General features: G+C 35.1%; 4 protein-coding genes, 1 non-coding gene and 1 pseudogene across 5 annotated transcripts; 4 read left to right on the top strand and 2 right to left on the bottom strand.

Annotated features, from left to right (window-relative positions):
- Positions 1-25,353: 25,353 nt before the first annotated feature.
- On the bottom strand, positions 25,354-29,099 carry LOC120177213 (annotated as a pseudogene).
- Positions 29,100-29,865: 766 nt separating this feature from the next.
- Positions 29,866-41,279, top strand: LOC120177138 (autophagy-related protein 9). Its single transcript, XM_039183367.1, is given in 11 exon segments — positions 29,866-30,038; positions 30,416-30,477; positions 30,766-31,412; positions 31,533-31,588; positions 31,591-31,852; positions 32,556-32,778; positions 33,093-33,272; positions 33,364-33,570; positions 40,789-40,866; positions 40,958-41,028; positions 41,125-41,279. Coding segments are annotated over 9 exon segments (1,779 nt in total). The 5' UTR covers positions 29,866-30,038; positions 30,416-30,477; positions 30,766-30,831; the 3' UTR covers positions 41,246-41,279.
- A 128-nt stretch (positions 41,280-41,407) lies between these two features.
- TRNAK-CUU lies at positions 41,408-41,480 on the top strand. Its single transcript has one exon. It is a non-coding gene; the product is annotated as a tRNA-Lys (tRNA).
- Positions 41,481-42,021: 541 nt separating this feature from the next.
- LOC120177221 (RING-H2 finger protein ATL1-like) lies at positions 42,022-43,231 on the top strand. The gene has a single exon (XM_039183444.1). It carries the CDS (start codon positions 42,259-42,261, stop codon positions 42,952-42,954), a length of 696 nt encoding a protein of 231 aa, XP_039039375.1. The 5' UTR covers positions 42,022-42,258; the 3' UTR covers positions 42,955-43,231.
- Positions 43,232-47,077: 3,846 nt separating this feature from the next.
- Positions 47,078-49,075, top strand: LOC120177255 (hyoscyamine 6-dioxygenase-like). Its single transcript, XM_039183474.1, has 4 exons — positions 47,078-47,310; positions 47,385-47,635; positions 48,412-48,733; positions 48,812-49,075. The coding sequence occupies exons 1-4, from the start codon at positions 47,119-47,121 to the stop codon at positions 49,058-49,060; spliced, it is 1,014 nt and encodes a 337-aa protein (XP_039039405.1). The 5' UTR covers positions 47,078-47,118; the 3' UTR covers positions 49,061-49,075.
- Positions 49,076-71,586: 22,511 nt separating this feature from the next.
- Positions 71,587-71,967, bottom strand: LOC120177215 (ethylene-responsive transcription factor ERF098-like). The gene has a single exon (XM_039183435.1). It carries the CDS (start codon positions 71,965-71,967, stop codon positions 71,587-71,589), a length of 381 nt encoding a protein of 126 aa, XP_039039366.1.
- Positions 71,968-72,089: the final 122 nt, after the last annotated feature.

Raw genomic sequence — 72,089 nt, 5'->3', positions numbered from 1 at the left:
ATTAAAATTCATATATTTAATTTATAATTCTTTCATTCAAATTTTTATACATATACTTATATTTTTGTAATATTTATATTCTTCTTTATGATTGTTTTTTTTTAAAGGTGTTAAATTTCATTTTATTTAATTGTTTGTAGAAGTCTGAATATTTCTCCTCACACACAACACTTGCATTGCATAAACATAATCTCTATAACTGAGATTTGTCCCTTTTAAGTGGTAGTGAAAGCGACGTCTTTGAAAATTTATTCTCTGTGTCAGACCTAGCAAGTAGCTTTCGGGGTTCATATGCTCTATGTCTTTGTGAGAATTTATTCTCCGTATCAGGCATAAAGAAATGTGTCCCCGAATTGAACTCAGTCTGCTTACGTCTGTGATGGACTAGGATTGAGGGTTGGCAGCCCAAGGGGCATCAACAAGGACAGTTCGAGTACCTTTTTCTTAGAACCAAAAACCCGCATATAATGAACCCTAGAAATTCTCCTGATCTAAGACAGTACTGAAACTCTGTCCATAAGTGTACACAAAAGAGAAATAAGCTTTAGCTTTTAATTTTTATTTTTATCTCTGAATAAATGCATGCGAACTAGTAATCATGCAGTTAGGTTAATTTTCCAAACAAAGCATGAAACTAGAAAGCAGAGGTTAGGATACATTTATACCTGATAGATAGAATCTTTCTTGGTACTAACCAATTATTTTTTTTCCTTCTCATTTTTATTTTTCATGCATGTTATTTTGCTCTAACTTGTTCATATTAATTTATTTGTTGCATGAACATGACATAACCAAAAGGTTGACTTGAAAGATATTCATCAAATTGGAAAAAAATCATAATGGACAAAAAGTTATATGATCGAACAAAATATGACGCGGCCAAGGAAATCTTGAGGGAACTCCGAGGATATAGGAGAGCTGTGCACCCAAAGATCGAATGCCCATTGAAAAGCAAAAGGAGATACGACAAATAAGAGAGCATATGTCCAAGATGATGGGTAGAATATGTTTTGGCCAAAGGAAAAGAGATTCCTGCACAAAAAAGAGAGAGGTCAATGAATATAATTCTGCAATCTCAGACATCAAAGGGACTTTTGATCCTAACCAATTTGAGAAATTACAGACATCATCATTCGTATTCCAAACTGTCTGAAGATATCCAAGAAATGGTGACAACTGTAAAAGTTCCCAAAGATGAGAAGAAATCATGTAATATGAAATCGTCGAAGTTTAGCTTGATCCCGACGTCTAAACTCAGTTCAATCCAAGACAAAAGGTGGTTCTTGTTTTGATGCTATCCCTATATCATATAAAGAGTTATATGATAAGCTACTTGAAGACAAGAAGTGGCCCCATACTACATAAAACCGTTTCAACCTCCGTATACGAATTAGTATGACATCAACGTTTATTGTGAATATCATGCTGGAGCTCAAGGACATACCATTGAGAATTGTCTTGCCTTCAAAAGTCGAGTCCAAAGTCTTTTGGATAATGGAACCTTACAATTTATGACAATGATCAACCTAGTTTGGTAACTGAAGTCCTGCTAGATTATACCAAAAGTGGACAAAGGTAAATTATCAGTAGAGACACCAACAAGAAGAAAATTTGCTGAGGTTCGAGGCTCAAATACGTCATTTAAAGACCGAAAACAACAAATTGAGCCCAAAATGGAAACTATGCAAGAAGATTTCCAGAAGATCAGTCAAGCCTCTCAAAGTTGGCATAGGAAATACCCCAGAAGAGGATACAGGGGTCACCAAATGAAAAAGAATTGCACATAAATGACGAGCCAAGAAGTTTTCTCATGATTTACGAGTTGTAGAAGAAAGACTTAATAAACTGTCATGAATCGAGAAATATCAAGTCAACAATAAAAGGTTGAATAGTGCTATGACCAATATGGAAACATCATATCAGATCCATCAGGATGAGATTGAGACTGAATTAAAAGCCAATATCAACAAGAATAGACATTAAAGAAATGTTTAGATGATTATGGAGATCTTGTACGAGAACTTCTTGAGCACAAATATTCTCTCACATGAAAAAAATGAACAATATTGTCTACGACTTCGAGAGTTAACACAAAAGATAAAGGAAAAGACAATATCATGAAGGAAGTCGCTGCTCAAGCAAACAATGTGGCTCATAAGCTGGTGGACTTAGCTGGCTTCACGAGAGAGTTAAGGCAGATTGATAACTCCACAACTGAGCATGAGTGGAAGTTAATCTGTCTTTAAGGGAAATAGAGAAGTTACGAGTAAAAGCTACGCCCTATATGTAAAAGTTTTGTTTGATGCACGGAACTTTTGTGTTCAATGAAATCTGTTCTAAGATGATCATTCTTGAGTAACACCTTTTCATACATGCATTTGCATTTCACATCTTTGCATTTTTGTTTTGTATTTATATTTTTATGTTGCTTTTATTGCACAATTGCATTCTTATTGTTACATTCACATATTCACATTTGCATCCTTGCATTTTTACTTTGTATTTACATTTTCATTTTTAGATTGCATCTTGGCATAATTACATTTTGTTTCAAATTATTTTACAATATGGAATAATTCGTGGAGGATTACATGACAAAATTTTTTGAAATCAAAGTGGAGCTAACTTGGTCTTCCTAAAGAAAATAAGAGCCATGAATGAGATCTTAGTAAGGGTTGGTAGAATCGAGAAACTGCAAGAGCAGCTTATCAAGACTCAACAAGAAATGATGATCATGCAATGAAGTTCCAGGCTCATTCAGCAGAACAAATGACTACGTAATGAGATGATGAATTATATCTATGGAGGGAAGCCCTTAGAGGATCCCGCTGTGAAGGCTATGAATGAGGTTCTGAATGATAATGAGTTTGACGTGATAGTGTCTGATGATCAAGAACCTATTAAAGAGCATGGTAATTTAGGACAACTTCAAGATTTGATCCCTAGGGGCATGGATGAATTAATGGTGAATGGAAAAAGTTTCGTTGTAGGAAATAAGCTTTACCCAAAGAAAGGGGCATAGAAAAGGGTCAAAGGTTGATCAAGAAGAAAAAGAATGTGCAGAGTTTTCAATTTCCTCATTTCCATTCAGGTGAAAAATTGCATTAAAAAATGCTCAGCAGATTAACTACTCCACGACTTGTTCAGTCACAGTGGCCTCCAAATGAGAATTGGACCTATAAGGATGTTCTTGGATAAATCAGACTGGAATTCCAAGTTGTTCATCTAAGGTTCCTGATAACTTGAGGGAAATTTCCAAGATCCTTTAGAGAAAGCAATTCAAAAATACAAGGTAAAGAAGGGGTTAAAGTTAAACACTCAAATTATTGCCTCGACTGAGACTAAAGTGATCGAATCATGTGAAGAATATCAGACACAAGAAAATGGAAAGGAAATCAAAACAAAAAGGTTCCCATGGATGTAGTCAGAGATTAACCCGTAGGTCTAAAAATAAATGGGAAGATGCAACCATGAAAACATCTCAAACACCCATATCAGACTTCCTGAGGACAGGTGGGGCTTTGGGCAGTTTAGAGAACATAACGAATACTACACCAATCACAGCTACAATATGTGTTCAGAACCTGGACAAATCTATTGTCACCAATAAGAATTGTTTGAGCCCAATTTCCAACTAATAAACGAAGAGATGAAATCTGACCACAAAACTGCTAAGAAAGAAGTAGAGGTTAGTAAGTCTGAGGAATCATCCAAACGAGCCCAGATAAGAGAAATGATCAAGAAATGGGGAGCAAATGAGGACAATGACCCTGATCCAATACACACGCAACAATATAAGAGTAATGATGCATAAACAAGTGGAAGTGTTATCTACCACTATAGTACCTTTCTATTTTCAGCATCTTGTTTGAACTTGTTTTTTGTTCCTTTCTTTGCCTTTTATACAATAAATAAACTTGTGTTGCTCCTATGGTTATGAGCAAGGAATTAAATTTTAATCTTGAAATTTTTTAGTATCAAGTAAATTAAATATATTTTTCAAGAATTATAGATCTTTGGCAAGTGGTAAAATTATATTTTCCATATCCCATCCAATGCCAATTACTTGATCCTGAAACCCCCCCCCCCAAATCTGAGACTCTGAAGTCATGTCTCTACCTTTTTTGAAACACCAAATCCAGATGTTTACCTTCTTAGGTAGAGTTGATTGGCTTATAACATTACACCATATACACGACTTCAAAAGTCGCACATTTGTACTTCCAAATACAAAACCATCATAAACCAAAAGACCTCAAAAGAACCAAACTTTCAAATTATCCGTAAATCTTCCTGCAAGAAGAGACGAGATGAGGCATCATGGATCAACTTATCGAAGATAATTTCAAGTGATTGTGGCATACTCAAAGAAGAAAGAAGAAAGATTGATTTAGATAAATATATCATGCATTAATTACATTGTGTTCATATAAATAAAGATTAATCTTGAATATTCATCCTCTTGGGGATACATCTTTTTACAAAGGCTTCTGTGTATGAGATGACGAACGACATTTTTCATTTATCCTTTCAAATATATGTATATATATATCCCTTGTTGTCCCCTTTTGAGCCTATAATATTTTTTCTGATTCAACCTTATCCAAGGATCACCCTCCACCTTGGAAGGCAAGAAGAATGATATTTTCTCACAGGAATAAAGATTGTCAATTACAAAGGCAAATCTTCATGAAATAAAAATAGTTTTGAACTACAAAGTAGGTCAAATACAAAGTGCTTGAAGATCAATCCAGTCAAGAATAACGAAAGAATTTTTGAAATGCAAGAGGAAAAGGAGATGCTCAAAGCAATTTAAGTTCTATACTCATAAAAAAGAAAAAAAAGGAAAAACGAAAAAGGAAAAAAGAAAAAAAAAAGAAAAAAAGGAAAAAAGAAAAAAGAAAAATTGAATCAAGATGGGTTACTCATTGAGCCTCAAGATACAAGGTTGATCAAGTGCAATAAGTTCAAAAATTTATATTCAACAAGAAGCACAAGAAATACTGGAGATGAAGGAATCTTAAGGAAAAATTCCCAACAAAGCAGATCCAAGTCAAGCAAGGCAAGATGGAAGGCATCAGAATGAATTGATCATTGGTTTAATTACCCTTAAACACTTGTTTGGGCCTTTTTATCCCTTTCTTTCGTAACCATAAGCCATGGCCTACGTTACGTACCTGAAAAGTCCATTCTAATCATATATGGATTTCTACGTGAAAGGGACTATCTTCAGATTTCATTTCGTTTCTCAGGATTGATTTTTATTTACAAAATTATTTTTTAAAATCTTTAATACATAATATGAAAAATGATAAAAGGGGGGTACAAGATGTAAATTTTAAATAACATATTGGAACCAAAGGAGGATTCGAGTTGAAAACCTGAAAAGGCGGCTTGAATATTGAATGGTGCAACAACAACATAAGAGACGATCTTAAGCTCTTGATAAAGCACCACACATCCCAAAGACGTTCCTGAGATTCAGGAACCAAGAAGTATCTCCATCAGATGAGCATAACCCTTCCTTCAAGATAGTGGAATCTCAAAGAAGACATATATGCTTGACCAACCTGAGAGACCTTACTTTACCAGAATCAACCTACACCTTAAATCAGCCAATAATTTTGACACTTGCCATAGGACTATATTTTTGATAGTTGATTTATTTGATATTTATTAAACTCATGTTTTATGATTTGATCCATTTGTGAACCTATAAGGAGAAATACTTTACAAAATTCTTTCATTCTTCTATAAAGAAAGGAGAAAAATCATTTTCAAACAGGATAGTCTCAAATAAGGAGGGTCCTTGAAGCAAGTTATTGCCTATTCTACCTCTATTGAAGAGAAAGAATAAGTCAGGCCAAAATGATGAAACACTCTTGAAATCAAGTGTTCTGAGAAGCCAGAAAGTTTGGAGAGTTGAACTTATGATGCTCTCCTGTGACATTATCAGCAACTTATCAAGAATGATTACCTTGTTCTAAAGGGACATACTGAAAGCCCATTTCAACTAAACCTTTCCATGGTTCGGGAAGAGTGGGATATGACAGTATGTATCTTGAAGCAGCAGAAGTCAGTCACTGTAGCAGTCATTGCAAGAGAAATGCACCAACAAAAATCTTCTAGTTCATCCTGATGATGTTTATTTCTTCCGATAAGATTATTAAATTGGATGCCACAAATAACAAGGTCGAGTCCGTCAAATCTACTCATCAATTGCCCCAACCAATCACCATTCAGTTCTTGCACATTTCGAGGATTTGCCAAGACAGTAAAAGGCAACCTCTGCATCACTAATTCCAGAGAAAAGAGACAGAACATTGGTACCACCGAGGAACATGTCTCTAGCAGTTCCTCATGTATGGTTTTTAGGGAAATCGAGAAGTATTTTCACCTCATCAGGTTCAAGTGGAACAACTTTATTCCTTCCAACCCATACCAGATTCCATTTTCGGTAATCATCAAGAACATACTTCTGGACACTCGAAGGTGGCTCATCGTCATAAGCTTCAAGAGCCTTACGGATCCTTTCTGTCAATTTGGTATTTCCTTTACATGTTTGTAAACAGTTCAACTTTGTAATTGCGACCTCAGGAAGGTCACCATTTTCTTTGTTAATGGAAAAGCATCATGTATGGTGCGTGGAGGAAACAAAATAAGAGGAAATATGTTCTCAATTGGCAGATTATAGATATAGCATTTTTACCGTGTAGCAGCACAAAAATACTTCGAATCCACAAATTTTGGCTCTACATCGTATAAGTACTGTGACATTTCGGTCCAAACACCAACTGGAGCAAGTGCCACATTCTCGTAGTAGAAATAAGGATGCTCAATAGCATCTTCTGAAAGTGTTCTTTAAGTTATCTGATCTGGTCATTGGATGTAGAAGATGAACTGCATGATCGTCTTCATTAAGAAACTTCTTTTCAAGCTTCCTCTGCTTATTCCTTCTCCAAAAATCATAGCCCGAGTTTCGCCTTTTCTTGTAATTGGAGTCATTGTATAATGGTTTCCTATCTTCTACCGGAAGAAGTGCATCAGTAGCCTTAGCCATTTTAGCAGCATATATAAAATCTGTCAATTCTGCAATTGATGAATCTGGACCACATCTCTCCATGGCTATTGAAGCCTCAGCCTCTGAGTACCCCATTTTCGTCAAGTATAACAGTTTATTCTCTTCATCAGAATCAGAATTCAAGATTTCCTCGATATCAGAAGAACTATCAATATCTGTGAAATCATCCTGAAAGGCCGCTTCATAATCAGATGAGTAGTTATCAAAATCAACATGTTGCATGGGTCCAGACTTTTCAAGAGCCTTCACTGAAAACAAGGTTCATTGTGTCAGCCTGAAATGAATTACCAAGCGATTTACACCATTATGTCAATTAGATCCCTTCAGATCCAAAGAATTGCACCTCATTCAGAAGAGGCACATATCTCAGACATTTCTGTCAGAATGATTGATTACTTCTTAAGTTTGTGACAACATGAAGAGAATTCCTCAAATTACTTGATAACAATGTTGTTTTGTAATACCAGAATGAGAGCATTCAAGATTAACAGATTTCGGGCACAGATAGAGCCACGAGTACCCACAACAGTACATTGTCAAAACTGGACCTCATGGGAATCATGATATTGAAATCAAACAAACATTGAAAGTAAGCCTTACAGTTTAGAATATTGGGGGGAATTTTGAAGGCCCAATTCAGACAGATCTATGCGAAACATCTCGAAAGCCAATTTCAACCAGAAATAGAATGGTGTAGCATTTTGAAGGCTCATAGTAATATGAATATTTAGGCATTCTTGGAGGCTCATCTAAGCAAGAAGTAAGGTTGAGCTCACTTTTAACATCTGTATCAGCAAATGTTGGGGGTACTTTAAAGGTTACTTCAGACAGATACATGTGGGACATTTTGAAAGCTCACGTCAAAAATAAGCAAATATGCGGAACATCTCGAATGCTCATTTCAATCAGAATCAAGAATGTTGGCACATTTTGAATGTTTGTATTAGCTAATGATGGGGCATGCTGAGACCCCATATCATCTTACAGAAAGATCATTGATTTGGGAAAATATTTCCATTGAGGCAAAAGGTATGAAGAATGAAAATGGTAAAGCAGTGACAGTCCAGCTGATTATACATGATTGCTTTGTTCATCAGGAAGTTGTATTAGGGTCCTGTTGTTGAACAAATATCTACTCAGTAAATATGGTTTCAAATACCCAATCTTCATAACTATGTGTCACATGATAGCGTTCTTTGTTAAACTACATCACGGTTGCATGGATAAAGATGGTCCCCAGGTAGACTACTCGATCCCGAGAACAGTTCCTCAAGATATCGCCTTTGAATTTGGTCTTTTGTGTGTTAGTGATGATTGGAAATATTTATTTGAGATTTCTGGCAATTAATTTCAACCATACTATTGAGGTTACGAAGTTGTTTTACACATCTCTTGTTTGAATTTTATCCTTATTCTCGTTGTTAATGGGGTTATCATTGCCGGCTAGGCTGAACTGAGTTTTCATCCATTTGGTTTTATCATGTGTGTTTCATCCCCAGCGGCAAGAATTCCATGGATATCGTTCTGTACATGACTCCTATAGCTAACGTGTTTCTACTTCCTACAATACTCACTATGGAAGAAAAAGTAACCAGTATCACACTAGTACTTACCTGAGACGATATCAATATCAATTAGTGTCTCTTATTCAATTCAACACTAACATATCTTGTGAATTTGACCAACTTTTTGGTCATGAAACACGCCAGCATCTCATTTGTATTCCCACTGAATTTTGTTCTCAAGTGGTCTGGTGACATCATACAAAAGCTTTGAACACCGTGCAAAGAGTTCCCCTGAACATCAATCCGAGCAGAAACCACATGAGATGATGAATGTGTTGGCAAATATTTTACAAACCAGTAATTATGGTGTTGAATCAATGTTGTGATCATATGGTTTCCATTTATTGATCCAAGATGAAGTTTGTCTTTTTCAACCCCAAGGTCAGAAGTGAGATATGATGAAGATTTCTTTACACAGAAAGGAAGCAGAAATTTGAACAACAAGAAATTAGTTGAGCCAACTAATGTCGAACGACAGGTTGTTGTTAAGCATCTCGACATGATATGGTCCAAGTTGCCTTGGTCGAGATCTGATTAGATGTGAAGACATGAAAAGAATTAGGATAAATCCTCATTGTGATGTGTTTCATGAGTCAAATCAGAACATACGCCGATCTCCTAATTAATCTCCGCTGAGTCAGACATATCTACATCTATACTCTTCAAAGATGATAGATTCTCTCTTTAAAGATGATAGATTCTTTTTTCAAAGATGAAAGCTTTATTGGATTTTTAAACAGGTCCAAGTAAAGGAAGTCGGTTTTATCCAGACAAAATGGGGCAACAAGATCATAGCTCTGATGTAACATCCTCAATACCGGGTTAGTGACCAAATTGTAAAGTTTTAGAAATTGGTGATTAAAGTAGGATAATTGAATAGTTCAATGATTTATTGGAAATATGATGAAGGTTATTTAGTAATTATTGAATGAATTAAAGGGTAAAATGGTCAATTGAAAAGTGAGATTTTTATATTCCTTTTATAAGATAAAGAACCACGTGGGAAAAGAGAGAATTATCCAGAGTTTTCTTCCTTCTTCTTCCTCCTCCCGTATCTCCAAGCTCAAAGGTGAGTTTCTTTTTTTATGAATTAATTGTTGATTTTAAGGTTGGGTTTTGATTATTAGATGATAACTAAGCTTAAGTTATCTTAAAATCAAGTATGATGGAGTTAGGAGGGATTAAAGATTTAAGGTTCTTGGGTGAAATCTTGAAATAGAGTTCATAACTAGAGTTGGAAGTTAAATTTGACTTGTTAAGGGTCTAATTAAGAAGTTAGAAGCCATAGAATTGGAATTAAAACATATTGCAAAGTTGGTTTAATTCTTGAGTTACATATGAGGAAAAGAATTTTGAAGCTAAAGATGGTTTATATGGATATAAATTGGTTTAAGCATGTGTATATGAGTTGAGAACATGAAAGGGGTTGAAAGATGAAGTATTTGAGTTGATTTGAGTAGGTTTCGGGTTTAAAAATGAATTCTGGGATATGTGCATCGATGCATATTCAATGTGCACCGATGCATCAAGGGTAAATTTCCAGAAATTGTTCAGTGTGTATCGATGCACAGGAAGTGCATCGATGCACCCTTAAAAAATGGAAACATCGAATGCAATTAATGCATCGATGCATAAGGAGTGCATCGATGCACATGTTAAGGGATGCATCAATACACTGTAGAATGCATCGATGCACTTCAAGGGAAATAGAATTATACCTTTCTTTTGGTCTAAGAAATGATATATTAGTGTATATCAATTGGATACTAATATGTATCAATGTATGATATAGATATCGAGCACGAACAAGTCCCGAAGTGATTATCAAGTTATGATTCGATCGCAAGAGAGGAAATTATAAAAATGGATTGAAACTTAGTGAGACCAAGGTGAGTGCGTATTATTTTATATATGATGTTTAATGGGAAATAAGACTTGTGACAAGTCTAATTTCTATAGTATTGTGCATGAAGCATGAACATGAACATGTGGTTGTTATGAGTGTCTGAGTTATATGTTATGGTATGTGTTGACATGCTATTGTATATGTATTTCATGGTTGATGTGAATATATGCTATGTTATGATGATATGATAAGAAATTATATGAATATAAAAGAGAAGTTATGTGATAAGATTTTTGAGATATATATAAATAGAATATAAGATTACGCGAATACATGATATGGGATAAATTAGGTAATAATATGGGAATATGGTAAAAAGCGAGTTTAGAAGAAATGATGGGAATGAAGTACTCAAGTGTAAAGGTTATATAAACAATAAGAATGTGAGTTGGGTAAGTGAATAGTGGTATGAACATTTATGTGAAATAGTAAAATATAATTATATCATTGAATGAGAATTGAAACAAGATAGATAATATTGACCTATATGATGATATGAGACTTGAACATAAGTGATAATAGGAACATATAAGATGAGTTAGATGGGAAAGATACACATGCTTAAATAAAATTATGATATATGGGTTGTATGATGGAAATCTACGTAGTCATATTAGAAAGTTATAGGTACTATATGAATTGAATTAGGTAAATAGATTAGATTAGTATATAAATGAAATAATAGAAGTGACATATGTTTATGAGTGAGACAGATGTGATATGATCTAGGTGAATATCATAGAATGAGGTATAAGCTATATGATATGAGATAAGTTATTTTATACATATATGATATAAGCTATTAATCAGGACATATGAGATTATGAGAAGGGGAATATAAATGATGTGAATACAAGTATAGGAAAAATGATATATATATATATAGGAAGATGAATTATATGAATACATGTTTAGATGATGAAATGATGGATTATATGAACATGTGAATATCTATATATATAGGATAAGACATAAAAGTAAGATATAAGCAATGTGACAAGAAATGTTAAATAGTATAAAAAGTGAATATGAGCTACGTGATATGTGAAAGTGACTTACGTATTTATACGTATATGTGATTCAACTTATGTGACATAATCTACGTGCTATGTGAAAGTGAACTACGTGTTTATGTGAAAATGTGAAATGACATAAATGATGATGCCCATGTTATGTGTCATGAGAGCTAGGGTATAGTTGGCATGCCAAGAGTCGAGGGTTTACGCAGTCCTTCGGGACATATATGTATTCTTTGGAACATGTGTGAGGTCTTTTGAGACACATACTTGATCCTTTGCATATGTATGATTCTTAAGGAATGATATGTGGTCTTTAGGGACAATCTTATATGGCACTTCGGTGCATTTCTACGCGGCACTACGGTGCAATTCTACGTGGCACTTCGGTGCATTTATACGAGTTGTGGTGACAACATTAGTGCACAACCTCTATAGGCTCATATATCTACAGTTCTCACATGTGTACATGGACTAATAAGAAAACAACAAATATATTACATGTGATTTGTATGCTTTTGTGATATGAATGGTATTAGATGACTTATATGATGATATGTGGATTGTATGATTAAATGAGGCAAATGTTGGTTAAAATGCTAGGTATAAGAGGATATGTATTAAGTGATATAAACGATAATAATATTGATAATGAAATAAGGCTAATGATGGAAATGATGAGTGATGAATATATGTGTGTATATGTTTTTATATGTGTAATGATATATATTGCATATGTGTTATAGGGATTTGTTACATAAATAAGGGTATGAGTGATAGTAGTAATTGTTCATGCATGATTACAAGCTATAGTTATATTTTATGTTTATTGCCTCACTAAGTCATTGACTTAGCGTGTGATTATTTCACACGTAGGTTACCGAAGTGAGAAGAGTAAAGAGCAATGTGGAGCAAGACAGGTCAGTTCTCCTTACCAAAGGTCAGATCAAAAGAAAGGTGAATAATATGTATTTTAATACATAAAGTTCTAGTTGGCATGTATTCAAAATAATATATTGTATAAGCTCTGAATAGTTTGATAAAGGTTTTGAATAAGTTATATGTAATAATAAATTTTAATTACTCATTATTTTATACAAGTAAAGGTTTTTGAAAAGTCAGTGTGACACTTCGGACTCGGATCCGGGTCGGATACGGGTTGGGGGGTTACATCTGACTACTGCAAGAGCTCCATAAATGAAACATTTCTTCTGAGACTTTCATGAAGCCAAGAAACACAAAGATACAAGATTAATCAGATGGTTCTGCAGCTTTATGGCATAGGTTGCTACACTGATATCCAAAGGTAACCCTGGCAATAAATGATGAAGTGAAGGAAGTACAAGTTCACCACTTTAAAGTCAAATGAAGATTGCATCAACATTCATGCATTCATAAGAACACCATTTACACAATAAACAATGCATTACATTGATACATCTGAGTGCATTCAAACATAAAACTTTACAGATCTTCGTATGAACAAGAAGATTCATGATAGAAAATACCTTACAAGAAGAAGGTATTCAAAACCGAAAATGCAGGAATCACGCAAACATCTGAAGAATAGATGGACACAATCCACAAATGAAGCATTATCTTAAATTGGGGCATATTACCCAATCAACAAGTTATTTCAATGAGAAAACGATTTCCAAAATTTCTTATTTAATCTTTTCTAAAAATGAAATTGTTGAAAAGTAAGAAAACGATTTTCATAGTTTCTTACTTAGTAAATTGTTTCCCACATCTGTAAGACCTTCAGTGCATGACGTTTTCAAAAACCTTCGGGTCATCTGTAAGCCCTTCAGTGCAAGATGTTTTCAAAAAACCCTTCGGGTCATCTGTAAGCCCTTCAGTGCTTGATGTTTTCAAAACCTTCGGGTCATCTGTAAGCCCTTCAGTGCTTGATGTTTTCAAAAACCTTCGGGTCATCTGTAAGCCCTTCAGTGCTTGATGTTTTCAAAACCTTCGGGTCATCTGTAAGCCCTTCAGTGCTTGATGTTTTCAAAACCTTCGGGTCATCTGTAAGCCCTTCAGTGCTTGATGTTTTCAAAAACCTTCGGGTCATCTGTAATCCCTTCAGTGCATGTGTTTTCAAAACATTCGGGTCATCTGTAAGCCCTTCAGTGCATGTAGTTTTCAAAAAGTCATCGGGAGATTTTTGATTTTAAAGCATCAGGGTCATCTGTAAGACCTACAGTGCATGATGTTTTCAAAAAGCCTTAGGGAGCTTTTTGATTTTAAAGCCTCAGGGTCATCTGTAAGACCTACAGTGCATGATTTTCAAAAAGCCTTCGGGAGCTTTTGATTTTAAAGCCTCAGGGTCATTGTAAGACCTACAGTGCAAGATGATAAGACATTTGAAAGAATGTTTTCAACTTTTCCATCATACTCAAAAGAAGCCAAATGAAAAAATTATTGTCTTTTTCGTTACTCTATTCTTGTAAAGAGGGGCAGCTGTAGTCATTAATTTTTCACCATATTATTATTATTATTATAAATATTATTAATATTATTAAATTAAATATTAAAACCCTAAACCTATTTACGAGGCCCATTTACTACTGGCCCAGACTAGAGAGAAATCTTAAATATTTGGGGTTTCAGCTTGGGTTTCTAAACCCTAGAACTTCAGCCGCCGCTGCTTCTAGAAGCTTCTGCCAGGTGCCTCCTCCAGCTGATGCTGACGCCTCCTAAGCCAGATGGTCCAACCAGCCGATGCCGACGCTACAGTGCCACGCCACGTACCGTAGAAGCCTCCAGAAGAGCCCGTCATCGCCCCGTGTCAAAGACCTATGGTGAGTCACCACCATAGTCCGGTGACTCACCTGGGTCGCCCTTTTCGACCGGTCCGAGACAAGAATCGTGGTGGCCTATAAAGCCACCACCTCACCTACAAAAGGAAAAGAGAAGAGAGGACAACAAAACGGGGCAAGACGGAGAGAACAACAACCAATAGCAAAAATACGGAGCAAAAACTACACCAACGATCCCAAAAAAAACCAAACCAAAAGAAAAGAAAAAAAGCTGGGAGACTTACCCTCATCGGAGCCTCTAAACCACCATGGAAAAAAAACTGAAGGTAAAATATTTAGATCTAACGGTTTCGGTGAGTTTATAGGAGAAAACAAGTTAAGATTTGTGTTTGGGGTAATCGGGGCTTCAATTTGGGGGTAGGTTTGTGAATTCTGGCCACCATCGACGGTGGCCGACAGTGGTGGTCGGAGCCCGACAGCGGTGGATGGCCGGGACTAGTTTCTCTCCGGCGGGAAAAATGTAGAGAGAAGCAAGAGAAAACTCTGGTTCTCTCATTTTAGAGAGAGAGGAAGGAAAGGAAAATGGGAAGAATGGCCCGAAGGGCCGGTCCTTTGGGGTATTTAAACCCCTCCCTAAACGACATCGTTTCGGGGAGGGTATATGTATAATTTTCCACGTAGGTAAACTATGCCCGCAATCCCCATAGATTTGTAATATTTCAATTTCGTCACTCGAATTATTTTCTGATCCTTTTAATTTGGTCTCGTAATTTTATTTTATTTTATTTTAGTCCTTTTCAGTATATATATATCTTTAGGGTAAATAACATATTTAGTCCCTTAGATTTTAATAATTTATATTTTAATCACTAGTTAATTAATTAGGGTTAATTACACATTAGTAATTATTTTTATGATACTTCGAATAAGGGCCACTAATTTTTATATTTTATATTTTAATCCCTAATAGTTGGATATTTTTCATTTAATATATTTTTCATTTTAAAATTATTGCTTTTAATTTCTTTCATTTTGATTATTATTATTTTATTTTGTTATTATTTTTTATATATGTTTAAATTATTATTTTCATTATCATTATTATTATCTTAAGTCATATAAATATGTATATAATATTTTTTATTCTATTTGTTTGTTTTCTATTAAAATCCTATTTATAAATTTAATTTTATAAATTACTTTTATCATATTTTAATATATTTATTTTTCAATATTAAGAAATGGCAGTCTTAAAGCAACTAGATGTCCATTTTTTGATATTTTAAATAAATATTTTATTTTTATAAATTATATATTAATCTATTTTTAGATAAATGTTTTATCAATATATATTTATTTTTTCAATATTAGGAAAGGGCAGTCTTAAAGCAACTGGATGTCCATTTTCTGATTTTTTTAATAAATATTTACTTTTATAAATTATAATATTAATCAAATTTTTTATTAGATAAATGTGTTATTAATATTTATTTTTTAATATTAAGAAATGAACTGTCTTAAAGCACCTAGAAGCCATTTTCTGATATTTCTAAATAAATAAATATCTTATTTAAAAATATAATATATTTTCTTAAAATTATAAATTTGAAATAACATGATTATGAATTAAATATATTTTTAAATTTTTAAATTTCTAATAATAGAGACAATTTATAATTAATAAGTACCAATTTTGGGCGTTGTGGGGTGTTAATCCTTCCCCAAATGTAATCGACCACAAATCCTTTTTATTATTAAAAAGAACAAATTTTTTGTTAAAATGCAGACCAATTTATCTTTTAACTGATGTTTTCTTAAAAACTCTTTTAAAAGATAATTTTTAGGTATTCGACCTACCTGACCCGAAAGGTCGATGGCGACTCCCAAAATATTTTAAAACCATTTATTCACATCATTTTCCCGCCAAGTAAATAATTTCGTGCCCGGGCAAAAACCAGTTACGACACACTGCACCAGACAACAATAATTGATTACTCCAATAATTTTGAATACTATAAACCACTGACCGAACTAAGTGATGTCAACTAACATATGAAAGCATCCTAGGCTGCCAACCCTGCAATATGAAAGCAATTTTTTCAATAAGTGAAGCATAGTCCTTTATCGATAACCACTTAGTAACAAGGGGATCCCCAAGTACTGAACAAGAAACTTCCCACGTTTTATACATGTGAATACACGAATCTCATTTAACATAGGCTCACACACACTAGACGAAAAAACTAACTTCCCAACGTTCAGTTGCAGTCCTGAAAAACCATGAAAGGTTAGTATGCTTAACCCGATGACATTTTGAATGAAATTGAAACTCTTCCACCTCTGCAACCTTATCAAGAAGACATGACAACACGTTCATCGAGATAAATAATAGGTACGGGGACAAATGGTCCCCTGTCGAAGCCCTTTAACCCCTTTGAAGTATCCCACCAAACCCCCCATTCAAGGAGATAGAAAAAGAAAGGCTAGTAACATAACTCTCAACCCACCCAATCATGGCAGCATACATACTAAGGGCTTCAAAGAAAAGAATTAAAAACTCATAGTTAATCGAATTGAAAGCTTTTTACAGATCAAACTTTAAAGTACATCTAAGGGATAAAGAGATCTGATTGTACCTCTTTACTAACTCTTGATCCATCAAGTTATTATCATGGATACACTGCCCAGGGATGAAGGCACTCTGGCTAGACGAGATTACCTTAGACAAAAAAGTTGTTAAACGCGCAACAAGAATATGAGTATCACACTTATATACCATGTTGCAGCAAGAAATAGACTGAAAGCCTCTCATATGGGAAGGATTAGGCTTCTTAGGAACCAGGAATAGTAGTAGCATTAAAAGTAGAGAACATCTAAGAGCACTTAAAGAAAGACATCACTGCCCGAGTCAAGTCCTCACCCACAATATGCCATGTCTCTTTAAAAAATTGAGAAGTGTAGCCATCCGAACTAGGAGCTCTATCTGAAGCCTGAGAAAACATAACATCCTTAATCGCTTCCTTCGAAACACTACATTGCATAAAATCCCTACCCACATCCGAGAAAAAAGCCTCCAACAAATCTCTAAAAAAACCAACCGTAAGAAAATCACAAGCTGACAACTTTTGGACCCCCAAAAAATTCTTAAAAAACCCAATAACTTCAGCAACAATCTCATCTTGACTCTCCAAGAGCTGCCCCTGGTCATTATATAAGAAAGAATAGTATCATGATTTGTTTCGCAGTCACCATAGAGTGAAAAACTTAGAGTTATGATCCCCTCCTGGACCTAAGAAACTCTAGACTTCTTTAAAAAAACTCTCCCCAACTTTCTGTGAGGATTGAAACTCCTTGAAGACCTCCCTATATTTAACTGCAGAGCTACATTAGTAGGACACACTGTTGAACTATGTTTTGATATAACAATTTATGGAAAAATATTTTTGGACTTGAATTGAATTTATTCAAAGTTTTCAAAAATAATTCAAAGTCCATTTTACTTGGAATTGAGCACAAAATACTTTTCTGAACAAGAAGTATCGATATTGTTCTTACATTATTGATACATCATGTACAATACCGATATTGTTCATATGGTACCGATACCTTAGGTAAAGGAAGTATCGATACTCACTAGGTAGTATCGATACTACCAGCATTGATCAAATTCCAGAATGTAAAAATTGTACCGATATCCCGATACTACTAGCATTGCTCAAATTCCAGAATGCAAAAATGATACTGATACCCAAAGGGGTACCGATACTACTTTACATAGTAGTATCGATACCATGGGCTTAGTATTGATACTGTCAGGCCCAACAGCTAGTAACAACTAGTTTTATTTAAAAATAACAAAGGTAGTACCGATACTCCCTATAGGAGTATCAATACCCTCTGTACTGGGAAGATTTAGTTTGCAGAGAAAAGCATCTCCAACGGCTCCAAATCACTCCCAACGGTTAGAAACAGCCACAACTTCATTCCAACATATAAATACAAGTTCAAGACACTTGAAGAAGGGTTAGAACACATATCTAAGCAATTAAACAAGAGAAGAGCTTTTAACTCTTTATTTTATTCTCTTGTAATATTTTTGTTCTTGTGAGCTTAAATTTGTAAACACCCTACCTTTTAGAGGTTTTATTTGTTTACTTCTTTTTATCCTTTTGTAAAAGGGGTTGGTTTTAGTTTAACCAAGTGAAAAACTAGGGAGTTGTAAAGGTTACTCTTGATCATTGAAAAAGAAAGAACAAATTAGTGAATTTATTGGAAAATCCTTATTGATGAGCTAAGATAGTGGATATAGACTTATTTGAGAAGTCGAACCACTATAAATCGCTGTGCTTATTTTCTATCTTTTCCCCTCACTCCCTAAACAAATTTTTGCCAATTCACCCTCTTGTGTAAATTTTCGGTTGATCAAATTGAGCTTTGAAAATCCTAAAATTTGGTATCAGAGATTGACTCATTATAAGGTTTAACAACCTTGAGACGATCCTAGAAGAAGCTCTACCGATTCTCGATGTAACCGACAAAAAGATGGCTTCGACCTCCAGCTCTTACTACCTTGAAGATTCTCAATCGGTCAACAAGCCACCGTATTTCAATGGAGCAAATTACACCTGTTGAAATAGTAGGGTGATGCTCTTCATTCAAACAAATGATCAAGGAGCTTAGAACTCAATCATGAAGGGTTACTCCACTCCACCCAGTGAGATGGATGATTGGAGTTATAGAGAGAAGAAGTTCCAACTCAATGCTAAGGCTATGCACATCCTCTTTTGTGTATTAGGCCCGGATGAATATGGAAGAGTCTCATCTTGTTTCAATGCGAAGGAAATATGGGAAAAGCTTCAAGTCACTAAGGAAGGAACCGATGAAGTGAGGGAAACCAAGATAAATTTTCTCAACCATAGCTACGAGAATTTCAAGATGAAGACATCAAAGCTATGACAGATAGATTTTCTGTGATTTCAACGGTATCAAGGGATTTGGAGAACTAATCCCTAATAAGAAGCTTGTGAAGATGATCTACTTTATTCTAAAGTCTTGGCAATCGAAGAAGACGATAGTCATTGAGGCTAAGAATTTAAAGTCTCTCACTCTCGATGAGCTGATTGGTTCTCTTCTTACTCATGAGTTGATGGTGAAGGAAGAGGAAGAAGATGAAGAGAAGCAAAACAAGAAAAAGAAGGAGGTAGACATTGCCTTCAAATTCACCAATGAGATCAATCAAGATTCAAATGAAGAGGTGGATGAAAATGATGATGAAGAAGAATAGATGACCAAGGTCTTCAAAAGGTTCAAAAGATTCATGACTTCTAAGGAAGTAAAGCATTAATCAAACAACAAGAAGAGTCCCCCGGTGTGCTTCAATTTTCAAAGAACGGGGCATGTCAAGTATGAATGCCCCCTTCTAAAGAAGAAGGGATCAAGCTAGAAAAAGGCAATTGCGGTAGCTTGGAGTGATGAAGATGACTCTCATGATGAAGATGAACTAGCCAACCTATGCCTCATGGCCATCGGAGAAGATTCAATGGTAACTTCTAACTCAAATGAATTAGATTCTTATTCTTTTGATGAATTACAAGTTGCTTACAATGAGTTGTATTTGGAATTTGAGACATGAATTCCAAATATAATAAATTAATTTCAAAACATAAAGTTGAAAATGATATGGTTTTGAAAGCAAAAGTTGATTTTGAAAAACAAAATGAATCTTTGAAAAATGATTTAAAGCTTTTAAAAGTCAAAATCAATGATTTAGAAAAAGAAAATTTTGATTTGAAAGTTAAGCTTGAGAGCTTAACGAAAGAAAATGAATTAATTTCTAAAACAATTCATTATGTTTAAAAATGGCAAAATGCTCACATTGCTATTTTTATGGTCATTTGGAACATACTTGTCCTTTGAAGAAAGGAAAACATTTTAAAATTAGACAAGTATGGGTTCCCAAGGGAACAAGGGGTATTGAAACTAACGTCCAAGGATCCAAAGAAATTTTAGATACCAAAAACTACTTAAATGTCTCTTGTAGGTGTGTGGGAGCAATGGTGATGAAAATGAAAATACTCAAATGCTCTAGCCACACTTGAAAAGGAATGGGTAACCTCTAAGCTTAATGCTTTTGTTTTTTTATTATTTGGTTACTCATTTAGGTTTAAACATGCATGAGTTTTGATTTTAAATAATTTTATGTTTTCTATATCATGTATGTTAAAAAGGTGTAATGATGAACACTTTAAAGATTTAACGATTTTTCTTAGTTTTAAATGCAAATGATATATCTCTAACAATTGATATCAATTTTCAAAATGTTTTGATTTTAATTTTTTAAGTTTTTGACCTAAATTTAAATGTTTAGGCATGTAATTTAAAAATGCAAATGATATCTCTCTGACAATTGATATCAAAATTTTCAAATGCATAAATTTTTTTGAAAACTTATGCATATGCACTTAATTTCAACATTTGGTATTGCATAAAATATTTTAGACTTGGATATATTGAATTTCATGTGCTATTAACATGTTTGTTATTCTTTGTTGAAATTTAATTTTGTTTAAGCGTCAAGCCTTTAAAGTCAAATTTTGTTTAGAATGTACTTTTTGAGGGGAGCTTTGATTTTTCAAATGTTTTTAATGTCAAGTTTATCATTGACTCTCCAATGTTATTTTAGAACTTTAAAGTTGAATTATTTTTATATAACAAAAAGGGACAGAAGTATGATTTGAAAAATTCAACTTCTTAATGAAAAATGGGGAGCTGAACATTTTCATATTTTCCCAACAATTAATATCTTATTCATTAAATATTTTATTAAGGGGGAGTTTTTCCAAAAACAAAATTTCAAATGTTTTGTTATATCAAAAAGGGAGAGATTGTTGAACTATGTTTTAATATAACAATTTATGACAAAATATTTTTGGACTTGAATTAAATTTATTCAAAGTTTTCAAAAATAATTCAAAGTCCATTTTACTTGTAATTGAGCACAAAATACTTTTCTGAACAAGAAGTACTGATATTGTTCTTACAATATCAATACCTCATGAACAATACTGATATTGTTCGTATGATACTGATACCTTATGTAAGGAAAGTGTCGATACTCACTAGGTGGTATGATACTACTAACATTGATCAAATTCCATAATGTAAAAATGGTACCGATACCCCGATACTACCAACATTGCTCAAATTTTAGAATGCAAAAATGGTACTGATACCCAAAGGGGTACCGATACTACTTTACATAGTAGTATCGATACCGTCAAACCCAACAACTAGTAATAACTAGTTTTATTTAAAAATTAAAAAGGCAGTACCTATAATACCTATAGGAGTACCGATACCCTCTGTACTGAAAAGATTTATTTTGCAGAGAAAAACATCCCAACGGCTCTAAATCATTCCTAACGGCTAAAAACGGCCACAACTTCATTCCAACATATAAATACAAGTTCAAAACACTTGAAGAAGGGTTAGAACACCTATCCAAGCAATCAAACACAAGAGAAGAGCTTTTCACTATTTATTCTATTCTCTTGTAAATATTTTTGTTCTTGTGAGCTTTAAATTTGTAAACAACCTACCTTTTAGAGGTTTTATTTGTTTACTTCTTTTTATTCTTTTGTAAAGGGGATTAGTTCCAATTTAGCCAAGTGATAAACTAAGGAGTTGTAAATGTTACTCTTGATCATTGAAAAGAAAGAACAAATTAGTAAATTTGTTGGAAAATCCTTAGTGAGGAGCTAAGGTAGTGGAGGTAAACTTAATTGAGAAGTCGAACCACTATAAATCGCTGTACCAATTTTTCTATCTTTTTTTCTCCTTACTCCATAAACAAAATTTTGTCAATTCACCCCATAGTGTAGATTTTCGGTTGATCAAATTGAGCTTCGAAAATCCTAACACACACTAATACACGCAACTTGATCTCCTCCAGCTCCCATTTCTTAGAACGAACATGAAAAGATGGATCACTGTATCGAGAAACATTGAAATACCTCAACACAGAATTAAATCTTTTGAGTTTTAGAAACAAAATCCTCATAGGAGGTTTACTCCAACTCTCCTTTACAACTCTAAAAAACTCTAGGTCATCTGTCTAAAAATTAAAGAAGCAAAAATGCTTAGGAAGAGATTTTTTTAATCACAATCAAGCCTAACAAACCTCGGGCAATGATCCAATAAACCAGGGGCAAGGAACTCCACCTGAGCCTGAGGAAACATGTCAATCCAAGAAACTAAAACCATCACTATGTCTAACTTACGAGCAATGAAATTGCCATCCTGATGATTCGACCAAGTATAAGTTGGGCCATAATAACATGATCAATTAAACCAATAACACTTTTTTTTTTGATAAGAATTAAACCAATAACACTTAAACAACATAAGAACTCATCCATATCATTCAGCAAAACGCCACACACAATCTCAGAGACCCAATGATATTGAAATCCCATATAGCCAACCAAGGATCATCCCCAACCAAAGACTTCAAGCCAACCAGATGATGCCATAAACAAGCCCTATCCAAACCCAAATTAAAGCCATACACTCCAAAGAAATAAAACTTCCTATTACAATATGTGACCAAACATGTAATACACTGATTAGAAACAACAATCTCAACAGGATCAAACAAATCCTTACAAAAGAAGCAAACCCTACCATTAATAGCATGGCTATAATTGTGAAAACCTCTCCAATCCGAAAAAAAATATTCCAGATTTGTTGTTTATTGCCAACCTTTACTCTAGTTTCTAACAAACAAAAGAGATCAATATTAAATCCATGTATAATATCAGCAAAATTGAATTTCTTATGAGGGCTATTAAAACCCTGAGTATTCCAAAACAATATCCTCATGCTAAAATAGGGGATGCAGAACCAATACATTTATTCTTACCATTGCAAACATTCTACCTTTTTTTAGACCTTACATCGGCTCAGCAACGCCTTTAGCAGCCTATTTTCCTTGCCTGGGAACAACGTTCTCAAAAGAAAAAGGAACACTTGGCCTATCAGTCACCACTTGCTTGCCCTTAACAGAGATATCAACCACATGACACACAACAATAACCGCAACTTCCACAGGTAAATAAATTGTCGAACCAACCCTCACAACAGCCCCATTCTCAAGCTGAACAACCCCAATATCCTACCCAACAGCCAAGCCTTCAACAACACCATCCTTGGGATCAGAACACCAACCTGATCCCCACAAGAAACCATCGAAGAATATGCTACCGCGTCAGAATCAAGAACAACACAAAGATTAGAATCATATTGAGACACATCCACCACATGAGCTTTATCACCCAGACCCTTAGGAACCCACACCTTCTGTTGACCTGCCTTCGACAAAGTGCAAAAAACCTTACAATGGAAACACCTTAAAGGTGCCCAAGGAATTGTCACCTCCATAGATGCCAAATAACCATCATGCAACTGCACATTGATAAATTTGGGGAACTGAAAATTCGCAACAAATTCCAGATAGACCTTAGCATAAACAAGCCTGTGCCTTTGAGCCGTAAGACCATCCATATAGAGAGGGGTACCAAGCGCACTAGCTCAACCCCACCCCAGTGAACAATTCCAAAGGAATACAACTCAAATGAACCCATATTGAAACAAAAACTGCATATTATGAGCCCATCTACGCAAAATGAACGGTTTGTTATGGATATGCCATGAACCATTCGCAAGAACCCGCTCATACGTATTAGAGGAAGGAAACTGGAAGGTGAATAAATCTTCCCCCACTTTGTTAACCATAATCTCCCCAAGACGCCCCCAAATAGAAGTTAGGAGCCTTACCAAGGAATTGGGCTAAACTTTGATGCCTGCATCAAAAACCTCCACCGATGATTTGATTTTGACCACACCGTCCTCTAAATGCGAAGGAAAAAACTAAAGCGAATGATCCGGCCGAGAAACAAAGTGTTGCCTTCAGTTCATCTAATTCAAATTCTCACCATTCTCAAGACTCATTCACAAAAATCAAACCCAAACAGAAGAACAATCGGAGAAGAAAAGAGAAAACCTCGATGAGCGAAAGAGCCACGATCTTGCACCCAAAGAATTCCTTATCGTCCGTCCTTATATAATATCTACTTTTAGTTACATATAGATTCAAGTTATTTCGTCCAGGACCTTTTTGCCCCAAAAATCATATGTTGAGGTTAAAATAATTCAGAAAAAAAAGAATAGAGGTTAAAATGACCATTTTATTAATGTTGGGGGCTAATTTTGATATTATACCTTTTAAAAATAAGGTCACGCATACACATTGCAGCAACTCTTACATCAAAATTATTCAATACAATTAGCATAAGTTCTGAATTTCTCATAAAAATCGGTATTGTAAATGCAGCTGAACTCTGTAGGCAGTTGTTGCTTTGGAGAAATATCCAGCGCATCTGTCACAAACGTCATGTGGATGAACTGCATCGGGGCCGTGCAATCTACTGTCTTCACGGTGCTCGGACAGCACAGAGTGGCTGCATGGTCGATCAAAGATGTTCGGTATCCGCTTCTGGACCGTTACATATTCTGTATTTTCATGGCTGCTACCATATTTTAAGCGTGTTAGTTATATATATTTGTTGGAAACATGGTCTTGGGGCAGGTAGTTTGGAATTGAATATGCCAGGGAATTGTATGCTTTGGTATTTTTTTTATCTTCCTCCAGTTTTGGTGCTTGAAATAAAAAGGGCCAGTCTTTGTCAATGTTTATTCCCCTTTCTCTGCATACTTTATTCTGGTTGAAAAACTACACTTGGGTAGGTAAAAGGAAGCCATGTTTCATTTCATACTTACCAAAGCACCATATCATCTCTAGAAAAACTGTTTCTTGTTTTTCCATTCAGTATACTAGGTGGAGCGATTGCTATCAACAGTTCATATTTGTTACTATGTAAAGGTAAAAGGATCACATTATCATCAAAACTCAAGACCAACAGCAATGTTTTCACATTGTACCCTAAAAATAAGATATCAAAAGCAGTAAAGGAAAGCATCTATGTTAACATGGTCAATAGGGGCTTTTCATCTTAGCATCCCTACCATCTAAATACATAAATATGGATACATACATCTAACTTGTGTACAATAGCTGAAGCTAGGCAGAAACTTCAAACTCCAGTTGTTAATATTAATAATTTAATGAAACACGCACTGATTCTCCACTCATTTTGCCTATCTTGCCTCTTGGAGACGCATTCGTATTGATTCTGGGCTTGCCACTTTATTGATGCTGCAAATAATGGATAATTCGATCGATTAGAAACATTTCTTAAATACAAACATTTGCTAGATTTTGTAATAAATGAGGGTAAAAATTTAGTTAAGACTAACCAAACAAGTAAATCCCCAGCAGAAGCCATCTTTTCATATATCCATTCTGGAGCTAGCTCTTGCAACAGTTTTAACTGCTCTTCAACTTCTCCTGTGAAAGAAGACCAAAGACATAGTTCAGCTAATGTTTTCCCGATCCAATCAAATATCATGAGATGCAAACTGTAGCTAAAAGGTTTACATCTATCTATAATATCACAGTGACCAGCAATTAGTTTGTGCATAAGCTCCTCTTTTGTAATAACCGACTGATTTATGGACTGGAAAAATAGTGAATCATGTTGAAGAGCTTAGGTAGGCAGGCAATCATTGGTTGCCGTCTCTTTGCTTGTGAGATTGCTGGATCTCGCTCCTCCAATGCTTTCCTCTCTTTCTCCCTTATCTGCAAGGATAATGAACGATTACCTAATGCTTTTTACTCAACTTCTCCTGTGAAAGAAGACCAAAGACATAGTTCAGCTAAGTTTTCCCGATCCAATCAAATATCATGAGATGCAAACTGTAGCTAAAAGGTTTACCTCTATCTGCAATATCACAGTGACCAGCAATTAGTTTGTGCATAAGCTCCGCTTTTGTAATAACCGACTGATTTATGGACTGGAAAAAATAGTGAATCATGTTGAAGAGCTTAGGAATGCAGGCAATCATTGGTTGCCGTCTCTTTGCTTGTGAGATTGCTGGATCTCGCTCCTCCAATGCTTTCCTCTCTTTCTCCCTTATCTGCAAGGATAATGAACGATTACCTAATGCTTTTTACTCATGCAGCAATCAAGGCCAAACCCTTACAACCCCCATTCACTATTTGATTTCACTTCCAACTGAATTTTGTGCTAAATAATGCCAAGAAATCTTGAGAGTAATACTGTTTGGAAATACTAGTTTATGAACCTCCATTTTCCTTGGGATAGGATAAGAAAGGTGGATGGCTCATTTCCAGATGGAAGTATTATATCTAATAGAAACTAAAACTTGCATAATTCATGTTTTAAAAAGATGATAGCAAAAAGATTTCTAAGTGGGTTTACCGAGTGCCAAAGGCTTTCAGGCAAAATAGAAAGAACATCATCTTCGTCATTATCTGCTGGTTTGCCTGCCATTTCTTGCACTTCACCAACAAGTTTCTCTTCCTTCAGGGGAGTGTCAAATTTCAAGGACCTGGTACGTGGTGGTCGGCGTACCAGCTTGCTTGATGAAGTAACAGAAACCTCATCTGGGCTCATGTAACATCTCTTTTGTGACTGTAGAGTAAGTGTGGCAGTCATCAGCCTGGCAGGAGTTGAAGCGAGTTTCACAGGAGTGGAATCAACATTAACAGCTTTCATAGGGGACTCATCTGCAGTTTTCAATGGATTTAACTCTTTGACTGGAGTTGCAGGGAGGCAATTTTTGGGATGTGTCTCACTGGTAGTTTGTTTAGATAAAATCTTAGTTGGGGATGGAGTTCGAGCAAAGGTAGTGTCACCACTGGAGGCAGGTCCGTCGGCATATATCTCTGGTACTTGAAAATCTGAACATTTTTGCAAAGCTTCCTGAGCTTTGCTTGTGGTTTTCAGGGAAAAGCGCTTTCTAAATGATCTAGATACATGTGATGCTACCACAGGTTGCTGGTCACTAACGACACCTGATAAAGTCTCCGGAGCTAGCTTTGAATTGAATTTTGTATGATTGGAAGGATGTGGATCTACTTCCTCTTGAACAACTTCACCTTGCATTGCCAAAGTTTGCTTCTCTGTGAGTGTATCAATTGATGATGCATTCATTTGCAAATTCTGCTTTGACCGATCGAACGGCTCTGGGAGATCTTCTTCTGGAATTTCATCACCCTGGAAGCACAATAATTGCAGTCAACACAGCATGGTACTTGAAAAGAAAACAGTTAGAACAGCATTAGGTAAGTTTTATCTTCCAGAGTTAAAATGTTTTTCATCACTTTTCCAAAAATGTAGGTTTTAACATGGCCACTGTATGTTTGCTTTAACTTAGGTCTGCCGTGAGCATATCAAACCGTTATTGCTGAATAGAACTAGCCACAAGACTTAACTAATTATAAGCTTTCATTTTCAAGTACAGGTAAAAGCTTTCATCTAGGAACAACATGATAAGATTTGTTCCATTCTAAATAGTTGGTCATTGCTACAAACAAAACCAAGTACTGTAATAAATGAATAGCCTCAGAATGACTAATCTTTCATATTTAGAAGTATTTCAAGTAACTTTAACCACCGGGACCCTAGAACTAAGCACAAATTTTTGGTACCTAAGGCTCAAAAAGTAATGGGGCAGTATGTATTTGCTATAACTACAAGTGTACTTGACCAGGGGGTTATTGCTAGAACCAGCCATTGGACTTCATCAAGTAAAGGCCTTCAGGCCTCACATACAAGCAAACCATATCTAACAGATGGTTAATGGTCCAAATAAATGAGTTTCTTGCATTTCTAAACGAACAGCTTCATAACACTACTGTTTCTTAGTTCTTCTTTATCATTTTTTTTGTAATTTGCGATTTCTAATTAAAAGAACATTAGGTAAGCTTAAGATATAGAATGCTAGAACTTAACCATCAGGCCTAATACAAAAAGGTATTAATACCTCAGGATGAGCCTTGCTATAGTCCACAAGACGAGCTCGAAAAACCTTCCTTAAATTCAGATTCTTAGTCTCAGATTTTGAGTTGTCCCCAAAGTCAATCGCATCCAGAATGATGCTTAAATGGAGATCTGGTTTCATGCAACTAGTCATCTCATCAAACCTCCTATAAAACATCAAACCCAAAAACTAAAATACTCAAATAAAACAAAACAAACAGAACTTAAAAACAAACCATTATCCAGCACTAACTGAGATGATTAAGGTGAAATTACCTATCAGTTAAACACTCTATTTTGGGGCTGATATTTGGAAAAGTGGGCGTTGACCCCTTCGATCTTAGCAGCTGGATTGCAGAATCTAAGCTATTGTAAAACTCACAATATCTCGTACCTATTCCAACAGGCTTCAATCAATAACAATATTAAAAAAAGAAATTAGGCTGAGTGTGTCAAGCGGACCTACTTTTCAGGGAGTCTGTCGGGATGGCCACCGGAGGCTTTGGGTGGAGGAGATTCAGTGGGCCAGGATAAGATCTGCTTTCGGGCTGACTTGATCTGGACGTTAGAAGCTTTGGATCGAGTCTGAGCCACTTGCCGGATCTCCTTAACGGAGAGGGCGACCCCACGGTTACGAGCACGGTTGGGGAGCCGGGAGGAGTTCTTTTCCGGGGTTTTGGAAACCGGAGATTTCGAGGTTAGGCTCCGAGAAACCTTGGATTTCAAAGGGGTTGATTTGAGAGAATCTGAGGAGCTCATAGCTTAAAACTTACAGAGCAGACAAAAAAATAGGCAAAAAAAAAAAAATTCAGGTGACCCTACGGCGGAGGAAGTAAAGATCGGGGTAAATAAAAAAGAGGATTTTTTTCTGGCGGGAAGGAACAACTATCAATGCTTGACACGTGTATTCCCGCCAATTTGGTACGTTACGTCTAATGATTGAGAGTAGTGTAAACGATTATATTTTCATACAGGGATATGATATCCCATTTAAAAATCAGACTCAAAATGAAGTTTTCGATGGCCTAACATATTAAAAAGTGTTGCGAGTTCTTGGAAAGGCTTATTGGGTTTAAACTAAGCTACAACATGGGGAGGCTTAAATTGTTATTTTTTGGGTTCATTATAACAAAAAAACAAATATAGAAAGTTAGAGGTTATTTGTTTATTTTAGAATGATTAAATATTAAATTATTTAAATGTTAAATTATTTAAATACTGAATGATTCAAATGTTGAATGATTCAGATGTTTTGAATGATTTAACTCTAAATATAACATGTTATTTGATAATTGACTCTGAATAATTCATAATATACTTTTATATTAAATTATTCAGACTGAATCAATAAGAGACAAACAAACAGCACCTTTCGCCTTCCTTACTTCGGCTGCGCAAACCAATACAATAAAAAGTATTACTCGCCTTCACGTCTCCTTCATTCAATTTTTAATTTTTAATTTTCAGAGAGGAGGAGGAGAGGAAGAGAAGCCCAAATAAACCCATTTCTTTTAACTTGTTAAATTGATTAACTTTGTAATTTTAGAAACGATTCACTAAAGGATTGAATCTTTTCTTTCTTATTTTCTTCCACGCAACAAACCATTCTCTTCACTTCCTTTCTTTCTTGAAGTTCTCCTTGTAGCGGTCAACCTTCTGCTGTATTGATTTCTTGTGGAGTAATAATTAGTGGGCGTTGGCCTCTTTTGTTCTTTCGGTGTTATTGGAGCTGCTCGTTGGTGGGTCGGAGGTGAATTCCGATACTTTTTGTTATTTTTTTCATGAACGGATAATCTTGCCATGGTTTGGTTTTGCCACTTTCTTTTTCTTCTGCAGAATTTATTTGGATATAATTTGGATAAATCTGTGTCTTTTAAGCAGTTTGTTTTTATTTTGTTTCATATTTGACTTAAAATTCGCCAAGATACCTTCTTTCTTAGCATGTATAGAACTTTATTTGCAAAGAATAAGCACAATTATTGCTAAAATTTCATCTCTGTTTGGTGTTTTATTACATAATTATTCACTTATGTTTTATGGTTTGTCTATAATGGTGTGCATTTAGTCGCTACTATTTGTGTTCAGGATCGAATTAAGTTTCTTCGATCAAATTGCTGCATCTCGTAGCTTGTTGCCAGCTGGTTCTTCTAAGGAAAGATCGTGGTTTTGCTCCAGCTTATGATTTGCAGGTATTTGAACTCAGTTAATTATTGTAAGGATTAGTAAAAATCTTTTGTAATGATTTGTTTCTTTCATTCTTGTTCTCTTGTCGTTTCAGTAGTTGAATTTTATGTTAGAATGATCTCCACTATGTTTTGTGTACTTCATAATGTTGTTTAGACCCTTCATTGTTCTGATGCATATAATAAGGGATTAATTTTCTGTTTTTCTTCTATTTACCCCCGCTCCCAGTGCATGTGAGCATTTGAATACATACCATGCAAAATGAATTTATCTGATTTTCTTCTCTTTGGAAGAATTTGCCATAAACACTTGGGTTTTGGGATGGACTGGTTGTTTTTCCCTGCCATCAAGATTTATAAATGATGTTCCGTCGGCAAAAGGCTGCAAACTCTATTGGCATATTTAAGTGGAAATGGGGCGGTGAATCGTCTTTGAGAACAGGCTTACTAGGTGATGCGCCTCCTGAAATTGAGTTATCTGGATATGGAAGAGTACCACCAAGTTCTGGTAGTGAGAGCCCTTCAGGGCTTCTTAATGGTGAGACTTTGAATGTGGAATCGATTGCTGACTTGGACTTGTTCTTTGAACGGCTCTATAGCTACTATTGTGAGAAAGGCCTTTGGTGCATCATTATAAAATGGATAGTTGAACTTCTGAGCCTAGGCTTTACCATATGTTTCTCTGGGTTTTTCTTATTGTTTGTTGATTGGAATGGTCTCCGAAATGCAAAGTGTGGTATGGATGCATTTGAATCTGGAAGTAAGCAATGTGATCTTTCTAAGGAAGCTCTTCATCAGCACCCATTAACCCCTTTAACACTTTCAAAAGCAATTATAGTTGGATATTTGGGGCTATTTTCCATCTACTGGATATTCTGTTTTTTTAGGTTTTTTGCACAATTAAAGGATACTCTTGGAATACGTCATTTCTATTATAATAGGTGAGCTTATATTTGATAAGTTACGAGATACACTGGAAGCTTTAAGTTAACATTCGTTACATTAGGAACTTCTTATAAATGTCTAATGACTAATTATATGATTGAAATTATATTTTGCAGTCTCCATGTTACTGACAATGAAATTCAAACCATGCCTTGGGCAAAAATCCTGGAAAGGGTGTCCTATTACAAATCTCACAGAAACTCTGTGTAGTCAAAGATCTTTCTGCTCATGATGTTGTTATGCGATTGATGCGGAAGGAGAACTACTTGATTGGAATGCTTAATAAAGGAGTGCTTGCATTTCCTCTCTCAACCTGGGTTCCGGGTGCTGGTCCAACTTTCAAACTTGGCCCTGATGGAATGCAACATCGTCTAATACTGACAAAGACACTAGAATGGACCTTAAATTGGTGTATACTGCAGAGCATGTTTGACCGGTATGTCTAATTTTCAATGAGCATTTTGACTTTCTTATTTATGTATGTACTTTCCCTTGCATTTGTTCCAACATGTATATTTAAGCGAAGTAATCTATGGAAATGTCTTGACTTCCTACTATCAGACTAATAATAAATTTACTTATTTTTTTAAAGCATAATATTTCATTTTCAAGAGTATTATACAATCCTTCTTTGCAAAGTGGCATAACAAAATGCAGTTTTGGTGTTGGTAGGGCTTTTTTTTTTGGGATAACTTTATGTAAATGGTCCGTGTCTATGTATCTTGACATTTTTGTGGTGAAGGAATGATGTACTTGTTCTTTGTATCATCTTGTTCTTGATTTCAGCACATAATAGCTGATTTGGTGCTTTAATTTTCAGAAACACTTATATTTTTTTTTCCTACAAAGTCTTTGACTTTGGTAGTGCTGGGTCTTTAATGGTGATATCGTTTCATAAGTAGCTAGAAGGAGTTGATTACAATAAATTTTCTTTTGCAAGAAACAAATTTACGAAGTACTTCAAAGTTAAAATATTATGCTGAAATTTACATTGGAAAAGTTTTTGAGTTTTTTTGTTAATAACTTTCTAGCCAAAAACAATGCTATTAGTTTTCCTTTTTTGAAGAAAAGAAAAAAAAACTACTGAACTTTTGGGGGTTATAACCAACTTCTTTTGGGAATGTATTTTTTTTTTACAGAAAGTTCTGTATTAGAGGGGACTTCATTTCTAATCCTAGAACATTGAAGAATAGGCTCATGGTTGTCGGGCTTGCTATGCTTCTTCTCTCCCCGTTCCTTGTTATATTCATGGTGGTTTATCTCTTCTTAAGACATGCTGAACAATTCTATAATCACCCAAGCACAGCTTCATCCCGGAGATGGTCAAATTTGGCAAAGTGGATGTTTAGGGAATTCAATGAGGTACCATCATCCCCTTTCTAAGGATTGATCCACTACCTAACCTCATAATTTTGCTATTATGAACTAGGACTCTTGAGCGGAATGTTAGTCATTTGTTTGAAGTTACATTCTTGTGTTTTTGTGAATGTTTTAATTTTTACAAATCCAATATACATGCGCATATATATATAAAGAAGAAAAATTCTCGTGGAACCTACTGTGAAAATAGATGACAACAAATTTTTCTTCAGTGGATATTTATACTTCTAGATTCTCTTGTTTTCACATACTGTAATACTGTCTCTTTGCATATGCTGTTGTCTTTTGACTTACAGGTTGACCATTTATTCAAGCATCGGATTAATAGCAGTGTAATGCATGCGTCTGAGTACCTAAAGCAATTCCCCTCACCAATTATTTCCATCATTGCAAAGTTTATCTCATTTGTATCTGGTGGCTTTGCTGCCGTCTTAATCATCATTGCCTTTCTGGAAGAATCTTTGTTAGAAGGCCATGTAATGTTTTTGAACTTCCATCTTTTCAGTCTTCTATTTTATATCTGTATTTTAATTCAGTTATTTATTTATTTTGTTTTTGATTGTATAGATATTTGGTCGGAACTTGTTTTGGTATGCTGCTGTTTTTGGAACCATAACAGCTATTAGCCGAGCTGCTGTTACAGATGAAATTTTGGTCCTTGATCCAGAAGGAGCAATGTCTATAGTGGTGCAACATACGCATTATATGCCAAAGAGATGGCGTGGTAAAGAAAATACTGAAACAGTCCGAATAGAGTTTGAAACTCTGTTTCAGGTATCAAGCTTGGTTCCTATCTTTGTTTTACCAGTAATCTAGGAGTTGCGTGCTTGTTCAATTGTAAAAATCTTAGACTATAAGATGTTTTGAGGGTCATATATAGGGGTGTAAACGACAGAGTGTTTGGTGAAATGTTCTTGAATCGTTCGTATAGCGTCGTTTATGTTTGTTTGTTAAGCTAAATGAACGAACATGAACAGAAAAATTTATGTTCATTTAATAAACGAATAAACACGAACAAAGGTGTGTTCAGTTCGTTTATGTTCACGAACAAGCTCGTTTATGAGTTTTTTTTTATGTTCATGAACAAACTCGTTTACCCGATTCTCCTTTTCCTTTATTTTTTTATATTTTAAATATTGGTGAGGATAAGAATTAAATAGAATACATGATAAAAGTTGTATTTTAAACTATCAATTTTAATGAGTTTAAGAACCAATGACTTAATTTTATCATTTTTTAGCTTGCAAATGAAATTAAAAATTGAATATAAACAATGATAAATGAACACTAAATGAACGCTAAACGAACATGTTCATGAACACATTCGTGAACATATAAATGAACACGTTCGTGGACATTAAATGAACGCTAAACGAACATGTTCATTGTCAAAAACTCGTTTTTCTCCCCCCAATTATATTACTTTATGTAGAAAAATACACAATTTAAATATACACATTGCTGCCTTATCTTAGGAAACTGCTAAGCTCGATAGTAATGATTCTAGGAGTAATTCTAATCCCTTAAATTTAGGGATCCTAACTAGTAGATATATTTACAAAGATCCTACATAATCTTCCTAATTTAGGAAGCTAATCTCAGGAAAGTCTGTTCACTTCAACATGTTTTGTTCTTTCATGTTGAATGAATGTGAGCAATATTAATTGTTGACTTCTTATCAAAATATAACTTCATTGGTCTGTCCATTTGACCTTCAAATCTTCTAAATGATCTTCAGCCATAGTAACTCACAAATTCCCTAAGCCATAGCTCAAAAACTCATCTTTGCACTTGATCTAGCCACACCATTTTGCTTTTTGCTCCTCCAAGTAACTAAATTTCCTCCAAAGAAAGTACAGTACTAGAGGTTGATCTTCTATCACCTATGGATCCAGATAGTCTGCATCAATGTATGCTTCTAGAGTCAAAATTCCCCTTCTTCTAAACAGAATTCCTTTGCCTAGTGTCCTTTTTAAATACTGCAAAATTTGACTCACAACCCTTAGATGTGATTCCTTAGGATTGTGCATGGATTGGCTAACAATTCCAATAACATATGCTATGTCTGGTCTAGTGTGTGACAAATAAATAAGTCTTCCCACAAGTCTTTGAAATGAACTATCAACTGCTGCATCATCATCATTTTTTGAATATCCAAGCTTATGATCAACCTCTATTGGTGTTTCTGGCTTACACCCTAGTTTTCCAGTCTCCTTCAACAAGTCCAGATTATACTTTTGTTGAGATATAAAAATCCCCTTCTGTGAATGTGCCACTTCAATTCCAAGGAAATATTTTAATATTCCAAGTTCCTTAACTTCAAACTCCTTTATCAGACACTTCTTTAAACTACCAATTCCTTCAAGATCATTTCCTGTGACAATTATGTCATCTACATATACCAAGAGTGCAGTCACTCCCCCTGAAGAAGAGTGTTTTACAAATAAAGTATGGTCACCTTGGCTTTGTTTAAATCCTTGTCTCAACATCACTTTAGCAAACCTTCCAAACCAAGCTCTAGGAGACTGCTTTAGTCTATATATAGTCTTTTTCAACTTGCAAACTGCTTGTTCAGTACTTGGTTAAAATCCAATCGGTATATACATGTACACTTCCTCTTCAAGGTCTTTATGTAAGAAGGCATTCTAAATGTTAAACTGCTGCAAATTTCATCCTTGAGTAGCTGCTAAGGACAATAGAACTCTTACTGTTTTCATCTTTACAAAAAGGGCAAAATTTTCAAGGTAATCTATTCCATAGGTTTGAGAATATCCCTTTGCCACAAACCTTTATTTGTACCTTTCTAAGGAGCCATCTGATTTATACTTAACTGTAAACACCCATCCACATCTCGTTGTTTTCTTCCCTTTTGATAGTTTCACTATGTCCCAGGTTTTATTCTTTTCCAGTGCTTCCATTTCATCTTTCATAGCCTTTTTCCAGTTTTCATTCTCTAATGCCTTGAAAATAGTCTTAGGAATAGTAATGGTGTTTAGGCTGGTAAGGAAAGCTTTGTGACTAAGAGATAGGTTTTTGTAAGTCGTGAACAAATAGGAAGGATGCTTAGTGGTACAAGTTCTTTTTCCTTTTCTAATAGCAATGGGAAATTCAAAATCAGAATTAGACATAGCATTTTCAGTAGTTTGATTAGGAAGAGTTTAAGAGTGTACCTCATATTGTACAGGAGTAGGAGAAGGGGATAATTGAATCTGCATAGGTGCCTTCTTCCTTGAATAGACCAGTAGAAGACGAGTAGTGTCCTGGATGGATGGTTGTGTTGTATTGGGTTCTGGTTGTGGAGAAGTTGAAGTAGTAGTTGGCTGAGCAAACTGTGTTCTCTATATTTGGTCAGTGTGTAGGGAAATCAATAAGGGGTTGAAGTAGGTAAAAATCAACATCCTTATCTTCCTTAAATGATATTCCCCTGAAGATAAGGAACAAAATAACTCTCTTTTTCAACAAAGGTAACATCAACAGAGGTGTAGTATTTTCTTGTAGGTGGGTGATAGCATTTGTAGCCTTTTGGAGTGGAGGAATAGCAAATAAATATACATTTTGGTGCCCTTGGATCAAGTTTTCCCCTTCCTTGAGAATGTATGAACAAAGCAACACACCCAAATATTATAAGTTTTAAGTTAAGAAATGGTCTAAAATTTGGATAGAATTTTGTGAGGACTTGAAGAGGACTTTTGGAGTGGAGGAATAGCAAATAAATATACATTTTGGTGCCCTTGGATCAAGTTTTCCCCTTCCCTGAGAATGTATAAACAAAAGCAACACACCCAAATATTCTAAGTTTTAAGTTAAGAAATGGTCTAAAATTTGGATAGAATTTTGTGAGGACTTGAAGAGGACTTTGGGATTCAAGGACTTTAGTGGGTGGTTTATTTATCATGTAGGTGGCAGTTAACACATTTTCTCCCCATTAATGTTTAGGGACTTTGTTTTGAAATAGAAGAGCTCTAGTGGCAAGGATCAGGGATTCAAATCATGGTCGCGGCCACGTTTTCGGTCGCGTTACGTTTATCACGGTCGCGGACGTAACAGATGCTATCGCGGTCATTGTTGGTATCGCGGACGTGAATTTTTTTATTTCGCACAACTTATTACAAAATATAATAAATTATAATTATAATTATAAAAAATCAATTTTAATGATTTTTAGAGTGTTTCTAACACTTATGAACTTCTAAAAACTTTTATTAATACATGAGCATAATTTTTACCATCATTAATTATTTTTATATTTATTTATAAATTTCTTAAAAATATTATACAAGAAACATAAAATTAAAATTAGAATTTATAAATAAAAAACAATTCATTATTTCTATTATCAATAATATAATACAAAATATAATAAACATTTACTAACAATGAAGAAAAGTAAATTTATTGCATAAATTAATAAATAATAAAAATAATTTAAGTGTATACAATTTAAATTCAACATTCAATCTCTTGAAATAAATCATAATCATTTAAAAAAATAACCCATAAAATTATCTATTATTATTCACTTTCCAAAACAACATATTAAAATTTAAAACTCACAAAACTAAAATAAACCTAACAAAAAAAACCCATAACATGTAACCCAAATCTTATTAATTTATTGAGATTTTTTTGGTCCAAACCCAAAAAATTAAAAGTAAAAAATATTTAAATCTAAAACATAAATAAAATAAATTATTAAATCCCCAAGCCTCTTTCTTCTCCTTCTATCTCTGCATGAGATAAGAGAGGCAGAGATACATAGCAAAATCAGAAAATTGGACTCCCATGTTTATTTTCGTTTGTGATTTTCATCAAAAAGCTTTATTTTTCTTGTAGATGTGTTGTTGAAAGCTTATCCTGTTTCTTTGTTGAAAAATCATCAATTGGAACATGCTGTTCACATGTTTTCCCCTCCTTGTTGTCCAAAAAAACAGGTATGGGTCTGGTCATTTTCCTTCTTTTTACTTTCTTCCAAGCTCTACTCTTCCCTCTAAAACTCATAAAATCTGTGGGTTTCAGTTGATTTGGTGTAACGAGAAATAACGGGAATAGCGGTCCGCTATCACCGTGATCCTCCGTTACCCGTTAAGTTGCGGCCTTAATCGGCCGATATCGGTGTGATTCCGCTTCACACCGCTATTTTGGACAATAGCGGTATCGGACGACGGCGCTATCACGAAATAGCGGTCGCTATCACGTTTGCGCTTCGCTATTTGATACCCTGGCAAGGATGTGGCCATTTTTCCTTTCAGCTACATCATTCTGCTATGGAGTGTTAACACAAGAGGATTCATGGATGATATCTTTCTCTAGAAAGTAAGAAGATAGGACTTGATTAAAGTTGCCCTTGGCATTGTCTGATTTGAATTTTTTTATTTCAGTCTCAAATTAGGTTTTAGTCATGGTGTAGAAAGTTTTAAAAGTAGGGGTAATATCTGACTTTTGTTTTAGGAGAAAGATCCAAATAACTCGAGTACAATCATCTATGAATGACACCAACCATTTAGCCCCAATTATATTAGGGATAGTGGAAGGCCTCCAAACATCGTTATGAATAAGAGTAAATGGGTTGGTAGTATTTTTATTGCTTGCTGGGAAAGAGGCATGTTTATGTTTTGCAAGTTCACACACTTCACAATGAAATTCTTCAGTGCTTAAGGAATTAAACAAAGAGGGAAATAGTCTTTAAAACTTTAAAAGGTGGATGACCAATGTGAAAATGGTTTAGCCAGATTTGGTCTTTATTGGCTGTAGATTCTGATAAGAAAGACAAAGGTTGGGTATCCAAGACTCTAACTGGTTCACTGGGTTCTTCAAGGTAGTATAGACTGTTTTCTTCCCTAGCATGCTCAATCATCCATTTCGTTTCTTACTCTTGAAAAATACATTGTGTAGGATAAAATAAAACATTGCAGTTAGTATCTTTGATAAATTTCTGGATAGATATGAGACTGGTAAACAATTTTGGTATATGTAGGACATTTAAAAAAAAGGCTTTTCACTTATGGCAATATCTCCTTGACCAACAACTATTATGATAGTGCCACTTGCAATTGTGATTTTCTTACTACTAGGACAGGGTGTGTAGGTAAGGAATTTGAGGGAAGAATTAGTCATATGGTCTGTGGCTCCCGAGTCAATTATCCAGAAATTTTGAGCAAGTATATGGGTGGATAGTTTCGAGACATTAGAATCCTGAGAAAAGGAAGAGGATTTACCTGAGAAGACCAAATTGCATGTACCTGTAAAGGAAGGTTTCTCCAAGGATTCCAGTAGACTCTTTAATTTTTCAACTTCTTCCCTGTTGAAATCAGCAGATTGTTCTTGAGCAGATTGTTCTTCAGCCTCCTTAACAAGTTGTTTAGTTGTATACGCTTTGCTCTATCCTCTTGATGAACCCCCTCTCTCTGTAAAATTCTTACTTGCTGATTGAGGCTTTCCATGTAACCTCTAACATTTATCTTTAGTGTGGTGTGGCTTCTTGCAATAAGTAAGGGGTCTTTGTTAACTGTTCTTGTTGCTTCTGGTCTACCTTTAAAAATTTGTTGTTCCAGGCGTGTTGGTTCCTCAATTACAGCCCTAGTGACTAAGGTTGAACTCTCTATTTGACTATTTTCAACTACTATCGCCCCATTTTTCCTTCTTCAGCCTGAATGATAACAATAGTCTCGTTCAGTGAAGGCAAACCTTCTTTATTTGGACTCTCATTGCATTAAACTCGATGCTCAGTCCAGTATGAAAATCATAAATCCTTTCTTTCTCAAGAAACCTTTTTAGGATTGCAGCATCTTCACTGCATTTCATTTGAATGCATTGATAATGATCGATTTCCTGCAAAAGATTTTGCAGTAGGTTAGAATATTCTGTAATTGACTTGCTTCTCTGTTTAGTAGATGAAACCTTGCTCTGGATTTCATATATCTAGACAGCATCTCGAACCTTTGAATAGGTTTGTTTCACAACCTCCCATATCTTTTTGGTTGTCCTAAGAAACATACATGTGTCACTAATCTCAGGCACCATTAATTCCACATGCAAGACATAACTAATGAGTCTTGCTCATCTCAAACTTCAAACCTAGGGTCTCCTTCTTTAGGGCCATTTCCTAAGAGATGACTGAGTTTACCTCTTCCATTTAGAAACTTTCGAACCAACTAGGACCAACAAAGATAGATTTTACCATTCAATCTATAGGCTGCTTGTTTATTTTGTAAGTCACTAATAGGATTGGGGTGACTTCCTTCACTCATTGTGCCTTTTTGAATGGTTTCAACTCTACAAGAATCAGCCTCATCACCCATATTTTTATTGGGCAGATACTTGGTTCTTTGAAGAGAGTTTAAAGGATACGTAGGATTCTTTAAGTTAGTATAACTGGACTCGAAAAGAAGAGCTGGAGAGGCTCTGATACCATGTCAAAACTGATTTATCTCTCCCTCAATTATATTACTTTTATAGAAAAATACACAATTTAAATATACACATTGCTACCTTATCTTTGGAAATTGCTAAGCTAGGTAAATAATTGGTTCTAGGAATAATTCTAATCCTTTAAAGTTTGGGGTCTTAACTAGTAGAATATATTTACAAAGATCATACATAATCTTCCTAATTTAGGCAGTTAATCTTTGACATTCATGAACACATAAACGAACACGTTCGCGAACATTAAATGAACATGTTCGCGAACATTAAATGAACATGTTCGCGAACATTAAATGAACATGTTCGTGAACAATAAATAAACGAACACAAACACCTTTAAAAATAAACAAACGAATACGAACACCTTCAAAAATAAATAAACAGCCTTGTTCGTTCAAACTCGATTTATTTACACTCCTAGCCGTATGAACAGTTGTATTTCTCATTGCTTTCCTTGGTGTTCAAAGCCCAGTTTAATTGCTGTGTTCCGTAGGTTATTATTTTTGTCTCTTTACTTCAGACTTTTTGAATTATTTTTATTCATCGTATTTTTTTAATGTTGTGATGCAGTATACTGGAATGATGTTGCTGGAGGAGATTGCCTCAATTTTCCTCACTCCATTCTTGCTTCTATTTGTTGTGCCAAAGGTTTTTCTTTTTTCCGGACATTATTTCTATCATTGTCTTGTGCCTGAAATCTTAATTTTTGAACTAAAATGTTGTTTGTTTATTTTTGCAGCGGGTGGATGACATCTTGCAGTTCATTGCTGATTTTACAGTGGATGTTGAAGGTGTTGGTCACGTTTGCAGGTAGAGATTCTTTTGGTATCAGTTCATTACTAGCTCATTCATGTCCAGTTAAATCGAGATAACGTGTCTAATAATTATTCCTTTCCTTGTTTGCAGTTTTAGTGTCTTTGATTTCCAAAAACATGGCAATAGTAATTATGGCTCTCCGCACAATGCACCTCGTGAACAGAGGAGCTCCCAGGGGAAAATGGAGAAATCATTCTTGAGGTATGATTAGGTTAATCAAATTTATATTCTTGCCTACACTTGCACATTTCTTTCTTGCTCTTTGCTTGGTGAATATAGTTTTGTAAATCCAAAATCACCTTAATTCAGTCACGTTCACCGTTTTTTTTTTTTTTTTAATTTCCATAGCTGTTTAGAATTTTCTCTTTTAATTGCCTGTCCAGCTTAGTTGGTAGAGCGCAAGGTTCTTAACCTTGTGGTCGTGGGATCAAGTCCCACGGTGGGCAATTCATAATTGCTGGAGGTCCCACGCTTTTTGTGTGATACTTTTCCTCTGATGAATGACATGTAAAAGGGGTTTCCAGTGCTCAGCTAGGTTTTATGTCAATGGAAGAAACACTGTATTCTTTGTTGTTTATAGATTCATGATGATAAGGTTGGTTCTTGAAAAGCCTCATCTCAATATTTTGGAACATTGCTATAATGATTCACTGTTAGCTTTGTGATGTGTGTATAAAACAAACAATTACAAGTTATTGATCATTTTAAAAATTCATTCAATTTCCACTTATTTTCTTTGTGCATATTTGTGATTTCTTCTTGAGCCAGAATAGGTAACTAACGTTGGCAATTTATGAAACGACAACGTTTCGGTATTTATAAGTTTTCATATTTTGACAATTATTTTTTATAATTTCTCACATCATGTTTTATATTTCCCCCGTCTCTTCACTCTTTAATTCTTTCTCAAGACAAGTGATATTCATCTTTCAAGTACATATTTTGCTTATGGCAGCAGACCGTAACCTTGGATTTCAATCTCTTTCACTCATCAGAGCTCAGCACAATCCAACATATCAGCCTCCTTTGCTTACTTCAGACCCTGCATTTCCAGTACTGGCCATTGTTGTGCTCAGCATCATGTGTACAGCTTTCTAGCTTGCTGGCTATTTTGTTTTTGTGAGCAAATGTTGCACTTCTGACTGGTACCAACTTAACCTGCTAAGCCAAATATCTTTGTTTCGACTGAGACAGGAGGAGGATACGTTCATTGCTTTCTCTCCGATGATGTGGAATTGTGGCCTCGATGAATCAGCCATTCAAGAGATACTGACTTTTTGGTTCGAAAGAGAAGGCAACGAGAGAAGCATCTACGGTTGTGTGGTTTGTCTGAATGAGTTTCAAGAGCATGACATTCTTAGAGTTCTTCCCAAATGCAACCATGCTTTTCACTTGGATTGCATCGATATATGGCTACAAAGCAACGAAAATTGTCCTCTTTGCAGAACGAGCATTTCGAGAAATTTGCAGTATCCGATCAATCATATCGTCGCTCCTAGCTCTTCACCTCAAGACTCAGAGCCATCCAGTTCCGATAGCTTGACCAGTAGGGACGAGGACTTCATAGTGATAGAATTCGGAGAAGGAGATGGAGATGCCCTATTGTCATATAGACAACAAGAAAGGGACAATTCAAGAGAATCATTGTCGTCATTGCGGTTGCAGCCTAGGGTTCAATCATCAAGAAAGCCGGAGCAGAAGCATAGGAACTTAAAATCAAGAAAACAGCATCAGCACCATCTCTCAATTATGGGAGACGAGTGCATTAACGTCAGACAGAAAGGTGATAACTTCTCAATCCAACCTACCAGGAGATCTTTCTCGTTAGATTCCGCCGTCGACCGGCAGCTTCAACAATCGGTTCAAGCCGTCGTTCAACAAAGCAGACATCCCGGAGGGAGTAATACCACCGAAAAATGAAGTAATAGAGCTCAGACATCTTTGTTTCCATTTTAACATGACAGGAGACGGAGAAACGTGGTACTTCTGCCTGAATTTTGATCTGTAATTAGAGATTGCTTAAGATTAGCTTTTTGTTGTTTTGCTTTCTTTAAGATGGATTTTTTTAGAGGCAAATGAGGAAAGCAAAAGAGCGTAGAGTGGCTTTTCAGTATGTTTTTACATAGAGAGAGAAATGGGAAATCATTGCTTAAGGCACTTTGTGGGGATCAGTTTGATTTCATTCCATTTTTGAGGACTCGCTCTTCATGAACGACAATGATTGCAAACAAGACATTCTAAGCTTTGAGTTGCAGAGAAAGACAAACTTATGTTAAGCGAAAAACTTATGTTAAACAAAATGAATGAAATCCGACAAAAATACAAAATACAAAAGAGTGACGAGTTATTGAGGGCATTTAAGAGTGAAATGTTAGAAATCAAACTTATTTATATGAAAGTTGAAGTCAAATATGTCGGCAAAGCTTGGAAGCAACAAGCAACATCTAGAATAGTTAAGAAAATTGTGTAGATAAAAAAATGTGATGAAATTGCAGCAGCAAAATGGTGATGTGGCATCAGCAAAGTAAATGCTTAATTATTAAGAGAAATGAGGAGGCAAAACAAAGTAAAAAAAGGCTCCTTCTTGAAGCTTAAATTAGTCGGTTTAATTAGCTTATAAATGTATGCAAAGTGGATGAGATGGAATATGAGTGAAAGCTTAGAAAAACTAGAGAAAATTTGAAAAGCTATGAGAGAGGGTAAAGCTTAGTAAAACTTAGAATAGCGAAGTTGTGTTTGTAAACTAGCCGCAGCTAGTGTTGTAGTATTGCAGTGTTGTAATATTGGGGTAATGTCGTTGTAACGTATTTGCCTATTATTAATAATATTTCGAGTTATATAAATTACTCAAGTGCCCACCTACGCTTCCATCAAGTGGTATCAGAGCTTAGTTCGAGTTTAACGTGGTGGAGAAGATGACCAATATGATTCAACCACAAATCCCAAGATTGACAAAGACGAATTATGACAATTGGAGCATTCAAATGAAGACGTTACTAGGCTCCCAAGATTGTTGGGATATCATCGAGGATGGTTACACCGAGCCTAAAAATGCAGCAGCAGAAGCAGCTCTGGCCAATGAAGACAAGAAGGTATTGAAGGAATCCCAGAAAAGAGATAAAAGAGAGGTGTTCTTTATTTTTCAAGGAGTAGACGAATCTACCTTTGAAAAAATTTCTGACGTGAAGACCGCAAAACAAGCATGAGAGATTTTGCAAAAATCTCTACAAGGTGTCGAAAAAGAAAAGAAGTAAACATAGTCGCAGCAGCGTGCACTTGCCAAGAATCCAGTCTCCCATAGCCGAAGCAAACATATTGATACAAAGTATCACTTTATACGAGAGCAGGTGAAGAATAAAATTGTGGAGTTAATTTACTGCAGAACTGAAGATCAACTAGAAGACATTTTCACAAAGCCATTGAGGGCAGATACATTCAACCGACTCAAAGAAAAGCTCGGAATGAAAAATCATATTTGAGGGGGAGCGTTAGAATTCAAATCTAATTTTACTACTTATGCTGGCAAGACATGGATAATTCTTGAACATTATGGAAATCAATGTTGGCAAAAGAAAAGAAATTAAAGAGGCAATAAGATGATATAGTTGCATGAAGTTTGAAATTGTCAAAGTTGGCAACACACTTGGCAAAAGGTGGCAAAAGCTAGAAGATTCTTGATTAGTGAAGCATGATCTTGAATTACTTAAGAACTAAGCATGGAAAATAAACATGTGACAATTGATGATGGAAGGAAATTTCATTAAGACAAGGAATTCCATGTGGCAATACAAGAAGATTTGGAAATGCCTAGATCTTTCATTAACGAGGTTTAATTACCCTTATAAATATATGCAATGTTTGAGATGTAATACAAGTGAGAAAAATGAAGGCTTAGAAAAGCCAAAATGAATAATAGCTTAGCAAAACTATTAGAGAGAGGGTAAAGCTTAGCAAAGCTATTAGTGAGAGGGTGAAGCTTAGCAAAGCTATTAGAGAGAGGGTAAAGCTTAGCAAAGCTATTAGAGAGAGGGTGAGGTTGTGTTTGTAAACTAGCCGCAACTAGTATTGTAGTGTTGTAATATTGAAATATTGGGGTAACGTTGTTGTAACGTATTTTACCTCATATCAATAATAGTTCGAGTTATATAAATTACTCGAGAGCCCACCTACGCTTCCAACAAGTGGCATCAGAGTTTGGTTCGAGTTTAACGTGGTGGAGAAGATGGCCAACATGATTCAACCACAAATCCCGAGATTGACAAAGACCAATTATGGCAATTGGAGCATTCAAATGAATGTGTTACTAGGCTCCCAAGATTGTTGGGATATCATCGAGGATTGTTACACCGAGCCTGAAAAAGCAGCAGCAGAAATAACCCTAGCTAATGAAGACAAGAAGGTATTGAAGGAATCCCGGAAAAGAGATAAAAGAGAGGTTTTCTTTATTTTTCAAGGAGTAGACGAATCTATCTTTGAAAAAATTTCTGATGCGAAGACCGTAAAACAAGCATGGGAGATTTTGTAAAAATCTCTACAATGTGCCGAAAAAGCAAAGAAGGGGTACGTTTACAAACTCTAAGAGTTGAGTTTGAGATGTTAAAAATGAAAAATACAGAAAACATCGATGATTATATTAGTTGTGTAAAAGCGGTCGTGAATGAAATGAAAAGAAATGGTGAATCACTTGACGATGTTAGAGTGATGGAAAAAAATTTACGGTCATTAACAAGAAAATTCGATTACGTGGTTGTGGCAATCGAAGAATCGAAATATTTATCCCAAATATCGATCGATGAGCTTGTGGGTTCACTTCAAGCCCATGAGCAGAAAATGAAACAAAATGAAGATTTTGAAAATTTGGAGCAAGCTCTACAAAGCAAGATGAATGTTAATGAAGGAGAAGCTAGCAACAGCTACACACGAGGAAATCGTGGTGGTTATCGTGGAAGATACAGAGAAGGATTCAGAGCCCGAGGTAGAGACAGATATCAACAAGGAAATAAATCTTAGGAAATGAAGAATCTATTGGCGATGAAAAGAGGAGAAAAAATTGGAATGGAAAATCAAGTTTGAGGGGAGTGTTAAAAATCAAACTTATTTATATGAAAGTTGAAGTCAAATATGTCGGCAAAGCTTGGAAGCAACAAGCAACATCTATAATAGTTAAGAAAATTATGGAGATAAAAAAAATGTGATGAAATTGCAGTAGCAAAATGGTGATGTGGCAGCAACAAAGTAAATGCTTAATTATTAAGAGAAATGAGGAGGCAAAACAAAGTAAAAAAAAGGCTGCAAGAAAGGAAGAAAGTGGCAGCTTCTTGAAGTTTAAATTAGTCGGTTTAATTAGCTTATAAATGTATGCAAAGTGAATGAGATGGAATATGAGTGAAAGCTTAGAAAAGCTAGAGAAAATTTGAGATAGCTTAGAAAAGCTATGAGAGATGGTAAAGCTTAGTAAAGCTTGGAATAGCGAAGTTGTGTTTGTAAACTAGTCGCAGCTAGTGCTGTAGTATTGCAGTGTTGTAATATTGGGGTAATGTAGTTGAAACGTATTTACCTATTATTAATAATATTTCGAGTTATATAAATTATTCGAGTGCTCACCTAAGCTTCCAACATGAAAAATTATCAGAGGCTATGTGATTAAGCATGAAGGAAATTGAGTTTTTTTTTTCTTTTTCTAAAGGTGATTTACAACTCTAAAGGTTAGAAAAAAAATTCTGCTTTTGCCAGTTTTTCACCCTAAAAGTTAGATGTTTGGGATTCCTTTTGAGTGTAGCACATCTTTAAACGTTTTCGAACGGTACCTTAGTTTACAAGTCATATATAGACACGTGAAAAACTCTATTTCTAACTAAAGTAGAATATAACTTGTTTGCAATACCCATAAATATTAACTGACATCATCTTAACGTAACAGGAAGGTAGAAAAAGAAAGTGAACTACATTGCTTTATAATTAGAAATTTTGATGATGCAAGTGCATACGTACGCCTGTAAAAAGGCTTTTTATTTCTTTATCAAGGATTTTAATTCACCCCCTTTTGCTTCTTGTACTCTAAGCCTCTACATTCAAATTGAAACTATGGAACTTCTTTCAAGCTGGTGTTCCGATGGATCCTTGCCGGAAAGTTACGTGATGCCACTGGAGATAAGACCCGGCGACCTCATTGTTCCGCTGGAAAAATCCATCCCGGTGATCGATCTTCAGCATAACGATCGAAACAATACCATTCAACAAATTCTGAAAGCCGGTGAAGAATTTGGATTTTTCCAGGTTCGAATAATTTCACGACAAAGCATATCATGGCTGCTTCATGCACTACTAATGCATATTTTAAAACACTACAGATAATCAACCATGGAGTTTCCGAGGATTTAATGGACGAAACGATGAATGTTGCAGAGGAATTCCATGCAATGCCAGGCGTGGATAAGGAAAGGGAATGCAGCAAGGACCCCAATGGGAGCTGCAAGCTGTACACAAGCAGCCACGTTTATCCCAGGGAGGATATTCACTTGTGGAGAGATGCCGTGATGCACCCTTGCCGTCCTTTGGATCAGCACATTCAGTTTTGGCCTGAAAACCCAACTAGATACAGGTAAATTATCACGTCATTCCCAATCAAACTTTATACATTACGTTATACCTACTCACAAAATCCTCCTACAACCTATTAAATCTCTACCAAGAAAATTCTTGGAAGACTCCACCCTCTCAAGAGAGTCTCCAAAAGTTCTATAGAGACATCACACCACTTTCGGAATCATGTTCCGCCGAGATCATTCTCTGTCGTTAACATGACATTTGACAGAGTCAATTCTGATAATTGACAGGTATATCTACTTGATTTAGCAGTCTATTAACAATACATGCATGATGACCTTCAGTCCAGTTGTTCTATAACCAAGATATAGAAGAAAACTCTCTCTTATATCAACTCCTTTATCTGTAACATCTATTTTCTCTCCCACGAGAACTTTCTCCTCTCCCATAGAGAATAGTCGATTTACTGCTGTTCTTACATCGGTTGTGGTTTTTTACTCAAAAAAGTAAATCGTCGACAACCAACGCAATTCACTTATTCCCATCAGCATATGACCTATCTCAAACTTTTCCAGTTTTTTTTTTTTTTTTTGGAATAAAAAACGATGTGAAAATCAAAAGAGAGTAGCAAATAGTAGTGTTCATTGCACTGTAACGTTGTCTCCTTCAAAGGCTTCTTCCAGCTCCAACGGTGGTTCATGGAGGAAGTGAATACCAGGAGAACGGTTCCATGCTAAACCATCAGCAACTTTATTGCAACTTTTTCCAGTTTTTAATGTGCACGAAATATTCCTCTTGACTGTTTGACAATATCATTCTTTTTCTGTTCAGAGAAGTAGTTGGGGCTTATTCAGTTGAGTTATGGAAACTGAGTTGTAGAATCTTGGAGCTTATATGCGAAGGATTAGGGCTTAACATTAATTATTTCAGCAGCAATGACCTCAGTCAAGTCCCCAAAATCCTGATTAACCACTACCCTCCATGCCCTGAACCCAGTTTAACTCTGGGATTATTCAAACACCGTGACCCTACCATTATCACCATTCTTCTTCAAGGCCACATAAATGGCCTCCAAGTCCTCAAAGACGGTCGGTGGATTGGCATCGAACCGCTTCCTCATGCTTTTGTGGTTAATATAGGCTTCCTTTTACAGGTACATCATCAAACCATTCGTCATAAATTTTCATTTTTTTCCCGATTTCTGAATACCTTTTTTTTTTTGGTTTTATAGGTTATTAGCAATGGGAAACTGAACGGAGCTGAACATCGAGTGGTGACGAATTCAAGAGATGCTCGGACGACTGTTTCTTTCTTCGTGTATCCGTGCGATGATAGCCTCATCGGACCGGCGAAAGCTTTGGTTAATGCAAGCAATCCTGCAATTTACAAGGCCTTCAAATTTTCTGACTTCATTAATGTTTCCATTCTCAACCATGACGATGGAGCTTTCAAGGAGCTTATATACGAGCCCACACCTTAATACTCTGTAGTTCTCCAAGGTTTTAGATTCGAATCAAATAGCAATGTTATGGGATGTAAAATGTTGAAGATTTCAATAAATAATTGTTGATAAATCGGGCAAAGTAAACGAAAGAACACAAGAATTTTAACGAGGTTCGGCAATGTGCTTACGTCCTCGGTGCCTAGGCGGCGCTAGAAAATTTTATTCAATTCTCATAGGTTTAGGTTACATCTCTATTTATAATAGAAAACCCTGGTACATAATTACAAAATTAACCCTGTACCGTACCGCGAGGGCTGCGCCCCGGCACCCCCAACCCACATAATCGTAACCCCCTCTACGAGACTTTCTTTGTAAGGACAGTTGATGTTCGCTGCGTTCACTTCGCTCACTCCGCTCCATCCCCTGTCCTCTTTACCGGTATATTTATGAGCATACCTTACAAATCTCCACCTTGGCGAATATCCTGCCCCTTAGGAAACATTCAATGTGGGTTGGGTTACCTTAGTTCTTTAACAACTTGAAACATTCAACAAGTCCAAGCAATGCTTGAACTTGTCTGTCGTAACTGGCTTGGTGAACATATCAACGGCATTCTCATCAGTGTGTACCTTCTGAAACAAAATCTCTTCAGATGCAACCAACTCTCTGATATTGTGAAAACGTAAATCAATGTGCTTAGTTCTAGCACGATATACCTGATTCTTAACTAAGTGAATAGCACTTTGATTGTCGCAAAGCAGCTGAACTCCACCTTGCTGAACACCCAACTCCTTCACTAAACCAGTGAGCCATAAAGCTTCTTTTGCAGCTTCAGCCGCTGCCATGTACTCAGCTTCAGTTGTAGATAGTGCTACTACAGATTGAACAGTAGACTTCCAACAAATAGGTCCTCCACCAAGAGTAAAAACATACCATGTCGTAGATCTTCTATTATCCAAGTCACCTGCATAGTCTGAATCCACATATCCTACAACCAAAGGATTTTTCTTTGACTACCAAAAACAATTCCATGTCCCACAGTACCCTTTAAGTATCGAAAGATCCACTTGACTGCTTCCCAATGTTGCTTACCAGGTTTAGACATGTACTTACAAACTTGACTAACAGCATGAGCTAAATCAGGACGAGTACATACCATTGAATACATCAAGCAGCCAACAGCATTAGAATACGCAACCTTTTCCATATCTTCAGCTTCCTTATCTGTCTTAGGGCACTGTTCTGATGAGAGCTTAAAGCGGTTCACCAATGGAGTGCTAACTGGTTTTGCGCTGCTCATCGCAAACCTTTCTAGCATTTTTTTCAACATAACCTCATTGAGATAGCCACAGTCTCCTTGAGTCTCTGTCCCTGCAAATTTTCATTCCAAGAATTTTCTTTGCAGCACCTAAATCTTTCATATCAAATTCCTGACTCAATAAAGTTTTCAAACTGATAACATCATCCATATTCTTCGCAACAATCAACATATCATCAACATACAGTAATAGAAAAATAAAAGAACCATCATCAAGGCTCTTAACATAGACACAACAATCATACTCACATCGGTTGTAGCCAATCTTGATCATATAGGAGTCAAACCGTTTATACCACTGTCTCGGAGACTGTTTCAACCCGTACAAAGATTTCTTCAATCTGCAAACTAAATGCTCGTTTCCAGGTTGAGTGAAACCTTCAGGTTGCCGCATGTAGATCTGCTCCTCTAAATCACCATGCAAAAAAGCAGTTTTAACATCCATCTGCTCTAAATGCAAATCCCAACTGGCCACCAATGCAAGTACTGCCCGGATTGAAGTGTGCCTGACCACAGGAGAAAAAATTTCATCATAATCAACTCCTTTCTGCTGTGAAAAACCCTTTGCTACCAAACGAGCCTTGAACTTGAACTTCTCCCCCTCCTTTTCTGTTACTGCTGGTTTCTTCTTATAAACCCATTTGCAACCAATCGGCTCTTTACCCTCAGGAAGGCGAACCAACTCCCATGTACGATTGTGATTCAAAGACTTCATCTCCTCAACCATGGCTGCCATCCACTTGTCGTTTTCCTGACTAGTAACAGCATCATGAAAATTAACCGGATCATCACTGCTAACAATAAGTGCAAAAGAGACCAAGTCTTCAAAACCCAATCTACTCAGAGGCTTTATATTCGTCCATATCACCCTATCTCTGGCGAGACTATAATCCTACAAATCATCCGTAGTGGAACCACCAGAATTCGGTTGAGAAGTTTCTGGTTTCTCAACTGGAAACTGCTCGAAATCCACCACTGTCGTGTCTTTCTTCTGTTGCAACATGGATTGTTCATCAAAAAAACATCTCTATGATCACAATTTTCTTCGCAACTGGATCCCAAAACTTGAATCCTTTGACACCTTTCTTGTAACCCAGAAAAATGCACTCCTTCGATTTTGCATCAAGTTTGGATCTCTCATCAGCAGGTACATGCACATAAGCAGGACAACCAAAAATCTGTAAGTTATCAAAACTAACATCATGACCAGTCCATACCTCTTCTGCAACTTTCCCAGCCAATGATGCCCTTGGCGATCTGTTGATAAGATAACACGCCATATTAACAGCCTCGGCCCAGAAGTGTTTGGGAAGCCTCGCATTCAACTGCAAACATCTGGCTCTTTCATTCAACGACCTGTTCATCCGTTCCGCAACACCATTCTGTTGTGGTGTCTTGCGCACAGTAAAATGTCTCTTAATCCCGTGCTCCTTACAGAAGTGTAAGAACTGTGAATCTGTGTACTCCGTACCATTGTCAGACTGCAAACACTTGATTTTTCGTCCTGTTTGGTTTTCTACCTCAGCTTTCCACAACTTGAACTTCTCAAAAACTTCAGATTTCTGTTTCAAAAAATACACCCAAACTTTCCGTGAAAAATCATCAATAAAAGTAACATAATACCTAGATCCACCCAAAGACGATGTCGTGGAAGGCCCCCATACATCATAATGCACATAATCAAGAATCCCTTGAGTTGTGTGCCTCGCAGTCTTGAAACGGACTTTAGTCTGTTTACCAAGAACACAATACTTGCAAAAATCGAGCTTACAGCTTTTGACACCATTCAACAGATTTCTTTTATGTAATTCTGTCATACCACGTTCACTAAGATGAGCAAGACGCATATGCCACAGTTTTGTAGTATCATCACAGGACTCAACAGAATGAACTCCACCTGCAACGGTACTCCCTAACAATCTATAAATATTTCCTGCAGTCATCTTTCCTTTCATCACAGTCAAAGCACCTTTAACAATTCGAATGGTTTCCCTATCCTCATCAGCCTTAGGGATAAAACCATTCTTGTGCAAAGTGCCCAAAGAAATCAAATTCTTCTTCAAATCTAGGATATGTCGAACACCACTCAACGTCCGAACAGAGCCATCATACATCTTAATTCTGACATCACCAATACCAACAATATTGCAACATCGATCATCACCCAAATAAACAGAACCAGAATTAACCGACCTATATGTCGAAAACCATTCCCTATTTGGCGTGATGTGATAAGAACATCCAGAATCAAGAATCCACGCATCCGTCACTTGAGTCGTTGAAATAGAAAGCATATCACCCTCACTGCAATCAAAATTGTCATCCTCGACCACGTTCACAGACTTGGATGAAACATCACGTTTCTCATCAGTCTGCTTTTTCAACTTCGGACAGTCTCGCTTCATATGTCCCGCCTCCTTGCACTTGTAACAGTGAATTGTCTTCTTATCCCTAGATTTGGATCTGGAATTCCGCTTGCCAGACCCTGCCTTCTCTGGCTTCCGTCCACGGTCTCGATTACCCTTGACATATAAGCTATCGGCTTGAGAGTTTTTCCCTGCATTCTGTTTCCGCTGGTTGTGAGCCAACAAGGCTGCAGTAATCTCCTCAACGTTGATAGTCTCTTTCCCATATGTAAGAGTAGTCACCATGTGTTCATAAGAGGGAGGCAACGAACACAACAAAATCATCGCTCTGTCTTCATCCTCAATTTTTACATCAAGCCGAGCCAAATCAGAAACGATTTGATTGAAGACATTCACGTGTTGCGCCAAATCATGATCGTCCTGCATCTTCAGCCCATACAGCCGCTGCTTTAGATACAGTTTTATCGTTAAGGATTTGGACATAAACTGACTTTCTAACTTCCTCCAAATTTCGCCTGGAGACGATAGATGCATGACGTGATACATAACCTCGTCCGCCAAGCATAATCGTATGGTTCCTGTCGCTCGTTGTTGCAATTCTTCCCAATCTTCCTCCTCCATCGACGCCGGCTTTGTAGGTCGCAAAGCCTTCAGGATCCCCTGCTGCGCCAACAGATCCTTCACCCTTGTTTGCCATAATCCGAAGTTACCCAGACCATCGAATTTCGTGACTTCGAATTTTGCTCCTGACATCTGATACCAATTGTTGATAAATCGGGCAAAGTAAACGAAAGAACACAAGAATTTTAACGAGGTTCGGCAATGTGCTTACGTCCTCAGTGCCTAGGCGACGCTATAAAATTTTATTCAATTCTCATAGGTTTAGGTTACATCTCTATTTATAATAGAAAACCCTGGTACATAATTACAAAATTAACCCTGTACCGTACCGCGAGGGCTGCACCCCCACACCCCCAACCCACATAATCATAACCCCCTCTACGAGACTTTCTTCTTTACCGGTATATTTATGAGCCATACCTTACAATAATAATGTTATAGGATACAAGAAGACTAATTATCTTGTAACCCAATGTCATGCATAAAAATGAATAAATAAAACTTTCGACAAAATCAAATGGAAACAAGTTTACTGCAAACTATACTATAATACTGAGTTTTTCACTCAATTATTTTTTGTGTTTAAATATGTTTGAATTCATTCACTTTTATATATAATAATAATACCAACGATTTAATCTTATCTATAATCAACTTTGAACTTTACTATATATAGGAAGGTATTTATATTTTATAAATTTATTTAAAATATTAAATTTAACAATATATGCGATAGAGTTTTGATCATCACCATTTCATGTATTGTTTGTTTGTATTAAGGAACATATATGATTTTATGTCAGGGACAGATTTTCTATTTAGTAATTTATGTTTTAAAAATTTAAGGTTAAAAATTATAAAATTTTAAGAAATAAAATTATATAATCAATAAAAAATATAAAGAAAATGAATTAAATTATATGAAAATTTTAAAATTCTAATGGATGATTTCTTCTCAATCCATCCATGCTTACGACTATCTTTTATGAAAGGAAGGTAACAATAGGATCGTGTAGCACTACAACAAAACTGTTATGTAGCGGTGTTTTTAGCGGCATTTGGAGAGTAAACGCCACAAAATTTAAACATATAGCGGCGTTTACAATCCAAACGCCACAAAAATGATACTTTAGCGGTGTTTGTTTAAAAAAATGCCGTTAAAACTCATATTTTAGTGGCGTTTTAAGCATAAACACCACTAAAGACTCATACTTTAGTGGCGTTTTTGTACAAATGCCGCTAAAAACTAGTAATTTAGTGGCGTTTTAAGCAAAAAGCCGCTAAATACTCATACTTTAGAGGCGTTTTTCTACAAACGTCGCTAAAGACTCGTACTTTAGTGGTGTTTTAAGCACAAATGCCACTAAAATACTACTCTATCGTGGCGTTTATATAAAAACGACACTAAAGTACGAGTCTTTAGCGACATTTATGCTTAAAACGCCACTAAAATATGAGTTTTAGCGGTGCTTGTTTAAAAAACGCCGCTAAAGTAGCGTGATACTAAGTTTTTAAAAATTTAAAGAAACACTTCAGCCTTCTCTCAGGCGCGCCAATCTCTCTCTGTGTATTTTTTTTATATATTCTTCCTCCTTTTCTTTCATCGTCTCTCTATCTCTCTTTAAATTTCAAAGTATATCTTCTCTTAGATCTATTTCTTCATCACCATCTCCTATTATTTCCCTCACTGTAAGGTTCCATCATTTGTTCCCAATTTTTTTATCCCTTTATTGATTTTATATGTTTAGATTTGATTGTAAGTTTTTTTGGTCCAAAATCACTGGCTACATCTTGATTACTTGATTTCCATTTTGGTTTTACCTTAAAATATTCATATCTTATCTGGGTTCTTCGTGTTTCAAGCTTTCGAGTATATTTGTATGCAATGTTAATCTCTTTTTCTATTGCTTTCAGGAGAGTGATTACCTAGAGTTAGCCATTGCTAAGCTTTTAGGGTTTGTGAAATGAAAAGGAATGCAATTAGGTTCACACAGTGTTGTCATTCACTGTTTGCATAATTTTCCATCTGAAGCGCAGATTCAAGTATGGATGGACTACCATTTCCAATTTCTTGTAATTTTAATTTTATATTATTTTTTCATGCATTTTCCAAAAAGGAAAAACTTCATTGAGATTTTCCATAATTACGACCTATTATTGGTTAAGGCCACGACTGTAAAGGTACAGAGGCTTCTTGTCTCTGGGAGAAATAAGGAAGCACTGAATTCGCACGATGAGGTCAATCGTGGGGTTTATCTCTTGTTATTGTATCCCATCTTGGTGATCATGTTAATATCTCTTCTATCGCATGTTTCCTTGATCTTCGTCTCTGTCTTTAGATGTATGTTTTCTTTGTCTTCTTATCTTCTTTTGGAACCACAAACAATAATTTTTAATATTAAAATATTTAAACCGAAGGAATTGAAAAAGAAAGGATCATGGCGTCAATACTTCTTCGCCGTCGAAGAATTTCAGTTTCGGGTGTTTCCCGGATTCTTCAAGGTTTGACTTTCGAGCCCTTGCAGTGCTATTTCTTTTGAAAGAAAAAGGAAAACGATTTTCACCGTGTATAGATTTGAGGATTCCTCATTGAGATTATGTGAAATGTAATCAGATAGATAGAATTTTTTTATTGCCCCATTTCTTAATTTTATGCTTAGTATATTTAGAGAAATTGAGTATTTGTATCGAATTAAAGAAATGTTATATTTGTATCCTATTGAGGATTCAGATGTTGCACTCAAATACTCACCGTCTGGATTCAGAATCATTTCTAGAAAGAGGAGAAAGTTATTGGGATCATGACTGAGATCATGACGCTAAATAAAAAGGCCAAACTGCATTCACAGATTGATCTTTCTTGTAAAGATGAAAGTTCTTTTGGAAGAATGAAACTCTTTCTAAGAATGATTACTTTTGGAAATCTATACCTTTTGCATTTGTATATGCATTCGCATCTTTGCATTTTTACGTTTGTATTTACATTTTCATTTTTGTATTTACATCTTTGCATAGTTATGTTTATAGTTTCAATTTTACTTCATGCATTTGCATTTTGTTTCAAACTATTTTACATGTATTAAATCATGAAAATATGAGAATAATTTATGGAGGATTTCATGACAGAATTTCAAAATCAAATTGGAACTAACTTGGTCTTTTTAGAGAATGATAAGAACCATGAATGAGATTTTAGCAAGGGTTGGTAGAATCGAGAAATTCTAAGAACAACTCATAAGGGCCCAACACGAAATGATTGATGAAGCAAGGAAGTTCCAAGTTGAATCCAGGGAACAAATGTCTAAGTTGATGAGCATGATGGTTACTGTAATATATGGGGAGAAATCATCAGAGGACCCTATTATGCAAGAAAAGATTAAGAATTCGAATGATAATCTGAATGATAGTGGTGCAGCTAATGCGATGGTAGAAAATGATCAAGAACCGGGATATGGTAATTCAAGTCAACTCCAAAAATCAAGTATGATTCCAGAAAAATGCTACAGAGATCATACTGGGAAAAGCAAAAGTTAAGGGTGAAACTTTTAATACGAAAGTGGAGTTGGACTCAAGGAAGAGAGGCATAGAGGAGGTTTAAATGCCAGTAAAGATGGCCAAAAAGAATAGAAAGAAGAAGAAGAGGATACCTCTGATTCCGATTTCGATCTCATATTCAGACTTGTTACCCTTTCCTTTTGAAAGTGGGCTCCTAATGTCTATTCCTCCAAGGCCTAATACTTATTTACGTCCAGATTGGCAAGGTGTCAAAAATTCATGCGGCTATCATTCTGGAGAGTTTAGCCATTCCACGAAAAATTATACGACACTGAGATTAAAAGTTCAAAACCTTATCATGGAAGAATTGTTATGCTTTGAAAATGGAAAACCTAAGCTCCCCGGAAGCTCAAAACTTCTCGATGAAGGGATATCTGCAAACCAATATCTCTCCCAAGACGTTGGTCAAGCGTTGAACCTTCAAAATGAACATCTCAATAATCAGTCACAAGGTCTTCAATATGGTCATAATAATGGCAAGGAGAAAGTTTTTTTTGAATATCATGTTGGAGCCCGAGGATAATTTATCAAGAATTGTAGCAACTTCAAGCGACAAGTCCCAGATCTTTTAACTCATGGAGTTATAGAGGAGGATGTTAATAATCAGTCTGTTTCGGTCAGACAATTGGGATTCAGCTCCCCGAATGGTGTTGATGAGGTAATAAATGAAGTGTAAATGGAAGAGAGTGTAAAAAGATGAATGAGCAAAATCAAGGAAAACAAGATATGTGAGGAAGAGATAAATGATCCAACTTTTGAGACCTCTCTGACACTGAAAAATGAGATAAGTGTGGGAAATGACAAGCAATAAGCTAAAGGAGAGGTAATCCGAGACTGGCCGCAAAAGATGTCTTGGGAAAATACAACCCTCAAGGTTTTTCAAGTGCCCATTTCCAACTTGCTATCCCCTTTAATCAAGAATCAATACCTCACTCCAAGGCCTTTAAGAGTGAAGACTAGTCCATCTGCTTATGGCTATGATCCGAATAGTGCTTGCAATTTTCATCTAGGGGCATTGGGCCATCATACTGACAAGTGTATACCATTGATGGAGGAGATAGAAAGGCTCGTTGATAATGGAGTCCTGACAAGAGAAATGATCAAGAAATTGGGGGAAAATGAGGACAAGGACCCTGGGCCGATTATACACCCAACATTATAGGAGCAATGGGGCATGATAAATAAACAAGTGGAAGTTGTTATTTACAACTGTAGTACTTTCTATTTTCAGCATCTTGTTTGAACTTGTTTTTTGTTACTTTCTTTGCCTTTCGTGTAATAAATAATTTTTTGTTGCTTTTAAGGTTATGAACATTGAATCAATTTTGCAATCTTGTAGTTCTTTGAATATCAACAGGATTAAAAACTCTTTATGATTAGAGTTACACATCTTTGACAAATTATCAAGATTGAAAACTTGACCTGACTTCAGATGAAATATGCCCAAACATTATACCCTTCTACAAATATGAAATAGCCTTATCCAGCGCAAGGAATTAGATAAAAGGCTTGGTATTTACATATAGGAGCGTACAACATGGGGCATCTTTTGTGTGACTTTGCGAAATTATATAGATTACTTTCTATTGATGACGTTCGATGATGAAATCTTCACAATTAGGTAAAGTCAGTTGCTTGGGAATTGAACTCTAACGATGAGATTTTCTGATTTCCACCAAACCACCTAGGCTATAACAGGTTTTTCTTAAGAATTATATATCCATGTTATATTATTATATTTACAATAAAGCTTGAGTTGTCCCTCTAGAGCAATTGGTTAATAGCCCCGGCTTTATGGATAATATTCAAGTAGCTTATTATATTATATGTATATAATAAATTTAAGTTATTCCGCTAAGATAATTGGTTATAGAGGAAACTCGAAAGCCCTGGCTTTATGAATAGATTATATTCAAACCATGACCTTGATCGGGTACTTGGCAATTCGATGTATGCTCCACTGCAATTGTCAAGTCGAAGACTTTGTGATGAGATGAACTCTTCAGCTAGCCCGATAAAGGCAAATTACAATAAAGCTGATCTCAGCTAGCCAGACCATGGAAAATTTTATAAATAAAGAGTTTCGGTAAAGATTGGCTAAGGGAGTTAAGGAATACCTATTATAGTCAACTACACACAAGCACACAGAAATTTCATTTTTAGATTGATATTTTCGCATTGCTTTGGTTAAAGGGAAGATTTCAGATAAGTGAAATAGAGGTATTCCAAATGGTCTAGTAATTGGCTATGCTAGTTGCGTCATTTTGTCTGCATCCGGTTAAAATACCAAGTCATAAAAGTGAGGCATGTGGCAATGTTCACAAAGAATGAGAGAGGAGTGACATCTTCAATAGATGTAACCATAGAAAATAGGAAAGCCAACCTGAAATTTACCCATAAATCTTGATACTTGTCAAAGAACTATAACTTTAAAACATTAAAGAGTCGTTGATTCTTTTGATATTCTTTAAACTCATGCTTATGATTTGTTTCTATTGTGAACCTGTAAGAAACAATACTTTACAAAATTCTTCTATTCTTTGATAAAGAAAGGAGAAAAACATTTTAAAAAAGGACAATCTCAAATGAGAAAGGTTCTTGAATTAAGTTGAGGAATGTTATGCCTCTACTTGATAAAAATAATGAGCGATGAAGCACTTCACATTCTTGAAAGCAAGTGGTCCGGAAGATCAAGAGGGCTGGAGGAGAGAACTTATAACACTCTCTCGTGACATTATCAGCAACCTGATAAGAAGAGTATGATTGTCTCGTTCGAAAAAAGATCACATATCCAGTGCATAGAAAAAAAAAGCAAAAATACAACCAGTCAAGCAGAAGATGACCACCGTACTCAGAAGAAGCACATCTCTCAGTCATTTCTGTTAGAAAGATTGATCAATTCTTAAGTTTGTGATAACATAAAGATAATCCCTCGAAGTTACTTGACAACACTGTTGTTTAGTAACACCAAAATGAGAGTATTCAAGATAAACATATTTGAGCACGAATAAAGCCACAATGATCCATAAATAGGGCATTATCAAAGTTGACTTGAAGGTTGGAGGTCCATATTATCCATGTGGGGTATCATGAAGGTTCACATCAGCATGAAAAAGACAGAAATGATCCATATGGGGCATTTTGAAGGCCCATTTTAGACAGAAATGATCCATGTGGGGCATATTGAAGGCTCACACTAGCATGAAAAGGTTGTGATATTTTGAAAGTCCATTTCAACTAGAAATAGAATGTTGGGGCATTTTGAAGGCCCATCTCAGACAAAAAATGATTCATGTGGGGGTATTTTGAAAGTTTATTTTGAAGGTTCATATCAGCAAGAAACAATTTTGAATGTTCATATCAGCAAATGTTGGGGCATGCTGAAGGCTCATATCATCATGTGTCAAGATCATTGATTTGAGCAAATATTTCCAATGAGATAAAAGATATAAAGAATGAAAATGATAAATCAGTGAAAGTTGAGCTAACTATACATAATTGCTTTGTTCATTAGGAAGTTGTATTATTCTGGTGATTTGATGCTGGCAGTTAAAGTATCCCACTTATGGTCTCACTGAGCTTTGTTCTTAAGTGACATCCTACAAAAGCTCCAAACACTATGCAAAGAGCATCACTGATTGAGAAATCTGAGCAGAAGCTACAGGAAATGATGAATGTGTGTCAAATGCTTTACGAACCAGTGATTATGGTGTTGAACGAATATTGTGATCATATGGTGTTTCTATTTATGAAGTTTGTCTTCTTTAACCCCAAGGTTAGAAGTGAGATATGCTAAAAATTTCTTTCCACGAAAGAGGTGATAAAATCTTAACAACAAGAGACTAGTGGTATCAAGATCATTGATTTGAGTAAATATTTCCAATGAGATAAAAGATATAAAGAATGAAAATGATAAATCAGTGACAGTTGAGCAAACTATACATAATTGCTTTGTTCATTAGGAAGTTGTATTATTATGGTGATTTGATGCTGGCAGTTAAAGTATCCCACTTGCGGTCTCACTGAGCTTTGTTCTTAAGTGACATCCTACAAAAGCTCCAAACACTATGCAAAGAGCATCACTGATTGAGAAATCTGAGCAGAAGCTACAGGAAATGATGAATGTGTGTCAAATGCTTTACGAACCAGTGATTATGGTGTTGAACGAATATTGTGATCATATGGTGTTTCTATTTATGACGTTTGTTTTCTTTAACCCCAAGGTTAGAAGTGAGATATGCTAAAAATTTCTTTCCACGAAAGAGGTGATAAAATCTTAACAACAAGAGACTAGTGGTATCAAGATCATTGATTTGAGTAAATATTTCCAATGAGATAAAAGATATAAAGAATGAAAATGATAAATCAGTGACAGTTGAGCAAACTATACATAATTGCTTTGTTCATTAGGAAGTTGTATTATTATGGTGATTTGATGCTGGCAGTTAAAGTATCCCACTTGCGGTCTCACTGAGCTTTGTTCTTAAGTGACATCCTACAAAAGCTCCAAACACTATGCAAAGAGCATCACTGATTGAGAAATCTGAGCAGAAGCTACAGGAAATGATGAATGTGTGTCAAATGCTTTACGAACCAGTGATTATGGTGTTGAACGAATATTGTGATCATATGGTGTTTCTATTTATGAAGTTTGTCTTCTTTAACCCCAATGTTAGAAGTGAGATATGCTAAAAATTTCTTGAGTAAAAGACAACAAGATATCTTCTGCAAGAGGGAACAATCATCTTCAGATTCAACATTTCCAGACAAATTTTGTCTCGCTTGAGACAATACGAAGGATTTATCACTGGAGATTGTTTTTCTTAAAACATACTTTGTCTCACTTGAGACTGTTTTACTTGAAAGAAGACATTTCATTTGACTAAAAATTATTTTCCTTGAAACAGAAGATTTTATTTCATTCAAGATTATTTTTTCCTTGAAACATAAGATTTTATCTCATTCAAGATTGTTTTTCCTTGAAATAGAAGATTTTATCTCACTCAAGATTGTTTTTTCCTTGAAACAGAAGATTTTATCTCATTCAATATTGTTTTTCCTTGAAATAGAAGATTCTATCTCACTCAATATTGTTTTTCCTTGAAACAGAAGATTTTATCTCACTCAAGATTGTTTTTCCTTGAAACAGAAGTTTTATCTCACTCAAGATTGTTTTTCCTTGAAACAGAAGATTCTATCTCACTCAAGATTATTTTTCCTTGAAACAAAAGATTCTATCTCATTCAAGATTGTTTTTTCTTGAAACAGAAGATTTTATCTCACTCAAGATTGTTTTTCCTTGAAACAAAAGATTTTATCTCATTCAAGATTGTTTTTCCTTGAAACAGAAGATTTTATCTCACTCAAGATTATTTTTTCCTTGAAACAGAAGATTTTATCTCATTCAAGATTGTTTTTCCTTGAAATAGAAGATTTTATCTCACTCAAGATTGTTTTTTCCTTGAAACAGAAGATTTTATCTCACTCAAGATTGTTTTTCCTTGATACAAAAGATTCTATCTCATTCAATATTGTTTTTCCTTGAAACAGAAGATTTTATCTCACTCAAGATTGTTTTTCCTTGAAACAGAAGTTTTATCTCACTCAAGATTGTTTTTCCTTGAAACAGAAGATTCTATCTCACTCAAGATTATTTTTCCTTGAAACAAAAGATTTTATCTCATTCAAGATTGTTTTTTCTTGAAACGGAAGATTTTATCTCACTCAAGATTGTTTTTCCTTGAAACAAAAGATTTTATCTCATTCAAGATTGTTTTTCCTTGAAACAGAAGATTTTATCTCACTCAAGATTGTTTTTCCTTGAAACCAAAGATTTTATCTCACTCAATATTGTTTTTCCTTGAAACAGAAGATTTTATCTCGCTTGAGATAACTTTCCCTTGAAACAAATTATCTCCCTTGAGATAGTTTCTCTTGAAACAAGTTTTTGATACAGTTTCTCTTGAAACAAGTTTTTGATATAGTTTCTCTTGAAACAAAGTTTTGTCTCCCTTGAGATGTTTTTTCTTAAAACCAAGCTCGTCTCACTTGAGACAGCTTTCCCTTGAAACAAAATGAATCTCACTTGAGATGGTTTTTCTTAAAACCTACTTCGTCTGGCTTGAGACAGTTTTCCTTTTAAACAAAATGTATCTCACTTGAGATGGTTTTTCTTAAAACCTACTTCGTCTTGCTTAAGACAATTTTCCTTCGGAATAAAATTTATCTCACTTGAGAGCGCTTCTCTTAAAACAATTTTCTTATTAATTTTCATAAGTGTTAAATATCTTACAGGAATTCAAAGAGCCAACAAATATTTCGTTTCATGATTTCAGCAAAGAATCAATTCATATTTTTCACCATTGAAAGAAATGGATCTCAACAAAGATTTGAGAACCTTTGGGTCAATACCTTTAGGTACTTCAAACACAATTATTACTGACACATGATAATCTTTTGCAGGTCTGAAAATTTTCAAAGAGAAGATAAACAGATCAACATTTCCAGTACAGAGTTCATAATAAGAAGAACTCATCCGACAGAGGGAGAAGAAGTTCATAATGAGAAGAGCTTGTTTGGCCTATCACTCGATTCACGGTATTTTGAATCAGTGACACCTCGCTTGAGGGATCGACATTTCCAATGAAGAGTTCATAATGAGAAGAACTCGTCCTAAAGGAAAAAATTCATAATAAGAAGAACTTGTTCCTTTCAAATTCACCACATAATGAGGTGAACCAACATTTCCAGAAGAGTTCATAATGAGAAGAACTCGTCCTAAATGAAAAAGTTTATAATGAGAAGAACTTGCTCCTTTCAAGTTCACCGCAGAAGGAGGTGAACCAACATTTTCAGAACAGTTCATAATGAGAAGAACTCGTCCAATGAGGAAGAAGAAGTTCATAATGAGAAGAACTTGTTCAACATTGGTTTGATTCCATCAAAGAAAGAGGTGGATCAACATTTTCAGTGGAAAGTTCATAATGAGAAAAACTCATCCAATGAGTAAGAAGAAGTTCATAATGAGAAGAACTTGTTCAACCTTGGTTCAATTCCATCACAGAAGAAGGTGGATCAATATTTCCAGTGAAGAGTTCATAATGAGAAGAACTCATCTAATGAGGAATAAGAAGTTCATAATGAGAAAAACTCGTTCAACATTGCATTAACATTTCCAGTTGAGAGTTCATAATGAGAAGAACTCATCCAACAAGAGAGAAGAAGTTCATAATGAGAAGAACTTGTTCAATTCAACACTTCAAAATGAAAGTTATCCAACTTAAAGATCAACTTCACGACGAAAGAGCCACTCACGATTTCAACTTCACGAAGAAGAATATTGTGCCCAATGGATCGACTTAGTGTCACAATAATTTGTCATCCACCGACCTAATTTCTTCATCATGTAGGAACCGTGTTAACCCCATATAGCCAATCGTCCTCATCATGTAGGAACTGTGTTATCACCTATAGATAGCCTGTCGTCCTCATCACGTAGGAACCGTGTCATCACCTGACCTGATCTCCTCATTATGTAGGAGCCGTGTCAATCCTTGATAACCAGAACTCTTCATCACATATGAGCTGTGGTATCACCTTTAGATGGCCAGAACTCTTCATCACGTATGAGTTGTGTCATCACCCGACTAGATTTCCTCATTATATATGAGCTATGTCAACCTAGATAACTAGCCGTCCTCATCACGTAGGAACCGAGTTATCACCCTTCCTAAAGATGGCAAAGAACTCTTCATCACGTATGAGCAGTGTCATCCCATGACTAAATCTCCTCATTATGTAGGAGTCTTGTCACCCTTAGACGACCAGAACTCTTCAGCACGTATGAGCCATGTCGTCTCCCAAATCAAACAACAAAATCTCAAAACCAAAAAAAGAGAACCGGACAAAAATTGGTTGTTTTTTCAACTTTTCCCTATTCTTGTTAACACAAGAATGTGCAAAGAGGGGCAGCTGTAAACACCCATTTTTGTCCGGGTCTCGAAAAAACGTTATTAATTATATTAGTATTTTATTATCTATATTATTATTATTAATAATCTTATTACTAATTAATTACATTTTTTCAGGCCTAAGTTACAAAGAGTTATCCAAAGGCCCAGTCCCAAAATCCAGCAACCCAACAGACCCAGATCAGCAACAGTACCAAGCCTCTCCACCGACGAGTCACCAAGGCGAGTCACCTCCGAGCAAGTTGAAATGTCATCATCAATTATGTCGGCCAACCGAACAACAAAACAAATCAAAATTGTATCAAAGTCAAAAGCAAATCCATAAATCATACATAACCCGTCAATATCCTACCAAAAGCAAAGAAAATGCAAATGCATCCAAGGAGATTCGGTGAAGATTTCAACAATAAAACGAAGAGGAATTGAGCAAAAAAAAAGAGGAGAGGAGGAGATATAAAAAATAGGAAAAAATAGAGAGAGAAAAATCGATTAGAAAAATAAGAGAAAATATTTGAGTGAGAAAACAAGGGTATCTTGTAAATCATTCGAAATCTATCAATAAAAAATTCAGAATTTCAGAAGAAGAAAAAAGCAATACAAAACACAATCCACTATTTCTTTTAAGGTATATTTTCTCTGTGCATGCATTTGGTCTTTTTTTTTTTTTGAAATATAAGATGTAAACTAGTAGAAGATATTTTTTTAACCTTTGGAATATCAGTTTTCCTTCGGTAAAGGATCGCCGGTTTGCAATGTCACTTGGAGGGTTGAGGATTTTGGTTGAGCGTTTTCAGTAGGTTTTCGAATATATATATATATATATATATATATATTGCTAACTAGCGATTTGAGAACTAGGAAAAGAGGGGAGGCTTGGGACTTTGCATAATAAATCCGGCCACTAAGGTATGGTGGCCGGCCGAGTGTGGGTTTTAAAATGAGAAAGGGAAGGTTGGACAGAAAATGAAAACGGCTGGGTGCTTTGAAATGGAATTAAGGTTTCAAGAAACCCTTAAAATGAATCTATATTCCATATGCTAAACGACATAGTTTATAGGGGAGGGATTCTGCATGTTTAGGTTTAGGGTTAACTTATGGGATGGTCCTTGTTATTTTGATGATTTCACATGTAGGCCTTTATTTCTTTGAGGTAAAATCACATTCTCAGCCCTTTGTATTTGTAATTTTATCTTTAAGTCACTTAATTTTATTTTATTTCGTATTTTTCGTATTTTTAAAGTTTGTTTTGTTTGCAATTTAACCACTGTATTTAAAGCTTCAATGTTTGGGATTTTCATTTGTTTTGTAAATATGATTGGTTTTATATTTATTCTTGTCTATTGATTTATGATTTAGTTCATTTAGGTCTTTGATTTCAATTAAATTATTAAAATTTATAATATGAATTATATTTGTTTGTCTTTTAATTTAATCCCTAAATAATATTTTAAAAGATAAATATTTAATTATTATTATAAGTTTTAGATTTTAATTTGATTGCATATTTTACTGTTGATTTTACGAGTAACTTGCATGGGTAGTGCATGTTTAGATTTTACTACTTTACCTTTTTTATAAGTTAATAATATTATTGTGGTACTTTTAGTTTTTATTATTTTAGCACTGAAATTTTATTATTTTTGTTTTAGTCACTCATCAGAGCTGTTTTTCTTAATTATTCATAAATCTGTTGTTATATTTTAATTTATGTTTTTTTAGTCACTGTTAATTTTAATATGGTATTGTTTTTTTATTTTGTTGCGTTTTTAGTTGTATATATTTATTTGTACATAGGTAGTATTGCTTCCATGCTATTTTTACAAATCATCATAGTTATTTTCATATACAAAAATAAGAAATTTTATTGTGAGGTAAATCTAGGAAGATATATCCCAACTACAAGAGAATGTATCTTTTTGAGGATTTTTTACACAATTGTCATGTTCAATAATTCTTTCTTTGATTTATGTTATTTATTTTGAATAGTGTTCACCTTTATTTTTTTACTTTTATTATGTTTTATTTATTTTATTTATAAAAAATGTGAAATAACGTTTTTGTGAGGAGAATTTATGAGAAAGTCTCCTAACTATAAAGGAATTACTTTCTCGATTATTCACGCTTATTTAAATAAAATCGAATGAATAAAATGATCGTATTTTAAATATATTTTCGAGTTTATAATTCCCAATATTTAAACACCATATAATCATTTAGGTATTTTGGGCGCTGTGGGGGTGCTAATCCTTTCCTACACGTAATCGACTCCCGAACCCGTTTTAATCGAACTTTTGGTAAACACAGACCAGCTTTTGTCTTAAAAACGATTTTTCTTAAAATTGTTTTTAAAAGACGTTTTTAGGTGTTCAACCTACCTAACCCAAAGGTTGATGGCGACTTTTTCAATTTAATTCAAATTAATCCAAAATCATCAAATTTTCCAAAATTAAAATCGTAATTGTTTATAAAACGATAAAAGAATTGTTTTCAAAAAAATGGTTATGACAATAAGAATTATACTAAATTTTTTTTAATCGTAAAATTTATAAACCCTGACAATGATATACCTTAAAATATTGAATCCTTCAAACTTTAGAAACAAATCAAATCGAAAAAGAAAAAGAAAATTTTGATTTTCAATGATTGAACATGCGATGATACCACTTGTTAGAACTAAAACATAATAAATATGAAATTAACGAGGATCTAATCATGCCAAATCATCAAGAATAAAATAAGCAGTAGATGAGAAAGTGTACCTGAATTTATTGATAGGTTGAAACCATTGAATCTTTATTTGGTCGTGATCTTCCAAGAAGATAGAGTTTCATTAAGTATAAGCTCTCTGACGAGATAAAAGTAAATACGAGATTGTCAATTTTTTTGGGACTATAACCCCTTTATATAGTTGATTTAAGAATTAGTTATTGTCTATACTTATAACTCGGCCCCTCATCGAATTATAAATACAACTTTAATAGTAACTACACTTTATTTTCATGACACTATACCTTATGACTTTATAATATAATTGGTCACTTAATTTATGTAATATTTTATGATAACGATATACATTATAATTTATGTAATATTTTATGATAACGATATACATTATAATTTATGTAATATTTTATGATAACGATATACATTATAATTTATGTAATATTTTATGATAACGATATACATTATAATTTATGTAATATTTTATGATAACGATATACATTATAAGTATGTGCCAATAATTATGGAATTTAATCCAAAAATGACAATATGAAACCGGTTGATCTCGTAGAAAACCCCATGCTAGTATAATATATAACTTTGGTTTGGATGATATAAATGATTCCTGTAGGACAAGAGTGCAACTCAATGGCAGTAAGATATGTGATAAAGAAAGAACAGATATAGTCGCAGACAAAAACATAAAGTCCAAGATATAAAACATCTGATTCATAACGCCGTTCTTAAAAGATGATATACGAATGCTACACAGAGTCACAACCATGGGGCAGAATATAAATAACAAGTTTTATTTAACGAAATTAAATAAGGCCATATGCTTTCCATGGCCGAAGATAGGGAATTAAGAAGATGAGCTCCATAGCCATCAACGTTCATGTGGTTTTATTCCTCTTAATAAGAGAGGGGGGGGGGGGGAGAATTTAAGCTGTGGGGAAAAACATAGCAAAGAAATCCAATGCAAATTTAGAAATGCTTAAAAAAGAACAAACAAATTTTAAAGGTTATCTCAAATAGCCTTGGTAAAGTCGGTTGTTTGTTGTTGTTTCTGAGTCAAATCGACTTTGACAATTAATTCTCTTTCTTTATTTTTTATGGGAGGGAGCGATTTTTCATCTTCACTTCGTATATTTTTTCTAGAAGTTGACCAAGGATGATAATGTTGATTTTCAAAGATGGTACATAATATACATCTGAGATGTATTTTTTTCTCCATTATTTTGCGTAATCATGACTTCGCCTGACTTCTGCGTGTGAGTCATCTCCAACTGTTACTCGACCATGGACGGTTTCATTTAACCTCACAAACAACTCCTTTCGACTACACATGTGGTTGCTAGCACAATTGTTGAGATACCATATATTTTTCTTGAATTCTCCATCTCCTTTGTAAGGAAAACATGGGATTTCTCAACATCTTCTTCTTTAGCAGCTGCTACATTATTTCTTTCTTCTTGTTTGGGAGTTGATCTACATTCGTAACTAAAATGACCATATTTGTTATAATTATAGCATTACACCTGAGATTTATTTCCTTGTTGATATCGACCTCGACCTCGGCCTCGACATCGGCCTCTAAATCCTCGTACACGACTTAATGTCTGATAATTTTCATTTGATTGAATGGTGCCATATGAACGACTACCACGTCCACGAGTTCCTCGTCCACCTCTAAATCTACCACGATAACTACCACGACCTCGTATATAGCAGTTGCTAACTTCACCTTAATTGACATTCATCTTACTTTGCAAAGCTTGTTCTAAATTTTCAATATCTTTGTTTTGCTTCATCTTCTGCTCATGGGCTTGAAGTGAATCCACAAGTTCATCGATCAATATCTGGGATAAATCTTTTGATTCTTCAATTGCAACAATCACGTAGTTGAACTTACGTGTTAACGACCTTAAAATCTTTTCCATCACTTTGACCTCGTCGAGCAATTCTCTATTCATTTTCATTTCGTTTATTGCCACTTTAACACGACTAACTTAATCATCTATGCTTTATGTATTTTTCATTTTTAGTATTTCGAATTCAGCTCTAACTGATTGCATTCGTACTTTTTTTTCATTTTTGACACCTTGAAGAGATTTTTGCAAAATCTCTCAAGCTTGTTTCGCGGTCTTTGCATCTGAGATTTTTTTCAAAGAGATCAACTCTTTGAAAAATAAAGAACAACGCCCTTTTCTCTTTTTTACGTGATTCTTCCAGTGCCTTCTTCTCTTCATCAGTTTAGCCGCCTATGTTACTGCATTTTCTGGTTCGGCATAACCATCTTCGACAACATCCCAACAATCTTAGAAACCAAGTAACACTTTTATTTAAATGCTCCAATTACCTTAATTCGTCTTTGTCAACCTTGGAATTTACGGTTAAATCATACTGGCCATCTTCACCACTACGTAAATTCAAACCAAACTCTGATACTATTTGTTGGAAGATTTGATGGACACTCGATATATTATATAATTCAAACTATTATTGATATGAACAAAATACGATACAACGATATTACCCCGATACTAAGACACGAGCTACGACTAGTTTACAAACTAAAACTTTGTTAAACTCTCTTAATCTCTCATAATTTTTCCTCTTTTTTTACTCACTCGTATATATCTTCTAAACTAAAGCTAAGGATACACATATATTTATATTGTACTAAACCGCCTCATGTTGCTGATTTTTCTTGCCGCCTCACCATCTTAATTGTTAAGCTTTGAATTGGCTGCTTCCAAGTTAATTCTCCAAATGGACACGTTCTTCTCCAAGTAGTTTTTACTTGCCTTGATAAAATTTGGTGCCACCTTTCTTATCTTTTGCCTTCCACGTTAATGTGCTTAGTTGTTATGCACATGACATGTTTTCTTTAATTTGCTGTCAACTTTTCTTAATCACCAAGTGGTTATTTATGAACCATGCAAGGTTGTCAAATCATCCAAGCTTTGTGAGAGTTGAACACTAATTGCCACAATTCTTTCACGTGGATACTTCATATCCATGTTGCCACATGTTTGCTTTGTTGTCCATTATCCTTGAAGGATTATCCATGCTTTGCCGAGTGTTTGCCAACATTTAAAAATCGTGTTTGAATTTCTAACCTTTTGAAACCTGATTTCTTTAATCAAACCCCCCTTTTCTGGATTTGAAATTTGTAATTTGTGCAATCGAAAGGGCATTTACACGATGATCGTATGGTTTTATTTCGGAAAAAGAAAGCACTAAGCATTTTTTGAATTCGAAAACCTTATTCTAAATTTTTAAAAATAGAAATCCCCAAATCTTATCCCATTTGCTGAAATCAAATTATCTTTTGTTTCTAAATTTGGAAATGTGTGCTTCATAGCTAAAAGAGTAGATGCGAAATATTGTTTGATTATTGAAAAAGACGGTCACTTGTCCCATTTTCTTCTTTATCTTCTTGTTATTCTCATGACCATCCTATTATTCCTTATAAACAGAAATTTTCTTGGTCACAACTTTGTATTTGTGTATTAAATTGAAAATTTAAAAACAACTTTTAAATTTTATTGTGGAATCGATCTTTGTTTGAGTCTGTTTTATACATAGATATCTCAATAAATTTTAAATATCAAATTACGAAAACATTTATTAATTGATCAAGTAATAAAAGATATTTATATTATCTTATTTTTGTTAACATCTACTTAAGAAATATAATGTTTATATTTAATAAAAACTATTTTATTTTACTGTCATATTTCTATTACGTGGAAATAGGTAACAAATGCATTTTTGCATTTTATTTTCGAACTGAGCTTTCATTTTCGTTTAACATGCATGCTCAAAAATTAAAGAATGAAAAGTATTTTCTGAAAATAAAAATATAATATTTTAATCAAATAAAGCATTAGGATATCAGCGTCAACCTTATGTTTATAATGAATTGCTGTCACTTATAATTAAAAAAAAACACATAATTAATCAATTATGTATAATAGAACTTGCTAAAAACTTAATTCATTTGTTCTATAATCGTTGCCTATCTTCTTGCGTTTCAAGAAGATCCTCCAACAACTTGTTGTCCAGGTACTCAAATTCAATAACTTCCGTTTTACGTCCTCGTGTGGATGATGAAGCCGAAGATGGCGGAGGCAATGTCGGATTCTGATATTGGCATTCGTTCGGGAAGTTGAGGATAGCCGAGTGACCCCGAAAAGCATAAGCAGCCCTGTCATAAGCCCTTGCAGCCTCTTCAGCCGTCTCGAATGTTCCAAGCCACAACCGCGCTCCGTTCCTCATCGGATCACGAATCTCCGCCGCAAACTTCCCCCACGGTCTCCGCCGAATCCCCCTGTATCGAACCTCCCTGTTGTCCCCAATGTTCTTCCCACCCTGGGGTGCTTCCATTCGCTTTTTTGTTTTCAATGAAGTTAATTTACAAAATGAAGACACTTATAAATATTACTCCATGGTTATTATTATTATGGGAGAAAACCAGTCATAGGTGACGATCAGAATTGGTTGTTGCG

The sequence above is a fragment of the Hibiscus syriacus genome, unplaced genomic scaffold (genome assembly GCF_006381635.1).
Source record: "Hibiscus syriacus cultivar Baekdansim isolate YM2019G1 unplaced genomic scaffold, ASM638163v2 tig00112285_pilon, whole genome shotgun sequence".
Lineage (NCBI taxonomy): Eukaryota > Viridiplantae > Streptophyta > Magnoliopsida > Malvales > Malvaceae > Hibiscus > Hibiscus syriacus.
The sequence above is the reverse complement of the archived record's forward strand: the minus strand, read 5'-3'. Positions and strand labels throughout refer to the sequence as shown.

Coding starts and splice junctions, on each gene's coding strand:
- LOC120177221 (XM_039183444.1), top strand. CDS start 42,259: ATGATGTGGAATTGTGGCCTCGATGAATCAGCCATTCAAGAGATACTG.
- LOC120177255 (XM_039183474.1), top strand. CDS start 47,119: ATGGAACTTCTTTCAAGCTGGTGTTCCGATGGATCCTTGCCGGAAAGT. Junction 47,311..47,384: donor AAGAATTTGGATTTTTCCAG/GTTCGAATAATT, acceptor AAAACACTACAG/ATAATCAACCATGGAGTTTC. Junction 48,734..48,811: donor ATATAGGCTTCCTTTTACAG/GTACATCATCAA, acceptor TTGGTTTTATAG/GTTATTAGCAATGGGAAACT.
- LOC120177215 (XM_039183435.1), bottom strand. CDS start 71,967: ATGGAAGCACCCCAGGGTGGGAAGAACATTGGGGACAACAGGGAGGTT.